The sequence below is a fragment of the Salmo salar genome, chromosome ssa10 (genome assembly GCF_905237065.1).
Source record: "Salmo salar chromosome ssa10, Ssal_v3.1, whole genome shotgun sequence".
Classification (NCBI taxonomy): Eukaryota; Metazoa; Chordata; class Actinopteri; order Salmoniformes; family Salmonidae; genus Salmo; species Salmo salar.
In genome coordinates, this window is record NC_059451.1 from 79,882,979 (window position 1) to 79,955,067 (window position 72,089).

The window sequence follows — 72,089 nt, forward strand, 5'->3', positions numbered from 1 at the left end:
ATTTTATTCAGTTAAAAGAGTGGGATCATTCTGTCACAGACAGAGATGTCTGCATGAAAGTAATCGAAGTTGGAGGACAGTGTCAAATAATGTCATCATTACAGATTTTATTTTAGGCTACTTAATTATCTGTCATAATTGGAAGTCAATGAAACGGCGTGAATTAAATGAGTGTGTCCTATAAGACATTGAACGTATACTACTGTAAAGTGGAAATGAATACTCTCCAGTTGGGGTTTGTGGAGTTTAGTTTTTTTTTTAGCGTCACCCGCCCCTAGGAGCAAGATAGACGCTCGTTCCGAGGTTGCGTTCCGAGACAGACACGATGACGCTGCGATTCACTAGCCCCATCACACACGCACTCGTATAGACTACTCTTGTCCAGCGTGAGCTCACCATTTTTCTACCTTTCGCTTGAAAATCTGCGTGTCCGTGAGAAACTGTACTGTTGGTTCACGCACTTAGTTCAGAATATTACAGATCTGACTGTTTGACACTTTTGTTTTTTTTTGCAAAATTCTGTTCTTTATCCAATGGGTCCCGGGATAGTTATACTTTTCTCTCTGTTCGGAGTTCTCAACGGACAAGGTCAGTTACCGCTTTACTTCAGGATAGTAACCTACTGTTTCAAGATTGAATTCTTCCCATGAGAATCAATCCATGCCCATGCGTGATGCATACGGTCGGACTACCACATAAATTCACTCAGGCATGTTAGATATTTCAAACGTATCACCCTAAGTAGGCTACTGCACTATCACTGCATGGGCAGAGATAAGGTGGGTAGCACTGGAGTTAAAAAGTTCCCATAAAGTGTTACATGTGATTTCATGAACACTTTATGGCAGTTATATTACAGTAGTAGCTTGTAGCCTACTGTGTTACATGCTGTTCAGTGTGTGTCATTTTGATTTGTGAGTGTGTGTGTGTGTGTGTGAGAGAGAGAGAGAGAGAGAGAGAGAGAGAGAGAGAGAGTGTGAGTGTGCGTGTGAGTGTGTGTGTGTGTGTGTGTGTGTGAGTGAGTGAGTGTGTGAGTGAGTAAGTGTGTGAGTATGTGTGTGTGTGTGTGTGTGTGTGTGTGTGTGTGTGTGTGTGTGTGTGTGTGTGTGTGTTGTTGCCAGTAAAACATCTGCCCATGATTACCAGTTTAAAGGTCGATTTCAACATTCCCAATTTGTCCTAAGGTCATTTGACAGGGATTAAATGTATTTTTCATTGTGTAAAATATGGACTAATTTCACAGTAGGAATTTCTCAGACTTCTGGAAATGATTTTCCAAGCTGAAACAGTAACAAGGTTTTAAAGTTTAGAGTACGGTGATGTGCTCAAAATGATTGCTGCTCAACCAGCCAACCAGATGCAGGGCAGGTCTCTCCTTAAAACTCAGACACACCAGCAGGATTGTCAATCTCTTTTGTGCTCACACAGCAAAGCCTTGGATGTCGTCAGCCACTCAGCCTTGTTAAAATACTCCAAACCAGAAGATGGCAGTAGCGTTTGACAATGCATATTAGTGCGTATTGCTTATGGTCTAGATTCCAAGCTATCTGCGCAAATGTTGCTATTTTGTAGAAAGCCCTTGATGATACTAGCCAGGTGGCTACAACTAGACAACTAGCTAGCAAAATTAGAAAGAAACAAGTTAATCCATCCCATACTGCCAGTGCCAGCCCACAGCCACATGTTTAGCTAGCTAGAAAACATTATCATATCTAGCTAGCTAAGGACACTGCATTAACTCAGCAGCTAACACAGGCAGCCATTTCATGGAAACTACTTCAAACTAGCTAATCCATTGTAATTTAGTTATCACGTCAATACTAGTTAAAGTGGTTAACTAGTTTGGACGCAGTATTTAGTGTTGTGTGAATTGTGTCTGTGCACTTAACTAGCTACCTCCCATAGCCTACATTGTTCGAACAAATGCCCCCCTTTTCCCTTTTTTGTTGTTGATGGCTCCCCCACTTGGGGTTTTCATGCTCTATGACTGGCTCAAAGGCGTTGGCCACTTGTGAGCATTGCGATTCTACAAGTAGAATAGGTAGGTTCGTCACTACGCAGCAGGTATCACTTTTGTTCTAGCAAGGAACGGCCTCCCACTATAATAAGTACTTATCAGAAGTGAGATTCACGGTGTGTTTCATACTTTACACTATGAGGGTGTGTCAGAGTCTGGAAACACAGAGCAGTGGCTGGTCTGGAAAGGGAGCACAGTCCTGATTTAAACCTCTACAGGATCGGTGGGTCCCCTGCGGGATGGTTGAGCTAACGTAGGCTAATGTGATTAGCATGAGGTTGTAAGTAACAAGAACATTTCTCAGGACATAGACATATCGGATATTGGCAGAAAGCTTAAATTCTTGTTAATCTGACTGCACTGTCCAATTTACAGTAGCTATTACAGTGAAAGAATGCCATGTTATTGTTTGAGGAGAGTGCACAGTTATGAACTTGAAAATGAATAAATAAACCAATTAGACACATTTGGGCAGTCTTGATACAAAATGTTGAATAGAAATGCAATGGTTAATTGGATCAGTCTTAAACTTTGCACATACACTGCTGCCATCTAGTGGACAAATCAAAATTGCGCCTGGGCTGGCATAATACATTATGGCCTTTCTCTTGCATTTCAAAGATGATGGTACAAAAAAATACAAAAAAATGCATGTTTTTTTCTTTGTATTATCTTTTACCAGATCTGATGTGTTATATTCTCTTACATTCATTTAACATTTCCAAAGTGTTTCCTTTCAAATGGTATCACGAATATGCATACCCTTGCTTCAGGTCCTGAGCTACAGATTTGGGTATGTCATTTTAGGTGAAAATTGAAAAAAGGGGTGGATCCTTAAGAGGGGGACCATCCACAGGTCACAGAGACATGGGACGACCTACAGTGCATTCGGAAAGTATTCAGACCCCTTGCCATTTTCCACATTTTGTTAAGTTACAGGCTTATTATAAAATTGATTAAATAATGTTTTCCCCTCATCAATCTACACACAATACTCCAAAATGACAAAGCGAAAAAAGGTTTTTAGAAATGTTTGCAAATTTATAAAAAATAAAAATCAGAAATACCTTGGGGTTCCCGAGTGGTGCAGCGGTCTAAGGTACTGCATCTCAGTGCTAGAGGTGTCACTACAGACCCTGGTTCAATCCTGTGCTGTGTCACAACCGGCCGTGATTGGGCGGCGCACAATTGGCCCAGCGTTGTCTGGGTTAGGGAAGGGTTTGGCCAGGGTAGGCCGGATTTGTAAAATAAGAATTTGTTTTTAACTGACTTGCCTATTTAAATAAATAAACATTTACATAAGTATTCAGGCTTTTTTCTATGAGAATCATCCTTGAGATGATTCTACAACATGATTGGAGTCCACCTGTGGTAAATTCCATTGATTCGACATGATATGAAAAGGCACACACCTGTCTATATAAGGTACCACAGTTGACAGTGCATGTTAAAGCAAAAACCAACCCATGAGGTCAAAGAAATTTTCCGTAGAGCTCCGAGACAGGATTGTGTCGAGGCACAGATCTGGGGAAGGGTAGCAGTCTTGGTGGATCCAAACATCTTCCATTTAAGAATGATGGCCTCCAAATCATGGCGAATCAATTTAATTTACCACAGGTGGACTCCAATCAAGTTTTATAATTGAAGGCCCCCAAGAACACAGTCGCCTCCATCATTCTTAAATGGAAGATGTTTGGATCCACCAAGACTCTTTCTAGAGCTGGCCCAGCCAAACTGAGCAATCGGGGGAGATGGTCCTTGGTCAGGGAGGTGACCCAGAACCCAATGGTCACTCTGACACAGCTCCAGAGTTCCTCTGTGGAGATGGGAGAAACTTCCAGAAAGACAACCATCTCTGCAGCACTCCAGCAATCAGGCCTTTATGGTAGAGCGGCCAGACGGAAGACACTAATCAGTAAAAGGCACATGACAGTCCGCTTGGAGTTTGCCAAAAGGCACCTAAAGACTCTCAGACCATGAGAAACAAGATTCTCTGGTCTGATGAAACCAAGATTGAACTCTTTGGCCTGAATGCCAAGCGTCACTTCTAGAGGAAACATGGCACCATCCCTACGGTGAAGCATGGTGGTGGCAGCATCATGCTGTGGGGATGTTTTTCAGTCTTTCCCTTGATCTTTCCGGATCAAGAGAAAGATGAACAGAGCAAAGTACAGAGAGATCCTTGATGAAAACCTGCTCCAGAGTGCTCAGGACCTCAGACTGGGATGAAGATTCACCTTCAAACAAGACAACAACCCTAAGCACACAGCCAAGACAAAAAAAATTCCAAAGCCTGTTTTTACTTTGTCATTATGGGGTATTGTGTGTAGATTGATGAGGGGAAAAAAACTATTTTATCCATTTTAGAATAAGGCTGTAACGTTACAAAATGTGGAATAAGTCAAGGGGTCTGTATACTTTCCGAATGCACTGTATATACCCCAGATCAGGGTCCCCTGGACACACATGGGGCCAATTTCACAGTCTGTGGGGCTCCTGTCAGTGGTGTGCTTAGGAATTCTGTCCCATTGACTTTAATGTAATTGGGCCCAAGGAAAGAATTTGGCATCACCCCTCCTCCATTGAATTCAATGTTATTGGGCATGTCTCACAGGGGCCATAAACTCCCTCCAACACCTATCAGCGCCCCTTGCTCCTCTTCTCAGCTTCAATGCAACACGGGAGAGAGTCAAGGGTCAGGGTGGTGTATCACCTCCGTTAGGTATGGTGTCAGGGTGGATTGAAGATCTGAAGATGGTCCTATAGAATCAGGTTATAAATCGTCCATGTACATTAATCACTTATTCACATATTTTTGAATTGACTCAAACTTACTCGACTCAGTCATACAAATACGTACCTGCAAATTGAATGTTATAATATGGCCAACAAATGCATTGCTACAGGCTATTCAGACTGTTAGTCAAATTACAAATGATAAAGATTTTAAGCACTTACATTATAAGGTAATTTGTGTCACAATGATGACAATAGGGTAAACTGACTGAAGCGTGTTAGATAAAAGATGTGACCCATGGAAGTGGACTGTGCTGCCTGGTTCTGTCTCTGAGAGGCCTTTGCTGTGAGCTGAGGGACTAGAGCGCCACTGGGCTCTCTCTCTCTCTCTCTCTCTCTCTCTCTCTCTCTCTCTCTCTCTCTCTCTCTCTCTCTCTCTCTCTCTCTCTCTCTCTCTCTCTCTCTCTCTCTCTCTCTCAATGCAATTCAGTGGGGCTTTATTGGCATGGGAAACATATGTTTACACTGCCAAAGCAAGTGAAATAAACAATAAGCAAAAATAAAACATTTGCAAATAGTTGTAGTATGAATAGTGGGGGAAGATAAATAAATAGATATACATTACCAGTAAAAGTTTGGACACACCTACACATTCCAGGGTTTTTCTAAATTTTTTCTATTTATTACATTGTAGAATAATAGTGATGGCATCAAAAGATTCTTTAACCTCTCTCGGGTATGTGGGACGAAATCGTCCCACCTAGTCAACAGCCAGTGGAATCGAGTGTCGCGAAATACAAAAACCTTAAAAATGCTATAACTTCAATTTCTCAAACATATGACTATTTTACACCATTTTAAAGACAAGACTCTCGTTAATCTAACCACATTGTCCGATTTCAAAAAGGCTTTACAGCGAAAGCAAAACATTAGATTATGTTAGGAGAGTACCCAGCCAGAAATAATTACACAGCCATTGTTCAAGCTAGCATATATGTCACAAAAACCAAAACCACAGCTAAATGCAGCACTAACCTTTGATGATCTTCATCAGATGACACTCCTAGGACATTATGTCATACAATACATGCATGTTTTGTTCAGTCAAGTTCATATTTATATCAAAAACCAGCTTTTTACATTAGCATGTGACGTTCAGAACTAGCATACACACCGAAAACTTCCGGTGAATTTACTAAATTACTCTTGATAAACGTTTACAAAATACATAACAATTATTTAAATAATTATAGATACAGAACTCCTTTATGCAATTGCGGTGTCAGATTTTAAAATAGCTTTTCGGCAAAAGCACATTTTGCAATATTCTGTGTAGATAGCTCGGCCATCAAGGCTAGCTAAACAGACACTCGCCAACATCGAGGCTCAGTAAACTCAGAATTACTATTAGAAAAATTGGATTACCTTTGCTGTTCTTCGTCAGAATGCACTCCCAGGACTTCTACTTCAACCACAAATGTTGTTTTGGTTCAAAATAATCCATAGTTATGTTCAAATATCCTCAGTTTTGTTCGTGCGTTCAGGTCCCTATCCGAAGGGTGACGCGCGGACGCATGTCGTGATAAAAATTCAAAATATTCCATTACCGTACTTAGAAACATGTCAAACGCTGTTTAAAATCAATTTTTGTGCTATTTTTCTCATAAAATAGCGATAATATTCCAACTGGGCGACGTTGTTTTCGTTCAAAGGCTGAAAGAAAAACATGGCCACTTCTCGGGGCCGCGCATCTCCTGTCTCTGAGCCACCAGCCTGACCACTCACAAACAGCGCTCCTGTACCTAGCCCAGAGACAGCAGAGATCTCATTCCACTTTCTGGCGCCTTCAGGAGCCTTAGAAATTGTCACGTTACAGCAGAGATGCTGTATTTTCAACAGAGATGCCACAGAAGCACAAGAAATGGTCAGAGAGGGCACTTCCTGTATGGAATCTTCTCAGGTTTTAGCCTGCCATATGAGTTCTGTTATACTCACAGACACCATTCAAACAGTTTAATAAGCTTTAGAGTGTTTTCTATCCAAATCTACCAATTATATGCATATTCTCATTTCTGGAAAAGAGTAGTAACCAGTTTAAATCGGGTACGTTTTTTATGAAACGTGAAAATACTGCCCCCTACCCTAGAGAGGTTAAAGTAGCCACCCTTTGCCTTGATGACAGCTTTGCACACTCTTGTCATTCTCTCAACCAGCTTCATGAGGAATGCTTTTCCAACAGTCTTGAAGGAGTTCCCACATATGCTGAGCACTTGTTGGCTGCTTTTCCTTCACTCTGCAGTCCAACTCATCCCAAACCATCTCAACTGGGTTGAGGGCCTGATTCACGCAGTCTCCTCTGATCAGTTGATGCTGAGATATGTCTGTTACTTGAACTCTGTGAAGCATTTATTTGGGCTGCAATCTGAGGTGCAGTTAACTCTAATGAACTTATCTTCTGCAGCAGAGGTAATTCTGGGTCTTCCTTTCCTGTGGCGGTCCTCATGAGAGCCAGTTTCATCATAGAGCTTTATTTCTTTTGCTGACTGCACTTGAAGAATCTTTCAAAGTTCTTGACATTTTCCATATGTCTTAAAGTAATGATATACTGTCATTTCTCTTTGCTTATTTGAGCTGTTCTTTTACCAAATAGGGCTATCTTCTGTATACCACCCCTACCTTTGGGGCGGCAGGTAGCCTAGTGGTTAGAGCGTTGGGCCTGTAACTGAAAAGTTGCTAGATCAAATCCCCGAGCTGACAAGGCTCAAACGCAATAAGAAGGAAAGAAATTCCACAAATTAACTTTTAACAAGGCACACCTATTAATTGAAATGCATTCCAGGTGACTACCTCATGAAGCTGGTTGAGAGAATGCCAAGAGTGTGCAAAGCGGTCATCAAGGCAAAGGGTGGCTACTTTGAAGACTCTCAAATATAACATATATTTTGATTTGTTTAACACTTTTTTGGTTACTATATGACTCCATATGTGCTATTTCCTAGTTTTAATGCCTTCACTATTATTCTACAATGTGGAAAATAGTCAAAATAAAGAAAAACCCTTGAATGAGTAGGTTTGTCCAAACTTTTGACTGGTGCTGTGTATCTGTTTATTTATCTTCCCCCACTATTCATACTACAACTACCTCTAGAACAATCCCTAAACCACACACATCACTCAGGCTCTAATCCCAGATTCTCTTTAGGGTAGGAGAAAACAGGGTGATAATTAGGCGTGTAAATGCCAGCAATCCGCTCAGCATCTCAACAGGCTGGTGTTGAGAGGTGTGAACGCCTCGCTCTCGTAATGTTGAGAGAGAGAGAGTAGTGTGAAAACACCAGAACACACCAGGGAGTGAGTCATGTGACCACCTCTTTCCGTCAATTGAGACTGAAAGTGAGACATTGTATGACATTCTCATTCTGTGCCTCCCCTGAGCTTGGAAGGGAACATTCTAGAGTTTTGTGCTTCATGGTAGTTGTGCCCTGGGGGTTTGTCTGATGTTTCTAAAGACATACTGAGGCTTCCAGATTCTAGGGTGTTTTGGCAAGGGGATGTCAGTTAATGGCAGTGGTAATGGTCAAGAAAAAGAAAAAGTCCAGACTGGCAAAAACTGGCCTGGGGGGCAGCCAAGCAAGGAGAATTCTTCACCACAGGAGGTGTTATCAAATTCCGACCATTCCCTACTCTTCCAGCAAATGTATTTTCTTTACTTTTTTACGTGTGTAACACTTTTGACCCTTTCCAAGAGCATCCTGGTGTTGGTTTCTGCCCTCAGATGAAAGCAGAGATAGACCTTATCACTGTTGAAGATTGTGGCTCTAGTCAGACTGAGGCCCAATGAAGGCTGGTATGAAGGCTGGTTATGGGGCCTGTTAAAATGCCCTCTCATGTCCCCCTGTTGCTAAGAGCCTTATTACTCAATTCACAGGGGACAAGGAGCTCGACTGTTGCAGTTGTTAGTCTGGCTGGCCACAACAGGCTCGTTCAGTGAGTCAGCAAAATAGTGTTTCTTGGCTTGGTAATGCATCTATTAGACTACCTATTACGTTGTTGTTTGATTATACACTCTGCTGTTGATTTACAATGAGAATGACTTTCATTTGCAGGAAAAGTTAGCAGCATGGTTCCTGTATAACAAAACTGCTTTTTATTAATCTGTCCACATTTTTGAATTGGTATTTCTCACAGTTAATGTTGACAGTTCTCTAATTTGCTTTGGTTAAATTACCATATTATTTTTATATTAAGTTAATTTGCTCACACATTTGGCCCCTGCCTGCAGTTACCATATTCAAGGATATACTGTTCATTGCATTTGGAAAGTATTCAGACTCCTTGACTTTATCCACATTTTGTTACATTCCAGCCTTATTCTAAAATGGATTCAATTGTTTTTTCCCCTCATCGATCTGCATACAATAACCCACAATGACAAAGATTTTTTTGTTGTTGTTGATTTTTTTGCAAGTGTATAAAAACACAACAACTGAAATATCACATTTACATAAGCATTCAGATCCTTTACTGAGTACTTTGTTGAAGCACCTTTGGCAGTGATTACAGCCTTGAGTCTTCTTGGGTATGACGCTACAAGCTTGGCACACCTGTATTTGGGGAGTTTCTCTGCAGATCCTCACAAGCTCTGTCGGGTTGGATGGGAAGCGTCGCTGTACAGCTACTTTCAGGTCTCTCCAGAGATGTTTGATCGAGTTCAAGTCCGGCCCCTGGCTGGGTCACTCAAGGACAACTCCAATTGGGCTGTCGTGCCTTTTACTGAGGAGTTGCTTCTGTATGGCCACTCTACCATAAAGGCCTGAATGGTGGAGTGCTGCAGAAATGGTTATCCTTCTGGAAGGTTCTCCCATCTCCACAGAGTAACTCTGGAGCTCTGTCAGAGTGACCATCGAGCTCTTGGTCACCTCCCTGATGATGGAGGCCACTGTGTTCTTGGAGACATTCAATGCTGCAGAAATGTTTTGGTACCCTGCCCCAGATCTGTGCCTCGATACAATCCTGTCTCGGAGCTCTACGGACAACGGTAGGACCTTATATAGGAAGGTGTGTGCCTTTCCTAATCATGTCCAATCAATTGAATTTTCCACAAATGGACTCCAGTCAAGTTGTAGAAAGATCACAAGGATGATCAATGGAAACAGGATGCACATGAGGTACATTTAGAGTCTCATAGCAAAGGTTCTGAATTTTTATCTAAATAAGATATTTCTGTTTTTTATTTGTAATGCATTTGCACCAATTTTTAAAAAACTGTTTTTTGCTTTGTCATTATGGGGATTTGTATGTAGATGAAGAAAAATATGAATTTAATCCATTTTAGATTTAAGGCTGTAATGTTACAAAATGTGGAAAAAGTCAAGAGGTCTGAATACTTTCCGAAAGCACCGTAAACCAAGATCCCTCCTCTGGCAGAAATAATTGGAACTAAAAATATATATTTCTATACTTTTTTTTATGGAACTATAAACTTAAGATAAACCCTCCAGACACATGTCCTCCCTTACTTGAAACCTCTGATCCTGTTTTGTTGGCCAAGCTAGATATCCCCTGATCCACTATGATATGTGTTATTATAGCCAGTGGTTGGATACACTATTGTTCCTTGTTCCTAAAACTGGTTTATTAGATGAACAAATATGATTTTACTCTTGAGTGTTCTTTAATAATGACATATGCCATTTAGCAGACACTTTTACCTGGGAATCGAACCCACTATCCTGGCATTGCAAGCACCATGCTCTACCAACTGAGTTACAGAGGAATTTTAGGAGTCCTTTAGGATTACTTATATTAATAAAAACCAATTTGGCAGACAGGCCTTTGTTTAAGCCTAAAGCAAGAAAGGACCAGCCAACCTGCCAAAGCTATTTCACGTTTGGCAGATTACACTAACCACAAGGAAATGAATGTATTTGATCTGATTGCGATGGCTGAATTGTTTACAGAGTCGAGGCATTCCGAGCTCTTTAATCCACATGAAGAAGCAGACGGAGCGCCACAGAGTTGATCCAACTCCGGTCGTTGCCTCTTATTTCTACACAACATATCCATCACTCAGTATTGCTGGCAAAAGGCTTACAGGCATTTAGAAACATTCCAAACAGCTTTGAATTTGTTTTTCAATCACTTGGAAGACAAATTGCTAACACTGTGAAAGTGTGAGTGGCATTGGGTAACAACAATATACTTGTGTCTTGGACCTCATAGAAGGTGGTTCTGTGCATTAGGAGCAACCTGAGCCCTGAAGGCTGGCGTTAGCTCACGGAGCAAATGCCTGGGCTTTAGCTCAGCAGGCTAACACCCCTATCATGGGAGATTTGATGCAGATGTTGACAGCTCTCGTAGGTCTCTAACTGTTTTAGAGGACTGATGAGTCACACTCCATTTTGGGGTCTCTGGATCACCCACATACCGATACTGTTGCAATCGCTTCAGTAGGCCAAGCCACAGCATTCACCGGAAGCCTATGAATAACACACGCTGTTTGTTTTGTGGTTGTGTCCATCCACAGGTGGAAAACAGATCTCAATGGATGAGTGCTGTAAGGATGGTCGGGCTCGGGGCATTGACAACCAGGACTGCGCAGCCATCCCTCTCATCTCTGAGTCCACCACATGCAGGTGAGTGGGGACTTTTTACAGTGGTTAATGTACTCCCTGACTGAACAGATTTACCCAGAGAAATACAGTGACTATAGAAAATAGATTATATTTCTATGGTCTTAACCTCTGTGCCCAGACTGCTTACCTCAATATTAGTCCCATGGGGTTAACTGTAAACTGTATAGATAGACTATGGTGCAATATGTATGGTGGTAGGCCATAGTGTGAGATGACTTTACCTTACCCCCGGTCGTAAATTCCCAGCCACATTCTTGAATTGACGTGAGAGCAGGAGACATTACACTAGTAATAATAACAGTGTAAGAACAGCTCTGGTAGTAAGAGTAGAAGGTGTTCTGCCACAGGTTCAAGGCCAATAATGAGGAGATCTGTTGCTCAATCTGCTCTCTGATGGCAAATGTATTGACCTTGGCTACCCAAGTGATCCCGAATTTGTTCAAATTATAGAGTAAGGGTGGAAGGGTGATGGTTTTTGGTTGAGGGGAGGATTGGGTTTAGGGTTTAGAGAGAGGGGGTATTGCCAAATCCAGGAAATACCACAGAGGTGAAACTATAGAGAGAGAACTGGAGAGGGGGAAGAACAGGAAATCAGAGAGCTTATTTCAGACACCAAAAAAAAAAGACAAGAATAGAAAAGACAGACAGGAGTACTGCTGTGCCCTTAAATGGTTCTGCGGAGGTGACGTGAGTGCAGTTGTCGTGGGGACAGATCTAGATTATATGGAAAGAGAGAATTTCTGGTAAGAGGGTTGATAAAGACAGGCTAGTTGGTAGAGGAGTGGAGTGGAGAGGGGATCTAAGTGCTGCACTGTACCCAATCTCGTAAAACAGACAATGGGTTTCTCTCACTCACTCACTCCCTCCCTTCAGACAGGCAGACAGAAACGGGCAGACAGACAGACACAAGCACCCCTGAACTTATTACCTCTTCCCCTACTGTATTTATTTATTTTATTTATTTTGCTCCTTTGCACCCCATTATTAATTTCTACTTTGCACTTTCTTCTACTACAAATCTACCATTACAGTGTTTTACTTGCTATATTATATTTACTTTGCCACCATGGCCTTTTTTGCCTTTACCTCCCTTATCTCACCTCATTTGCTCACATTGTATATAGACTTATTTTTCTACTGTATTATTGACTGTATGTTTGTTTTACTCCATGTGTAACTCTGTGTTGTTGTATGTTGTCGAACTGCTTTGCTTTACCTTGGCCAGGTCGCAATTGTAAATGAGAACTTGTTCTCAACTTGCCTAAAGGGAACACTTAAACAACACATCCTAGATCTGAATGAAATAAATAATCTTATTAAATACTTTTTTCTTTACAAAGTTGAATGTGCCGACAACAAAATCACACAAAAATAATCAATGGAAATCCAATTTATCAACCCATGGAGGTCTGGATTTGGAGTCACACTCAAAATTAAAGTGGAAAACCACACTACAGGCTGATCCAACTTTGATGTAATGTCCTTAAAACAAGTCAAAATGAGGCTCAGTAGTGTGTGTGGCCTCCACGTGCCTGTATGACCTCCCTACAACGCCTGGGCATGCTCCTGATGAGGTGGCGGATGGTCTCCTGAGGGATCTCCTCCCAGACCTGGACTAAAGCATCCGCCAACTCCTGGACAGTCTGTGGTGCAACGTGGCGTTGGTGGATGGAGCGAGACATGATGTCCCAGATGTGCTCAATTGGATTCAGGTCTGGGGAACGGGCGGGCCAGTCCATAGCATCAATGCCTTCCTCTTGCAGGAACTGCTGACACACTCCAGCCACATGAGGTCTAGCATTGTCTTGCATTAGGAGGAACCCAGGGCCAACCGCACCAGCATGTGGTCTCACAAGGGGTCTGAGGATCTCATCTCGGTACCTAATGGCAGTCAGGCTACCTCTGGCGAGCACATGGAGGGCTGTGCGGCCCCCCAAAGAAATGCCACCCCACACCATGACTGACCCACCGCCAAACGGGTCATGCTGGAGGATATTGCAGGCAGCAGAACGTTCTCCACGGCATCTCCAGACTCTGTCACGTCTGTCACGTGCTCAGTGTGAACCTGCTTTCAACTGTGAAGAGCACAGGGTGCCAGTGGCGAATTTGCCAATCTTGGTGTTCTCTGGCAAATGCACATTTGTGGCCTGCTGGGGGTCATTTTGCAGGGCTCTGGCAGTGCTCCTCCTGCTCCTCCTTGCACAAAGGCGGCGGTAGCGGTCCTGCTGCTGGGTTGTTATCCTCGTACGACCTCCTCCACGTCTCCTGATGTACTGGCCTGTCTCCTGGTAGCGCCTCCATGCTCTGGACACTACGCTGACAGACACAGCAAACCTTCTTGCCACAGCTCGCATTGATGTGCCATCCTGGATGAGCTGCACTACCTGAGCCACTTGTGTGGGTTGTAGACTCCGTCTCATGCTACCACTAGAGTGAAAGCACCGCCAGCATTCAAAAGTGACCAAAACATCAGCCAGGAAGCATAGGAACTGAGAAGTGGTCTGTGGTCCCCACCTGCAGAACCACTCCTTTATTGGGGGTGTCTTGCTAATTGCCTATAATTTCCACCTGTTGTCTATTCCATTTGCACAACAGCATGTGAAATGTATTGTCAATCAGTGTTGCTTCCTAAGTGGACAGTTTGATTTCACAGAAGTGTGATTGACTTGGAGTTACATTGTGTTGTTTAAGTGTTCCCTTTATTTTTTTGAGCAGTGTAAATTAAAAAAAATTGTACTTCCTCAGAGTAGCAAACAATTTGAGGCGAAGCACAGTAACCCAGGTCTCAGTTCAGTTGATGGTATGATAAAGAGGTGTACTGCCTGCTCTCACTCTCACTTCTGATCTGATTATTTACCACAGACTCACACAGCTCTTTGTCTACATCCGTTTTCTCCTTTTGAAGTCCTTACGGTACTGTAACGGTTTCTGGTTTTACTGTAAAAGATTCATGAAGCCACTCCAGCCGGAGAGACAGGTCAGATAGGTGGATATCACAGGTCATCCTGCTGTGTCAGGAAGTTCTTCCAGGCTGGTCCAGACTCAGAGAGGGATGTATTCTAGTTACGTTGTCCAGGATATCGGGTTACGAAATCCAAGCAGGATTTCTGGAAAACCTGGGAATTTTGGGTAGGTTACCGGAATTTTGCAACTCTATCTAGGAAGTGTTGCCGCCCTGCAGCCCTCTGTGTCCATCAGAGGAGGGACATCCAATGGGAGGTGGGAGGGTTAAAACAGTAACTGTAAATAATGGAATCTTAAATTAGCTTCACTGAACCCATAACAGTTAGTGTGGTAAGCCAATTGGAGACAGTGGTGCATTGACCCAACTCTGGTAAAGTGAAGATTTTAAACACAAAACAAAGTTTTAATCCACCTTGAGTTTACACAGGGCCTTCCTTCTTCACTCAACCCACGTACAGCAGCTGCACCAACCAGGACTATTAGCAGATCCCTAGTAGGCATGCCCGGGGCTCTTTTTAACACGAAGCACTTTGAGACAGCGCTCTAATCCACTAAGGAGCACAGTGATAGAGTTCAAAATAACTGTGTTCCCTGTGTCTTTCCTGTTCCTGTCTGACAGGATAGTGCAGGAGCAGTGCTGCGCTGCGGTTCTGGAGGACAATATCTGCACCAGTGGCATCAACATGGCCAAAGACCAGGGGGCCTGTGACACACAGTTCACTGGAAGCACCTGCGAGACCAAGACTGCCAAGGTGTGTGTGTGTGTGTGTGTGTGTGTGTGTGTGTGTGTGTGTGTGTGTGTGTGTGTGTGGGGGTGTTTGTGTGTGGGTGTGTGTCTTTGAGAGTGTGTGTGAAAGACTGTCCGTGTGTGCGCATACAGCCAAGTACTTGTGTTTACATGCGTGTGTGTATGTGCGTGTATTAAAAGTTTGTCGGGTAAGTAGTCATTGTCTGCTTCAAGAACCTCACGCTGATCACCGTACATCACTCCACTGGACGTGCCATTTCTGCAGGAAAGTGAATGAGATGGTGAGGTGAGCAGGTTGAAACATGTCCCTCTGGGGTGGAGTGATGAATGGAGCTTGTTGCTGTCAGGTAGATTATCAATTCCCCTCAGATACTCTCTGCCAAGGTAGGCTCTCTACACCTGGCTGTCCTCTTCCTCAGGATCCTACACAGCCCTCTATGCCCCCATCACGCTGCACACCATGGCATCAGTCAAGGTCCTTGAAGCACTTTGCCAAGTGAGCCACAAGTACATTTGCCCAGGAGAATGAGGTCGTTGTTCGTGCAGCCAGAAACACGTCTTTACTTGATCCGCCACTGGATTGCAGGTGTCAGCTGATTGCATTGAGGTGTGCTGCGTTTGATGAATGGGCATTTAGAATGGGGGAAGAACCATACCATGGTCATTTTTAAGCTCCCCCTAAAAGCTCTCAGTATACTACCTCTTTATTTTCTCTGTAATTTAGCAGACGCTCTTATCCGGAGCGACTTACACGAGCAATTATGGGTTTAAGTGCCTTGCTCAAGGGCATATAGGTCCATTTATTATTTAAAGAGTCAGCCTGGGCATTCGAACCAGCGACCGTTCGGTTACTGGGCCAACGCTCTTAACCACTAGGCTGCCTGCCACAACCGCACCACTCAACACCTCAAGGACAGAGATCAGACAGACCAGACAGACACACTCAAATGAGATTCCTCCCGCTAGACAAGCCAGGATGGATCCCCTTCAGATAATGGTGATAGATGATAGTGGTGAAGTTGTGAAGTGGTGGTGATGATGATGATGTAATTTCCCCCCTGTCCGTCCGTCCGTCCGTCTGTCATTCTGGCCAAATGATGCATATAAACACATTGAGTATTCGTATATCTCTGGTCTGACCCCTCCAGATGTGCTGTGACTGTTGTCTGCTGGGCCGGGCTGCTCGCGAGCAGGGTCTGACCTGTGACCACAGCCTGTCTCTGGGCTATCAGTGTGGCTTGGTGTCCCGGGCCTGCTGCGATGACAGAGCCCCTGATGTGGAGACCAAAATCTCCCAGGGTAAGAGAATCAACTCGAAGACGAGGGAAGGACTAATGGTAGAGGGTGAGGAGAAGGTGGAGAGATTGAGGGAAAAGAGGTGGAGAAGTCAAGCGAGTGGAGCGGTGTGAGGAGGGGAACGGTGGAGTAGAGAGGTGGAGAGAGTGGAGAGTGGAAGGATATATGGAACGTTATTCTTTCTTGTATACGTCCAATGCTACTCTGCCCTCTGGTGGCCATTAGGAGACAAGGGTCTTACTGTAGTTTTAGTAAAGAAGTCCATTGTCCTGATGCATTCATTGGTTTCAACACTCTTTGTTTGCGAACTTAGTTTTTGGCCTATACTGGTCAATCTTCTCTTTTCTTTCCCCACAGTTTCTGACAAAGACAACAAGACCCTCACTGAGAAGGAGAATCCCTTACCGAATAACATGTGCAGCAGCGGTAACAACCCCACCACACATCACGTTCACATGTAATAGACTGTGTCCTCACAGAGGAAGTCAGGAACATAAGTCATTTATCTTCTGTTTGTTTATAATGTGCACAGGAGTAGCGACGTGTGCACAGGAATGTGTGGGCAACAGCACCTGTGCCTGCTTCAAAGGTTACAAACTCAAACCAGATGGGAAGAACTGTGAGGGTGAGTAGACTGGAGGTACAGTACCAGCCATATCCTGTTGAAAAGTTAGTGAGCTGGAATAAAACATCTAGTAGATCCCCAGGACTAGGATTTCTTACATCTTAGATACGGCTTCGATGCTATTCTCCCCTCTTCCTCCCTCCATCTCCCAGATATAAACGAGTGCCTGCTCGGGGCCAGTAACTGCAGAGGAGGCGAGCACTGCATCAACACAGTGGGGTCATTCCGTTGCCAGAGAGAGGTCAGCTGTGGTACCGGCTACGAGCTCATGGACAGCAACAATTGCAAAGGTCAGAGGTCACAACACAATGCCTCCTACAGGGGGCGAGGGAAAAATGAAGGATCAATATGTATGATTCATGATTCATACATCCATGATAAACTGGATCTATCTATCTATCTATCTATCTATCTATCTATCTATCTATCTATCTATCTATCTATCTATCTATCTATCTATCTATCTATCTATCTATCTATCTATCTATCTATCTATCTATCTATCTATCTATCTATCTATCTATCTATCTATCTATCTATCTATCTATCTATCTATCTATCTATCTGTCTGTCTGTCTGTCTGTCTGTCTGTCTGTCTGTTCCCAAGAGCTGGTAGAATTTGACTTGCAATGAAGCTATTGTTGAATATTTATGAGAATAGATTTGAATCACATACAGTTTGATTTTCCTCGTACAACATGTCTTCTTTCACCCAGACATTGACGAGTGTGAGTCGGGCACCCACAACTGCTCCCCGGACTTTGAGTGTCAGAACACTCAGGGATCGTTCCGCTGTCTGCCCAAGAACCAGTGTGGCGACGGATACATCCAGGACGCCATGGGCAGCTGCATCGGTGAGCATCAGGACCCTGACAGACGTTACCATGGCAACCTCTCATCAAGGCAACACATAACCCCATCCATCCCACATGTACCCCCAAAGCCAGTATCTTCAAAGTACAGTTCACAGTGTTCTCTGACATACATGGCATATTTTAGGAACTCACCATCGTAGTGGTGGCGGAGAGGAAGGGGCACAAGGGGTTCAGTGATATGACCTTGTGGTGCCCTATGTGAACCATACCAGAGAGGAAGAGGCAAAGCGAGAGGGCTGACTGCGCCCCAAAATCTGTCCTTGCGAGAATAAAGCGTAAAGCAGACCAAGTGGGAATTTTTTGTATGAAGGTCAATGAGAGTGTCGAATTCAGTCAACATAATATTGAATTGCACATTTTCTACGTGAGGCTTATTTGATCAAATAGAAGTTTCATAATGTTTAGGTTGTTACGAATGTACTGATTTAAGTGGACACACGTGGTATCCCGGCAACTTTGAAAAAACAATTCTATATCAGAGTTGGGCATGTTGTTCACATGAGTATCTGCCCTCTCATTGGCTAGAATGTTCCCACCAGCTCCTCCTACTCCCGCCTGCCTTCCGCATTTGCGAATATTCATTCCCATTGTTAGAGCAGGCAGTCCAATATCTTGTCAATATATAGATAATCTTTGCCCGTATGTACAGTATAACCTCTGACCTCTATCCCAGACATCAATGAGTGTCTGGCCCAGACAGAGCCGTGCCGCCCTGGCCAGTTATGTATGAACACGATGGGCTCCTTCACCTGCCAGAGGAACTCTATCAACTGTGGCCGGGGATACCACCTCAACGACGGCGGCAACCGCTGCGTGGGTGCGTACAGCTGCCTCACTTGCATACTTAGACCTCATCGTGCCAGTTGGGGATAAGGCCTCCATAAGGTCCCTCTCCTGGGCTATATTAGACACCTCTGTCCAAGGGAGCCTCAACATCCCCTGTGTACACTGTAGCACTGCTAGAATGGATCTCTACCACGTTCACCTCCATTGATTAGCATCAGCAACCTGATACTGTAGCCTACATTTCCATGTGTTTCCTGTGGCCTCGCTATCCTTTGGAATGCATTCTTTTGCTGAAGAATGTGCTTGTTTCTTCCTGTAATATCTTTATGGTCTCGCTCCCCCCCTGGTGCAGATATCGATGAGTGTAAGGGTCCTGATGGAGCGTGTGCAGGCCACGGCTGTATCAACCTGGTAGGATCGTTTCGTTGTGAGTGTAAGATTGGCTTCATCTTCAACAGCATCAGCCGCGTCTGCGAAGGTACGCACTGACTTGATCCTCCTAGTAGTTACATGACAGTGTAATGTCAGTTGGCGTAAGCAGGACGCCAACAGTCGTGACTGTTTATGACATCTGTCATGTGATTGTTATCACAGTAGGTCTTACGACAAAGGGTTCAAGTTAAGGGTCACCTAAGACCTGGTGGCTGTTATACAATGATATTATTTAAAAAATAAGGCACGAGGGGTTGTGATATACGGCCAATATACCACAGCTGAGGGATGTTCGTATGCACGACGCAACCCGGTGTGTCTGGATACAGCCCTTAGCCGTGGTATATTGGCCATATATCACAAACCCCTGAGGTGCCTTCTTGCTATTATAAACTGGTTACCAACGTAATTAGAGCAGTTCTCAAACCACGCAGTTTATAAAAGAATCTAATATATGCCATTTAGCAGATGCTTATATCCAAAGCGACTGACATATATATATATTTTTTACGTATTGGTGGCCTCGGGAATCGAACCCACAACCCTAGCGTTGCAAGCACCATACTCTGTCAACTGAGTCATACAAGACCAGGATACTGTCCTCTGTGCTTGGGTCTGTAGATGTGTCATACAGGACCGGGATACTGGATACAGTCATCTGTGCTTGGGTCTGTAGATGTTCAAGTTAGTGTCGTTTTCTTCTGTGTCTTAGATATCAACGAGTGCAGGCACTACCCTGGGCGCCTCTGTGCCCACAAGTGTGAGAATGTCCTGGGGTCCTACAAGTGCAGCTGCACCCAAGGCTTCAAGCTGGCCAGCGACGGCAGGAACTGTGATGGTAAGGCAGCCTTCCAAAGATAACAGAGGTGTTCAAATCTGGGCTTCTCTCATTGGCCATCTCTTGTTTTGCCTTAATGAAGTTTGTGGTCATGTCTCTTTCGCTCTCTCAAGATCATGTGCTTTTTTAAAAAGATATGTACATCAATACACTACGAAAAGCAGAACAGAGATACAAAACACTTCGTTAGCATTTGTCAGCATCTTTGTTAACACTTGTAAGGAAATAGCACCTCCTGTATGCACTGCCGGTAATACCGTATACCCCGGTATGGTACAGGAACGGTATGAAGATATGGAAATCTGGAGGCACCAAAACATCACATTTTAGAGAGTTTTTGAGATTATTCCACAAGTAAGGTGCGAAAAAACTAAAAGCAGATTTACCTAACTCAGTGGAAATGGAAGGGATCTCCAGAGTTAGCCATCCCTGAGACCGGGTCTGGTAGCTCGTACGTCTGTAGGTGAACAATGAAGTAAGGTACAGCGGAAGTTTGTGTACGAGGGCTTTATAAACAGAAAGAGTGCAATGCATCGATCTACGAGACCTCTGAGGGCCAGCCTACTTTCTGATACAGAATGCAGTGAGGTGTACTGAACTTGTCGCCCTTAATAAAGCATAGTGCGCTATGATAAACTGCGTCCAATGGCTTCAATACAGTGGCAGCTGTGTTCATATAGCCGATATCACCATAATCTATACTGTCGACTGAATGATTGGTTTTCTGTTATTTAACAAAAGGCATGCCATATTCCTATAAATAAATACCATTTTATTAACTTCTTAACTAACTCATCTATATGCTTTTTGAAAGTTAGCTTTTCATCATTCCAGATACCCAGATATTTAGAAGCGGGGACACGATCAATGTGGGCCTAGAGAAAGTTTACACTCCCTTTGCACAGTTTTCACATTTTGCTGTCTTAAAATCAAATACCAAAATTGATAAATTTTCTATCGGTGTACACAACCTAGTCCACATTGTCGAAGTGCAAGATTATTATTATTTTTTTACATTTTCCAAATTAATAACAAATACAAAACAAAGATGTCTTGATTGCATATATCTTCACACCCGAGAGTTAATACTCGGTGGAAACACTTTTGGCAGCCATTACAGTTGTGAATCATTTTGAATAAGACTACTAACTTTGCACAACTTTTAAGGCAACGTATATCCATTGTTTTTGTCAAAATTGCTCAAGCGCAATACATTTTGTTGGGAGTCATTGATGAACAACAATATTCAAACCTTGTCTCTGATTTTCAAGTAGAATTAAGTCAGGACTAAGACTGGATCACTCAGGAACACTCAACACCTATTGGAAATCCATTATGGTGTGTCTTTCGGATTAACATTTGTGTAATTATCCTGCTGAAAAATATAACTCTATCCCAGGGTTATGTATTCAGAAGACTGAGTCAGGGTTTCCTCTAACTTTTTATCTGGCCTTTTGCTTCTTTGATATTTCTTTTGATTCTGACAAAATCACCTGTCCCTGCCGGTGACGATCATACCCATAACATAATGCTGCCACCACAATACTTGAAAATACAGATCAACAACATTGCATTCACTCCACATTACTGGCCTGTGTGACAAAGAGAAAATAATGAAGTCTGTGTTAAAAAATCCACTCCAAATCATCAATGATGTTTTCGACAAGGCTGTTTAGTAATACTGCAAGACAACACAGCAAATAAATACACTTTTTGGGCCTAAATTGAAAAGTACAGGCTTGGGTCAAATCCAATACAGCAAAACATAGATTGAAACCCTGTATTTTCAAGTATTGTTGTAGCAGTATCATTTTATGGGTATGCTTGTCACCAGCAGGGACTATGGAGTTTGTCAGGATCAAAATAAATATGAAAGGAGCAAAGCCCAGATATAAAGTTAGAGGAAAACCCACCCCAGTCTTCTGAAAACCCAACCATTTGATAAAGTTGTATTTTTCAGCAGGACAATTACAAGAAAGTGTATGCCAAAGACACACCATAATGGCTTTCCAAGAGGTGTTGAGTGTTCCTGAGTGGTCCAGTCTCAATCCTGACTTATATTAGCTTGAAAATCAGAGACAAGATTTGAATATTGCTGTCCATCAATGACTCCCAACCAAATTTACTGAGCTTGTGCAATTTTGACAAAAACAATTTGTACATGTTGCCCTAAGAGTTGTGCAAAGCTGGTACAATCGCATTCAAAATGATTCACAACTATAATGGCTGCCAAACATGCTTCCACCAAGTATTAACTCTGGGGTGTGAAGACATACGCAATTAAGATATCTTAATTTCTTTATTTTTAATTCATTAGGAAAATGAGGAGTAGGTTGTGTAGATCAGTAGGAAAATAATCAAATGAATTCCGTTTTAAGGCAGCAAATGTGAAGTCTGTGTAAGGCTTGTGTGTAGACTTTCACTAGCGACTGTACATATGCATAAATCATCAGATACATTGTGTATAGATCACTAGTGCTATCTCTAACTGAGTTATATTGTTGGGTGTAGATCTAAATGAATGTGAGAGCAGCCCCTGCAGTCAAGAATGTGCCAACGTGTACGGCTCCTACCAGTGCTACTGTCGCCGTGGCTACCAGCTCAGTGACATAGATGGCATCAACTGTGAAGGTAGGAGATGCTAAAATGGTATCCGATGAGCCATAGCCTACTGTCAAACCCAATCAGGAGCCCCATTACTGAGGTATTTCTTGTCTTTACTTCCTGTACCCTTTACATCCACCATGTTTGACCTCTGATCTTTAACCTCTGACCTTTCCAGACATTGATGAGTGTGCCCTGCCCACTGGGGGTCACATCTGCTCCTACCGCTGCAACAACACCCCTGGGAGTTTCTACTGCACCTGCCCCGCCACCGGCTACACCCTGGCTCCCAACGGACGCAGCTGCCAGGGTAAGGCCTCACTCCTCAGGGGGGTGCAGGAGTCCACAGCATGGGGGTCATGGTCATACTTCAGATCAGAAGACATATTGTAACAGTGATGATTTGGGGTACATGAGTAACCTTGCCTGAGACCTGAAAATGTATGCTAGCTCCCTGAGCTAATGCCTAGGCTTTAGATTAGTGGTCTAACGCATTCAAGGTTTGAACCCAGGGTTTTATGTTTGATATAAAGGAATGTCCATTTTTGTGGTTCTGAGTTTATTTGTTTCTCTTCCTGTCCAGATGTTGATGAGTGTGTGACAGGGACACACACATGCTCTGTGACAGAGAGCTGCTTCAACGTGCAGGGTGGATTCAGATGCCTGTCATTCGAGTGTCCGCCCAACTACCGCCAAGCAGGGGAGATGTGAGTACCTACCTACCTGAGGTCTCTTTCTCAAATACTGGGGGTATATGTCTGTTTTAAGATCACATAACCATACTTGCGTCCTAAATAGTAGGCTCATTTTGGCTTTGACAACAGCTGATCAATTAGATATGGGGATGCGCTACCGAAATCAACGAATAGCGGGAAACAAAGCAATCGCGCATGATGCATTCTCAGTGTGCAAAAATTGGATGAGTTATAGTATTGAATTTTTTTAAATCGAGTATGGTTTAAATGCCAGGATGTTATACTAATTTTGACTCTTCGTCTAGTAGAATTCAATGCACTCTTTTCCACAATGCATCGGAAGAGGTGGGCTGCGAGTGATAGGCCGCAGTTCTCTTGAAGTAGCCAGACAACAAAACTAGGCTACATAATTGGGAAGATGCCGAATAGCGAAGCTTCTGCGGTGGTGTTCAAATGTAGGAAAAGTCGTTTTTGTTCTCTTTAAAATGATCATGAGTATTGCATTGTAAGCTACATCTTTGAAAACAGAAGTATTTATATTTTTTTTTAAAGTGGATTTCTGTTTCCTAATTGAACATTTGTTTTGTTCTCTTGGCCTCCGTCAGAGCTTTTAAACTAAATACTAAACCATCTTTTGCTGTCCAGCAGTTCTGGAAGGGATGGCTGCCGTTTTAGGGGCTCCTAACCAACTGTTCTATTTTGCTAGTTTTTTCGCATTCTTTGTAAGTTATTTTGTACATAATGTTGCTGCTACCATCTCTTATGACCGAAAATAGCTTCTAGATATCAGAACAGCGATTACTCACCTCGAACTGGATGAAGATTTCTTCTTTAATGAGTCCGACTCAAAGGATATACTGCTTCCCTGAGACCAGGCCCAAATCCTCGTCATTTGCGTGAAGAAAAGATGGAAATACAGAGTGTGGAGGTCGGGGTGCCTTGTGAGAATTCGTCGGCGAGTGGGTAAACCACTTCTACCATCCGTTCTATTGGAAAACGTGCAATCACTGGAAAATAAACTGGATGATCTACGATCGAGACTATCCTACCAACAGGACGCTTAGAAGAAATTGCGCTATGCCCTCAGACTAACCATCAAACAGGCAAAGCGTCAATACAGGACTAAGATGGAATCCTACTACCCCGATTCTGACGCTCGTCGGATGTGGCAGGGCTTGGAAACTATTACGGACTACAAAGGTAAACCCAGCCACTGCTTGCACAGTGACGCAAGCCTAGCAGACGAGCTGAATGCATTTTTTTTTCGCTTCGAGGCAAGCAACACTGAAGCATGCATGAGAGCACCAGCTGTTCCGGATGACTGTGTGATCACGCTCTCCGTAGCCGATGTGAGCAGGTCAACATTCACAAGGCTGCGGGGCCAGATGGATTACCAGGACATGTACTCAGAGCATGCGCGGACCAACTGGCAAGTGTCTTCACTGACATTTTCAACCTTTTCCTGACTGAGTCTGTAATACCTACATGTTTCAAGCAGATCACCATAGTCCCTGTGCCTTAGAAAGTGAAGGTAACCTGACTAAATGACTACCACCCTTAGCACTTACGTCGGTAGCCTTGAAGTGCTTTAAAAGGCTGGTCATGGCTCACATCAAGACCATCATCCCGGAAAACCTAGACCCACTCCAATTCGAATACCACCCCAACAGATCCACAGATGATGCACTCTCAATCGCACTCCACACTGCCCTTTCCCACCTGGACAAAAGGAACACCTATATGAGAATGCTGTTCATTGACTACAGCTCAGCATTCAACACCATTGTGCCCACAAAGCTCATCACTAAGCTAAGGACCCTGGGACTAAACACCTCCCTCTGCAACTCGATCCTGTACTTCTTGACGGGCGCCTCCAGGTGGTAAGGGTAGGCAACAACACATCTGCCATGCTGATCCTCAGTACTGGGGCCCCTCCTATACTCCCTGTTCATCCACAACTGCCTGGCCAAGCATGACTCCAACACAATCATTAAGTTTGCTGACAACACAACAGTGGTATGCCTGATCACCGACAGCGATGAGACAGCCTATAGGGAGGAGGTCAGAGACCTGGCCGGATGGTACCAGGACAACAACCTCTCCCTGAATGTGAGCAAGACAAAGGAGCTGATCGTGGAGTACAGGGAATGGAGGGCCGAACAGGTCCCCATTAACATCAACGGGGCTGTCGTGGAGCGGGTCGAGAGTTTCAAGTTCCTTGGTGTCCACATCACCAACAAACTATCATGGTCCAAACACACCAAGACAGTTGTGAAGAGGGCATGACAACACCTTTTCCCCCTCCGGAGGCTGAAAAGATTTTGCATGGGTCCCCAAATCCTCAAAAAGTTCTACAGCTGCACCATCGAGAGAATCCTGACCGGTTGCATCACCGCCTGGTATGGTAACTGCTCGGCATCCGACCGTACGGCGCTACAGAGGGTAGTGCGTACAGCCCAGTACATCACTGGAGCCAAACTTCCTGCCATCCCGGACCTATATACTAGCCGGTGTCAAAGGGCCCCAAAAAAATTCAAAGAATCCAGTCACCCAAGTCATAGACTGTTCTCTCTGCTACCGCAAGGCAAGCGGTACCAGAGCGCCAAGTCTAGGTCCAAAGGGCTCCATAACAGCTTCTACCCCCAAGCCATATCACTGCTGAACAATTAATCAAATGGCCACCAGGACTATTTACATATTGACACCCCCCTCCCTTTGTTTTTACACTGCTGCTACTCGCTGTTTATTATCTATTCATTATCACTTTCCCGCTACCTACATGTACAAAGTAACTCGACTAACCTGTACCCCATCACATTGACTCGGTACCAGCACCCCCTGTATATAGCCTCGTTATTGTAATTTTATTGTTACTTTTTTATTTTTTATTTTATTTAGTAAAACTCTATTTCTTGAACTGCATTATTGGTTAAGGCCTTGTAAGTTAGCATTCCACGGAAAGGTCTACACCTCTTGTATTTGACGCATGTGACAAATACAATTGCATTTTATTTTATTTCTGAATGTGTCAGTACCGGGGACTCAGGATGTGGCTGCGGTACTGATGTCATGTTAATCAGACCTTTTGATTTGAACGTCTGGATTGTTTTTTGTTTTTTTTGTAGGCTAGGCTACCTATTTAATAATTCAAGGCTTAGCAGTCATTCTGATCTCGTTCCCAATGATCAGTGCTTTAGTTTATTATGTTGCTGTCCAGCGGTTCTGAATTTGCAATGCACCCGACTGTCCACGTTTTTCGGTCCAATAAGCCTTTTGATTTGAACATATGAAACGTTTTGGGGTGTGTACGCGGCTGTTTAATTTCATTTATATGTGTTACAGGACTTTGGTTTCACTCATAAATATGTTGACATGGAACCAAATTATCGGTTTCTGTCTTCAGTCCTTTTTAGATGGGCTATATGGGCTACGGTATAGGTTAAATGTGATAGTCTGCCTATAACCAGCCTGAATAGGCCTATAACGCCATTCTTATTCTATTCAGAGCTTAGAGAAATTAATTTAACTGGAATTTAGCTATTATCAGGCTAGTTAATGCGATGCATGTCTGTTGAATTTGGAAAAATCCACCCACACTCGGCCCCGCCCCACCTACTTAGCCAGTCTGGAGCCACTACTGCGTTGTGGCCGTGTCATACTGCATACTTTTTACTAAACGGTATGTGCTAAATAGTATGTAACGATAAGTACATACACAGTTTTAATGACAGAGTAAAGTTAACTGTAATTGAAGAACATTTTACTCTGCCATATATAACATTTGGTACCAGTGTAAAAAGAGTAAAACATACTCTGGCAACCGTTATTTTTTCACAGTTGTTTATGCTGATTTTTAACGTTGATATTTAACTCTACGTCATTGCGCTTCACTTTGTACAGTATTAATTGAACATAAATATGTTACTTCTTTTAACTCTCTGCAGAGGTGTTCGGTATTCTAGAGTTAATTCTTTCGAGTAATGTTCATTCTCACAATATAATCGTAAGCATTAATTCAACTCCTGTGTCGTCAAACGCAACACTATTTGGAGGTTTACATGGTCACATTTAAGTGTGTGATATTAATGTGTCATATTAAGGTAGCTTGCAATGTGACATCCGATCTTTGTTGGTATAGATTTTAAAGGGAGGATTGTCCAGCAATTTTACATTACCCACAACTTCTTGTTTTTATTTTGTATAAATTTTTAATAATTTATTTTTTACTTCAGTTTATTTTAGTAAATGCTTTCTTAAAACTTTTTTTCTTAAAACGGCATTGTTGGTTAAGGGCTTGTAAGTAAGCATTTCACTGTAAGGTCTACACCTGTTGTATTCGGCGCATTCAGAACGCATGTCAGAGCAGGGAGGAGAGTACTGTCGTTAGAGACTTCCTACATAATGTAAACTGGAAAAGACTTCTCAGTAACAGTTGCAATAAATCCAACCACTTACAGATTGTGTTGATCAACGCCTCGAGTAATTAACCTATTTTTGACACAATTGTCTGGAACACTCAATGCTTCATGAAGCTTTGTTCTGCATCACTAGCTTTAACTCCCTGTCTCTGGTTACTGTTAATGGAGTACTCAGTCCCAATTAACTCCAGTTATCAACACTAACTCCCGGGAGCGTATCACTCTGTTCAGGGTTAAATCCAGTAGAGTGAATTTAACTCTAAAATGTTTTTACTTTGTCATTTCAACTTGACTTGATTTACTGTGTAGTATGCAGTCTAAGTATGCAGTACGTTAGTATGGCCAACGTCACAAGATCGTCAGGTAAGGAGTTCTCAGTTAAATTCTCATTGACCAAGGGGATGATTTCAGGGAACTCCTTGTTTGTCAAGAGAACACAAGCATTACTGGGCTGGCCTGGTTACACATCCAGGCTGTGGATGGGAAGGATAATTTGAAAATAAAAATATCAGAGCCAGCACGGCATGGTCGGGTCGGTGTGGATCAGGCACCAGTTATTTTATGGCCACTGCGCTATAGTGTATACACAACCTCAACCCCATCTCCAACTCGTACCTCTGTAGTGAAGCTGTGCATGCCCAATGTTGATGCACAATCAGTTAGGATTCAGTTAAAGCATGTTCTGATATATTCCGTGTTAATGCAGGCAGTTGAGTGACGAAATGTAATACTTTGCTTTGATATGTTCTTGCATGACCCTACAGGGGGCAGAGTGACACTTGCTGTTCCACAGAAACACATGAGGCTGCTGATTCTGATGTGACTTTGTCCCTTCCAACCTAGCCCCTCCCAGCTAGCAGCATGCCATGCATGGCAAATCAAACTCATACCTCTCTATTTTCTCTGTTTCTCTGTTTGTTCTGTCTGTCCGTCTTTGTCTTGTCTTGTTCTGTCCCTGGCCCTTGTCTTTCCTTACAGTCGTTGTGAACGCTTGCTTTGCAATCAGACTAGCGAGTGCCTGGCCTCGCCTCTGAGAATAACCTACTACCACCTCACCTTTCCCACCAACATCCCTGTGCCAACTAACGTCTTTCGCATGGGCCCGTCCAACACCGTGCCCGGAGACCACGTCCAGATTGCCATCGTCGGCGGCAACGAGGGCAGCTTCTTCAGCGCTCAGAGAGTACCCTCTGGTGGTGTGATGGCTGTGGTGCAGCCCATTACTGAGCCACAGGACTTTGAGCTGTCTCTGGAGATGAGACTGCTGCGTTATGGCACCACCAGCACCTACCTAGCCAAAGTCCGTGTGTTTGTTGTCCAGGAGCACCCAGTAATGCCGTTCCAGAGTAGAGAGTAGTAGCATAGCAACAAAAATAGCAAACACTGCCACGATAAGCAAACACTAACACAGCTGACGTAGACCTAAAGCCGCATAGCTGTCATTTGTCTCCTTGTTTTTGTTCCTGTTGTGTTTTTGTGATTACTGTAGCTTATTCCACGTGTTCCCCAGCAAGACAGGCCAAATGTAATGTACTCTGTTGGAGGTATGGCGTTTGAATAGCCACTAGGTGGCACTCTAAGGCAGGGTATTGAGGTAGTTGCCTGGGGATGCCTATTGATTACTGTACAGTATTGTGAATGATCATTTACATGGTGTAGACCTAATATCTTATTGTTGATTTGTTGAATAAATTGAATCAGACGTTCAATCCGGATCTATTTTCTAACACACAGTATGTTTTGTGGACAGCATCAGATATCTAATTTTGAATAGGAGAATTACATAGCTGGGGGCACTATGACCTGTAACATAAGTATGCAGTTAATATATGGGGCAAGAGTATGTGATTTGTAAAAAAGTATTTTCAGTGGCACATCTGTTTAATAGAACTGTGATATTCCAGTAGGTGATTATCAATGTTTTATATGACGTATTAGCACTGTCGAGTCATGGTTTATTTGGTGGAAGCAGTTAATTGTTGGATGTACATACTTGTAATCCGGTCTCACATCCTGCACTAGCCTATTTTAGGAATAATGTGAAATGCACAGATAAATTCTACTGCATACTGCGCCTAAAAAACCAAGCACACAGTGAATCAAATACAAGGCAGGGTAAGTGACAGGTGATGGGATGCAGTCGTGGAAGACAAGGAAATATGTCCAGCACACAGTATAAATAGACTGACGTGCCGTTAGGCCACCAGTCAGAGCCTGCCTGGGCTGTGGCTTAAAATAACTGTAAATTCATGTGTGGGTACCAGGTTCCTCCTGACCTGTCAGAGAAGTAAGGATGCACCTCTCTATTGGGGATATCCTTAAAATAAAAAAAACATGGCGGTCGGGACACAGCTACAGAACACTAGATTTTCTTCTCTACTCTGACACTGAGTTATGGGGATCTGGGTTCTGGCCGGTGGTCTGAACAATTTGTGGCGGAGCAACATCACCGCTTGGAGAATGAATGATGCCCTGCTGTATTTGTGTTGGGGCGTTATCAATGCACAGACTATAAATAATAATTACCCAGAAAACTTTGCAGCGCTTGACCAGAGGACTTCCATCCCATCCAACAGTCTGTTTTCCTTTCTGGTCTTGAAGTATTGGGGTTTTCTGTAGGGCTGGGTCTCTCCGGGCCACGTGAGCTGTAGAAAGAGATGAGAGGACGGGGATGTAAGGGCCTTCCTGTGGCACACACACACACACACACACACACACACACACACACACACACACACACACACACACACACACACACACACACACACACACACACACACACACACACACACACACACACACACACACACACACACACAGAGGACATAATTAGTACTCTTCTCCACTTGCTGTCTTGTCTTTGATGTGCGAGGGGCAGTTCACCCTGGGTCATTATAATCTCGTCAATTTACTCTGTGGCCCAGCGGAGCAGAGCATTCGCCCTGTCCTCCAGGGCCTGCTCTCTCCTCTCGTTGCTGCAGGCCGAAGTATTATAAACTTGGAGAACATTTTGTGGCTTTGGCCTGGACCAAAGCAAAACTTGGACCCAGCCGCTAATTGCTAATTACAAGCCCCTACCCAGTGGCGGCTTTACTTTTTGTCAGGGGCTTCTCCCCTCTCTCCATGTAAGGAGCCGTGCAACCCGAGCCAGGTTCTGGCCAGGGGTTGAGCTGCTGCCTATAGGTCCCACGAGGAGAGATAATGAACCACTATGTAGCTACATTATATATTATACTGGAGCAGTGGTGGACGTTCACTGGACCTATACATGTTACTCTTGGAAACCAGAGCCAAATCATGTAGGCACTGGCCAGCTACTTACAGGGTGACGTACATTGCATAAACTTCTGTTTGAAGCCCATCCACACAAGACTATATAAGCGGCATATAGGGTAGTTTGGCTGTTTAGACTCGGTTCATGGAGAAGCTGAGTTCATTGGGAAGAGCATGATACATCCTCACACTCCACCAAGCTGAGGAGATAACAGCTGACGTTGAGTTGTAGAATTTGTTTCGATATGTTTTGTAACCAGGACCTCTCTCGTCATCCCCAGGGCATTGATGATTTAAAGACGGGGCTCTGTCCCTGGTGCTTGGTGGTGAAGAAGCAGTTCCTCTCAGATTCCAGTACAGGTTCCTGGCAGCGTAGTGGCCCTGTAGTTGTAGGTATGCTGGTGGGTGGCGTTTGTTTCAGCGGGGTCTCCCCTTGAGCTGCCACTGATTAGACTGTGAAATAAACAGTCTTAAATAATGGGATGAGAGCAGCTTGGAGCGCTTGGGAGTTGTCTAGTCATGTTCTTCACAATTTAGGAGACTTTTAGAACCCCCCCGTCCCATAAATTCTCCTCAGGAGATTATCAGATACAAAGCCGGGGACACACGCTCAACAAATCCAAAATATTTTCCCGCGAGCAGGTCGTGCATCATTCTCCCATCTCCTCTTAGTATTTCATATTTCACTCCTCTTCTCTCCGCAAAAAAAACAAAACACAACCGGTGGCATCAGAAACTAAACCATCGACGTCTACCAAAGCCTCCAGCAGGCAGCTACAATCTGCCTGCTATGTGATCTTTGGCCGTCATTGTTTTATTATTCTTGCTAGCCACATTCAGTACCATTGGTTTTTTGATGTCGAACACTATACCCAGCATCCCCCGCTGTAGTCGGACAGATCGTGTTTGTGTAGCGGTCGTTTCACAGGCCCTGCTGAGTTCTTGATTGTGCGGTTGTGCTTCTCCCTTTGAAGAGGATGCCCTGTCATTGTGATCACCAGGGGAGGAACTGAAGGCGGTTGGTGCCTAAAGGCTTTTTATAGTCTCACCCCTAAAGGTCAGAGGCTGTGTGTGTGTGTGTGTTTTTCTTCTCTTAGCAGGGCGAGGGTTGAGCGCTCAGACACCATCCGCTGTGTGAAGTCGTGCCAGCCCAACGACATCGGCTGCGTCCTGGACCCCGTACACTCCGTCTCCCACACCGTCATCTCCCTGCCTACCTTCAGGGAGTTCACCAAGCCAGAAGGTAGGGGCGCAATCCCAGACACTTATTTGGATTACAGCTAACTTTCTTTTTTCATACCCAGTGGGTTTTTTTTCACTGCATGTTATATAAAAAATAAATACTTGCAAGTGTAGTCCTTTTATGTAACCTCTTGCCCAAAATCAGCCAATGCTTAAGAGTGTTGTTGACAGTGTACTTGTAATGTCGTGCACCAGACACGTCCTCCCAAACTCAGTATATATTTGAGCTGTGTTCATTCAAAGCCTGGGGATGAGGTTAATGTACTGGTAACACTATCAAGTATTGGCTAGCCGCTAGCCCAAAACCAATGACTAAGTGTCACTTAGGATGGACCTGACTGACTGACCACTGTAATCACACACAGACAAACCGAGACAAACTTAGTCCTACATGTGGTGCATGTTTCAGACAAACTCATCCTCAACTTCATGGGAAGTTAAATCCTTGTTGTTTCTCATGAGCTCCTCGTCGGGGTGTTTAGGAGTTGCAGGCCTCCAACTGAACAACAGCACTGAACACCCATTTTCCCCATCATAACCCCCTCTGCACACAATAAACCCAGAGCTCAGTCGCCTCCCATTTAATTGTCTTCCCCCGAGGAGAAGTTGGCACGAGCCTGGCCGTTTCAATCCCAGCCTGATTATGAGGGTTTAAAGCTCTGTAAAGCTCTTTTGTCTCTAATTGTTATCTTCTTCCAACAGAGATCGTTTTCCTGAGAACCATGTCGCCGGCGCACTCCTCCCCCCAACTCAGCTCTGACATTGTCTTCGACATTCTGGAGGGGAACGTCCAGAACTCCTTCGACATCGTCAAGCGTCAGGAGCATGGCATGATTGTGGGTGAGTGGAAAGAAAGAAGGAGGGAAGGTGGTTAGGAACAGATCGTGGGTGAGTGGAGCGAAGGGATGCAGCTAGCTAGGCCATACGTCGCTTGACTTGGGTATTAAGGTATAAGTAACTCCTCAAATGACTAGGCACAAATAACAATAGCAGGAGACCACTATGGGTTCTCCCTAGTCCCGAGGCCTGGACGGATGGATATTTAATTTGCTCTGAGACAACAGAAAAAATAGTGGTTTTCTGACCTAATTTCGCATTACGAAAAGGCTTCTTTTTTCTTCTTTTTTTTTAACCAAACGCATATGTGTCTCCATGTGAGAGCAGAGTGGGGAGAGAAGAAAGAGAAGCCTTGGATTGAAAAGCATGAAATTCTCCATCATAAGGATGCTCCTGTGACATAAGTACATCTGACACGCACTTCTAATAACATTTGCACTCTGGTGGCATTTGGGAGCTGTCAGCGTCTTCTGTGGCCCTTTATGTCTCCCTCTAGAGAGCTGTCCTTTGGGTTGTCCTCGGAGACCAATGAAGGACGGCTTTCTCTTCTTTCTCCACCAAACATTTGGCGTCAGTTTGTCCCACTCTTGTGGGAAAGCACCATTTAATGAACTTATTGACCGCCATGTTTTTTCCACTCCTCTTAAGCAACAAAGCCCTTCTTCTCCATGACAGATTATTGTGGCTACGATGTACAGAGATGGCCTTATACTTTTGCATATCAAGCAGTCTGGATGTGCATAATATATTTCCATGTGCGTGTGTACATGTCTATGACTAATATCAGTCCTCATACAGGCCTTGAGACAGTCATGGACACTAGCGGCAATCAAGGCTCAGATCTAAGTCTGTTTATGTAAAACAGAGAGGAGAGGAGCCCTAATGGGCGTGACTGCATGTGGAGCCTCTGTAGTTTAGGAGCCCATCCCTCTACTGTGGCCTCCACTGGTCTGGTGAAGATCCAGCGCTGCTCACTGTCTCTGGGGGAGATGAACCGAAGCCTGGCCCCAAGAGGACGGGGGTGTACCGGTGACACATAGTTTGGCCTTCTTGGATGTTTTGGCTCTGCGATGGGAGGATGGAGGGATGGGGACAGTGGGAGAGAGAGAGAGTGAGAGATACACACTGTGCTGATGGATGAAGGGATGGCCTGACACTACATACATCTGTCTCTTCCCAGAACTGAGCAGGGAAAAAATGGAGAGAGTGTGCCAAGCAGTCATCAGCTCATAGGCTATGGGCGCACGCAAGGTCTCACATTGCACACATACATATGTGTATAGTCACACAGACACACAGGTGCCCACACACAAGCGTACAGAAATATTACTCTAACATACCACGCAATAGAGTACAGATACCGTCTATTGAGTTCAGTGGTTATCGTGTCATTGCTTTTGGGGGTATAAATGAACTATCCTTTGGTATTTGGAACTTACTTCACCACTCCTCAGAAGTTAAACTGGGTGCATTTATGCGAGAGAGTGTGTGTGTGTTGTGTGTGTGTGTGTGTGTGTGTGTGTGTGTGTGTGTGTGTGTGTGTGTGTGTGTGTGTGTGTGTGTGTGTGTGTGTGTGTGTGTGTGTGTGTGTGTGTGTATGTATGTGCGTGCGTGCCCAATGTGTGCAGAAGTAATCCTAGGCCCTGTGATTCATGTGGTTAAATGTATTGTTCCATTTCCCCCACTAGCCCTCAGTGTCTCGCAGAACATTAGAGTTCTCTAACTGACTACCACATGAAAGGCCTCGCTGCCCTGTTTGTGAGGAGCCACTTCTCTCCCAAACCCTAGGATGCTTATTTGATGCAGCTCTCACATGTTAGCCTTAGTCGGCCATGTTGACGTGCTTTGCTGACAAAGGCTTCGGTCAGTGACTGTCTGCTTTGAAGTGTCCGTGTCCATGATTAGCTACAGAGTTTGGTTTATTCAGCTCAGTGGTGGTGCTCTGCTCTGGTTCGTTTGGCTACTGACTGTGGCTTAGCTCTGTAGCTAGCTGACGTGTAAACTATTTGTACGAGTTGCGTATAAATCTACTTTGTGAGTGAGAGGAAAGTCCTCCTTTGTATTCACCAATAGCGCTTTTATTAGACTGACCACTTTGACCAGGGTAAACCATTTAAGTTTGGTACACTGCTACTTTGGGAGAATGATTCTGAGTTGGGGCTCTGTTTCACACACTGACGCACAGTTTCACCCACACACACACACACGCACATACACTGGCTATGCAGAGAGCCGCACCACTCTTCTCTAGTCATCCGTCAGTGTCATAGGAGAGGTTTTCCCAGCTCTGTCACGTCTGGGTGACAGTCTTGACAGCCAGCCGCATCTGTGCAAACACAACAACCCCCCCAACGCTCGGAAAACATGATCATGACCAATAAAACACTCACCGAATCCAATGTCCTGGAGCCCAGTGACTAGCCCAGCACCACGTACTGCCACGACCACACAACGGTTGTGGCAGTACGTGGTGTCTTACGCCACTACAGGTAGAGATAAAGTAGATCCGGCTTGATGGTATGTCATGACTGGGGCATCATCACTGGCAAATCAGATGACGCATATTCGGAAAGACAAACAGTGAAGGAAGAGGTATGCATTACCTAGACGATCTTGCACTATCCCACGTGCACTTCTGATTTGGGCAGATTGAGGATGACGTCTGTTTGAAGGGACGTGATAGGATGATTGATTCTGGCAGCCAGCAGGTGGACTGCAGAGCTACTCCATTTAAAAACAAGGGTTTTGCGGTTCTGTGGTCTGCAGCACAGGGAGCAGGTGGTGGTCCAGAATCAGGGTCTTTCCTCTGCTGCAGCTTGTGGTGATGGTAGTGATGTGTGTGCCCGTGTGTGTGTGTGTGTGTGTGTGTGTGTGTGTGTGTGTGTGTGTGTGTGTGTGTGTGTGTGTGTGTGTGTGTGTGTGGTGGGCTACAGATTGATGGTGGTCTCGCCAATCGTCTTCCATGGTGTTGGTGGTTCCCCCTGTTTGACTTCCTCTCCCAGGCCATGCTTTCCCAGTGGGACTAATATTGTTTTAACACCACTCCCAGTGAACGCATGGTGTGGATGGACTGAGCTCACGTCATGCTCATGTTAGCAGGCAAAGGTAGCAATGGCTTGGCTGGTGATGGTACTGAGGGTAGGAATGAAGATGAGAATAGGGGTGGGGCTGGGCTGGGCTGGAGCAGCAACATGTGAACTATATTAGAGACAATAGAGGGTGGGAGTAGCATACAGATTCTCCACAGAAGGGTTCAAAGCTTTCCTTCTGGCCACCGTGAGCGGGGAAGTGAGCAAACCATCGCAGGGTAGTTCCTAAACATCATCCTTTGGTGACGCTAGTATCTTCCGACAGTAAGTCAAAACCACCAACAATGATCCATATAAAGCTTCCCTGGACTGGCCAGAGAGCCCAGAAGTCACAGCCTGATTCCAACCATTGTAGAGAGCAGGTAGAAAAATGCTTGTGGTTCAATTCTTCCCAAACAATTTGGAATGCCTATTTTTGTATGTTATTGGCATGGAGATGGCGGGCTGTGAAGGGAACCATGGAGTAAGCAACCTGTCTGTGTCTGGCCAAGTAGCCTGCTATATGTACCCATGGGTCAGGATGTCAATGGAGTCTTCCACAGTAGCTGGTGTAATTTGGGTGTGGTGTGTCAAATATTAGCAGAGTGTTACTGTGGAAGAGTGGGGCTTGAGGCTTAAGTCTAGGAATGTGTCTGAAATGGCACCTTATACTGTATAGTGCACTAGGGTGATTCCTCATGAAACTAGAACAAAAAAAGACCATGATTTTCTGAATTTTCACAAAGTCCTTTGGAGGAAGGTTTGTTCACATTTATTTGACATCTGTATCTTAAAACATAATTGAGAAATAGTTAATTGAAGTTTGAATATTTGTGACATTTTGGCCTTACCCAGGCCTGCTTTAAAACTCCATAATGTTTCATCGGTAGATACACAAAGCTGCTGGTGTCATATGACACTTTAGCGCTTGCTATGTAATATGAGTATTATTTTTATTTCAACCACACATTTCTTACGTACATTTATGGATATTGAAAAACATAAACATGAATATTGAAAATATACCATTTCAGATTTGGCAAATTTTTCAATATAGTGTTTGAAATAAATATAATCTACATGTATATCAAAGTTCCAGAGAAATTGGCATAATAGGCAATGTAACCAATCACAGCTCTCCTTTTTATTTGTATCATTGCACATCCATCATCAAGCATTTTGAATCCATTTTCACATTCACTCTGTTGGTAATGGATCATATTCCCATAGAGTATATAGAAAAATTGGCCAAATAAAATGTTTTCAATATTCATGTTTCTATTTTTCAATATTCATAGATGTATGTAAGATTTTTATTGAAATTGAAATACTACTCATATTACAGAACAAGCAGAAAAGCTTTATCTGACACTAACAATTGCTTTTTTAGCACCTACAGATGAAACATTATGGAGTCTTAAAGGAGGCCTGGGTAAGACCAAAATGTCACAAATATTCCAAAACCAATTAATTATTTGTCAATTATGCTTTAAGATATACATGTCAACAATACTTCCTCCAAAGAACCCTTCTAAGGATACAATTCCCCCAAAATCATGATCTTTTTTTGTTCTTCTAGTTTCAATAGGTTGCCATTTCAGGCGCAATCTAGTTCATGTGTTGTCTTTGTGTGGTTCGTGTGGAGCTGACGACAGAACTGTGAAGGGTAGGGTGATAAGCAGAGAGCGGGAAAGGAGAGCAAGAGAAAGAGGGAGATAAAGAGAAAGAGAGAGTGAATGAGAGAGAAAGAGAGAGAGGCTGTCTGTCAGGGGATGATCATGAATCATGACATGGCATCAGCAGGCCCCACCATAGCGGGCCAAGCCCATGAAGAATCCCTGCCTGCTTGCCTGCCTGTCACTGAGGGGATTAGTACAGCTAATCAAAACAGTGTCTTCTCCACCCGACAACCTCACAGCACAGCCAAACACACAACGCCTTCTCTTCCCCGGGTTGGTCTACACTGATGCTAGATATTGTCACACACACATTTGCCCACAGAATGTATGTAAGCTTGCATGTAATATTGCACTCTTCTGCATACGCCTGCACATACAGTATGCCTACACACATCCTCACACACATACTGTACCCACACACATTGAGACACCATGGATTCTTACTGTAAGTGTATTACAATAATTTGCCAGACATAGCTAACTAAGTACTTGTCTCCCTCTCCTCTGCGCTCCACTTGATTTGTATACAGTTGTTCATCATCACTCCCTACTAGTATCTCCATAGCCATGCAGCTGTTTATTTCAGCTTTATTTTGATTATTTATATTTGACTAATTTATTACCACTTTATGTCAATGGAGGCTCCTCAGAGGAGGAAGGGGAAGACCACCATCCTCAGTGAATTTCATAAAAATTGAAATTGTAAAACATTTAAAAAGTTATCATTTTTTTGATAAAGCTAAATATAAATATGTATATAAATACTAAATATAATGACGTCACCAAATAATTGATTAAAACACACTATTTTGCAAAGAAGGTCGACAGTAGCCTCAACAGAAATTGATGATAAAATGATTGTGGGGGCTGTCTTGTTAGACTTCAGTGCAGCTTTTGACATTATCGATTATAGTCTGCTGCTGGAAAAACGTATGTGTTATGGCTTTACACCTTCTGCAATAATGTGGATAAAGAGTGACTTGTCTAACAGAACACAGAGAGTGTTCTTTAATGGAAGCCTCTCAAATATAATCCAGTTAGAATCAGGAATTCCCCAGGGTAGCTGTTTAGGCCCCTTGATTTTTTCAATTTTTACTAACGACATGCCACTGACTTTGAGTAAAGCCAGAGTGTCTATGTATGCGGATGACTCAACACTATACACGTCAGCTACTACAGCGACTGAAATCATTGCAAAACTCAAAAAAGAGCTGCAGTTAATTTCAGAGTGGGTGGCAAGCAATAAGTTAGCCCTAAATATTTCTAAAACTTAAAGCATTGTATTTGGAACAAAACACTCACTAAACACTAAACCTCAACTAAATCTTGTAATAATAATGTGGAAATTGAGCAAGTTGAGATGACTAAACTGCTTGGAGTAACCCTAGATTGTAAACTGTCATGGTCAAAACATATTGATGCAGTAGTAGCTAAGATGGGGAGAAGTCTGTCTATAATAAAGCGATGCTCTGCCTTCTTAACAACACTATCAACAAAGCAGGTCCTACAGGCCCTAGTTTTGTTGCACCTTGACTACTGTTCAGTCGTGTGGTCAGGTGCTACAAAAAAGGACTTCAGAAAATTGCAATTGGCTCAGGGCAAGGCAGCATGGCTGGCCCTTGGATGTACACAGAGAGCTGATATTAATAACATGCATGTCAATCTCTCCTGGCTGAAAGTGGAGGAGAGATTGACTTCATCACTACTTTTATCTGTGAGAGGCATTGACATGCTGAATGCACCAAGCTGTCTGTCTAAACTACTGGCACACAGCTCGGACACCCATGCATACCCCACAAGACATGCCACAAGAGGTCTCTTTACAGTCCCCAAGTCTAGAACAGACTATGGGAGGCACACAGTACTACATAGAGCCATGACTACATGGAACTCTATTCCACATCAAGTAAGTGACGCAAGCAGTAAAATTAGATTTAAAAAACAGATTAAAAAAACACCTTATGGAACAGCGGGGACTGTGAAGCAACACAAATATTGGCACACACACACACACACACACACACACACACACACACACACACACACACACACACACACACACACACACACACACACACACACACACACACACACACACACATACACATGGATTTAGTACAATAGTTATGTGGTAGTGGTAGAGTAGGGGCCTGAGGGCACACAGTATGTTGTAAAATCTGTGAATGTATTGTAATGTTTTTTAAAATGGTATAAATTGCCTTAATTTTGTTGGACCCCAGGAAGAGTAGCTGCTGCTTTGCCAGCAGCTAATGGGGATCCATAATAAATGCATATACAAACAGCACTCTGTAGGGTAGCACCATGGTGTAGCCGGAGGACAGCTAGCTTCCATCCTCCTCTGGGTACATTGACTTCAATACAAAACCTAGGAGTCTCATGGTTCTTGCCGCCTTCTATAGACTTACACAACTTCCAAAGGACACCCTCCAGCCTATGAGAACTATTGCAGTATGAACAGACGTTGTCCACCCAATAAAATGATCAGAGAATGTATCTAGTATTGAAAGCATAAGCTACGGATATCTAGCACTGCAGTGTATAAAATGTTGTTGACTCAAAGAGAGAGAAAGACTCAAAGAGAGAGAAAGACAATAGTTTTGAACAAATTAATTTCTTCCAAAATGAAGGAGAAGCAAAAGAGAAATAGTGAGAGAGATCTCCTAATTTTTTTCACTTCTAGTTACACTTACTTAGCTAGCAAATACAGCTAGCTAGTTTAGCCTACTCAAACACCCTGCTCAAACTGAGGGATGCTATGTTAGTTAGCTGGCTATGAATTTCCAATACAACACTGGAACTTTTCCAAGTCAAGGTAAGCTTTTGGTATTACTAATTTATTGCCACAGGGGCCCGCCGGTGTGACTGCTTACTGACTGTACACTGTAATGTTACTGCATGATTGTAGCGGGTTTAGTAACGCATTAGTTCTATTAGTTATGCTGACTATGATGTTACATTAGCTAATATGGTGAGAAAGATGTTGGCTGTGTGTATCAGTTTGGCTTGGAAATGTTTTTTCCCCTGGTCACATATAGCTGATGTGTTGTGCATTGAAGTCAACAAGCGAAGGGAAGAGGTGAGAGGAGGAGAGTGCATAGATGCGAGAAGGAATACAATGTGGCTGCTATGAAAGTGAACTGTGTTTACGTGTGATCATGGGTGTATTCATTCCGCAAATTCTGTTGAAAAACATTTCTTAAACGGAAGCAAATGGAACAAAACGGGGATTAACATACCTTAATTTGTCCAAAAGAAACTCTCGTTTGCAAATGTTGGACTAATGATTACACCCTATATCAGCTAGATGCAGGCAAGAGTGTGCTAGGCGGTATTGAATGTCACATATTTGTCTCTCGACCTGTCTGCACCTACGTTGTAAACTTTCATTCATAGGCTAGGTTGTAGCAACCTCAGGATGGGTATAGAGAACATTTGAATATTATGTAGTAGCCTAAACCTATCGCTGTTACATTGAACTGGGTGAATGGAATATGAATGAGAGTCATCCAGTATGCTGTTATAGAGGCCATATATAAGGCCAGTCTCATGAAAAACAATCATCCTCCCTCATCTTAAATGGCACCAACTGCCACTGCTTTATGTATATATTTTTGACCAATACAGATAATGTAATGAAAGGTATCCGGGCATACTGCATACTGTATCTGTTTATCAAATATGGATCCAAAAGACATTCACCAGGAAATGCGCATGTTGAGAAATCAATGTTTCCAGGAAGTCCACCAAATCCAGCATCAACTTCTGTTGTAGGTTTTAATGCCATGTTTCTAGATATAGAGTGCTTTTGTCTAATCTGTCCTATGATCCTCAGCGGTAGTTTAGGTTACTGTACAAGGTCACTTTTACTACGATGTGAAGGTCACAAAGATAATGTGACTATATGTTACTATATCATCAATGCTACTCATCCATTAAACCACTGAAAATAGAAAGTCCAAGAAAAGCAGCAACTTTTTCCTTCCAGCTACTGTAGCTACTTTCTCAATGATGTCACAAACAGTGGAGCATGATTGCATGCATCCAATGGTTCATTTGATCTGTAACTGTGACTCACTGCTAAATGACCTTGAAATACCAAACCACACGAGCTGGCCTTTCAGACTGGGGGTGTTCAGTGCTCACGTCTCCTTTGGAGTGGTCAAGGGACTGTTTAGACAGCCTGGCTGGACTGCCCAACCGTCGGTCAGTTGGTTGTGATCAGGAGCTATACCAAACACACAAGAAAGGCCAGTCAGGCCCGTGCCCTATGGTCCGGTCCCCAAGGGGTTTCATGCTAATCCTATGCCTCTCTCAGAGCGGACTGGGCCTGGGCCGTAGCGTGCTCTGCCTGGCCTTTGTCCAATGGTTTTACAGCACTGAGTATGCATCGCACCACGGCCAGCGTGTCATTATACAATACTGTGGTGAGGCGGACGCATATTTTTCATTTGTTTCTGGTGTTAAACCCGTTCATTTTGGATTTTGTCATACACTTCCTCGCCGAGTTGTAGAAACCAGAAAACCCCGAAATTGTACTGTTTACATGTAACCCTTTAATATTGTATCCCTCGCAGCCTCCTGACATTTGCTTCACTTTGTTTTGTGGCAGTGTCTCCTCTGCTACCATGTAATTAACACTTAAAATACCAGGCCTCGCTACCCCCTTACTACGCCAATGAGCAGCCATTTTGACTGCAACATTCTAACTGTCTAATAAGTACATTTCACATATCCTATCAGAAAAAGTATCCTTTGGTTGTGTTCATGAAGGTCTTGGTGTCACGTCCTGACCATAGTAAGCTGTTATTTTCTATGGTAGAGTAGGTCAGGGCGTGACGGGGGGTTTTCTAGTTTAGTTTTTCTATGATCTAGTTTTGTATTTCTATGTTGGGCTTTGTTTGGGGTGATCTCCAATTAGAGGCAGCTGGTCATCGTTGTCTCTAATTGGAGGTCATATTTAAGTTGGTGTTTGTCCCACCTGGGGTTGTGGGAGATTATGTTTCAGTCAGTGTATGTTTCACCGCTGCGTCACGGTTTGTTGTTTTTTTTCCATTCAGTTTATTTATCTATTGCATAGTTTCACAGTGTAAATAAAATGTGGAACGACACACACGCTGCACTTTGGTCTGCTTCTCCTTTCGACAACCGTGACAGAATCTCCCACCACCAAAGGACCAAGCAGCGTGATCAGGAGTGGACCTGGGAGGACGTTCTGAACGGCAAGGAATCCTGGACGTGGGAGGAGATCCAGGCTGGATGGGATCGCCTCCCACGGGAACAGGTGGAGGCAGCGAGAGCAGAGCGGCGACGAGAAGAGGAACTAGCCCGGCAACGAGGCAAGCACAGGAGGCAGCCCCAAAAAATGTTTGGTGGGGGGCACACGGGGAGATTGGCAGAGTCAGGGTGGAGACCTGAGCCAACTCCCCGTGCTTACAGTGGGGAGAATAGGACTGGTCAGGCACCGGGTTATGCGGTAATGCGCACAGTGTCTCCAGTGCGCAGCCACAGCCCGGTGCGCTCTGTGCAAGCTCCCCGCAGTGGCCATGCTAGAGCTGGCATTCAGCCAGGTAGGATTGTGCCGGCTCAGCGTTCCTGGTCTCCAGTGCGTCTTTTCGGCCCAGGTTATCCTGCGCCAGCTCTATGCACGGTACCCCCAGTTCGCCAGCACAAACCAGTGCAGCCTGTTCCAACTCCCCGCACTTGCCGGGCTATGGGGGGAATCCAGCCAGGACGGGTTGTGCCAGTCATAAGCTCCAGACCTCCAGGGCGCCTCCAAGGCCCAGTATATCCTGCGCCAGTTCTACGCACTGTGTCGCCAGTGCGCCTGCACAGCCCAGTCCGTCCTGTGCCAGCGACCCGCCCTTGCCTGACTAAAGTAAGCATCCAGTCAGGATGGGTTGTGCCAGCCATAAGCTCCAGAACTCCAGCGACGTTCCCTAGTTCGGTGAGACCTGTTCCGGCTCCACGTACGAAGCCTCCAGTGATGATCCATGGCCCGGAGCCTGTAGGGATAATCCATGGCAAGAAGCCTGTAGGGATGATCCATGGCCCGGAGCCTGTAGAGATGATCCATGGCACGAAGCCTCCAGTAATGATCCATGGCGCGGAGCCTGCAGTGATGATCCATGGCATGGAGCCTGTAGCGACGGTTCCCAGCCCGGAACATCGTGAGGCGGCCTGCAGCCTGGAACCTCGTGAGGCAGCCCGGAACCTCCTGAGGCGGCCTGCAGCCTGGAACCTCCTGAGACGGCCTGCAGCCCGGAACCTCCAGCGACGGCCTGCAGCCCGGAACCTTCAGTACCACGGTCCGGTGGTACTGAAGCAGAGGGATCAGCGGGCGGAGCGGGGGTTATGCCCCGAACCGGAGCCGCCTCCTCTGCTGGAGGATCCGCTGGATGATAGTGTTCTGTGTACTGCACCAGAGCCGCCATAGACACTTGTCACCCTCCCTACCCCCCCCTTTTTTGTTGTTTTTTGTTTGTTTAGATGCATTCGGAGTCTGCACCTTTGGGGGGGGTACTGTCACGTCCTGACCATAGTAAGTTGTTATTTTCTATGGTAGAGTAGGTCAGGGCGTGACAGGGGGTTTTCTAGTTTAGTTTTTCTATGTTATGTTCTAGTTTTGTATTTCTATGTTGGGTTGTTCTAGTTTTGTATTTCTATGTTGGGCTTTGTTTGGGGTGATCTCCAATTAGAGGCAGCTGGTCATCGTTGTCTCTAATTGGAGGTCATACTTAAGTCGGTGTTTGTCCCACCTGGGATTGTGGGAGATTATTTTTGAGTCAGTGTATGTTTCACCTCTGCGTTATGGTTTGTTGTTTTTTTCATTCAGTTTATCTATGAATTGCATAGTTTCACAGTGTAAATAAAATGTAGAACGACACACACGCTGCACCTTGGTCCGCTTCTCCTTTCGACAACCAATCAAAGAACACCATAACATTTTTATTAGTTTATGTTACTGTAGGGGATCTCACGTGTGGAGCGCAAAAGAATAGCAGTTATTCTTGGAAAAAGTGACATTTTGAAATAGATTTATTTAGCAAGGGTAAGTATTTTTAAAACCTCAGAATCTGCTCTATCTGATACTATATAGAACTCAGAGGAGACTGGTGGGAGGGGCTATATGAGAACGGGTTCATTGAAATGGCTGGAATGGAATAAATGGAATGTATCAAATATATGGAAACCACATGTTTGACTCCGTTCCATTGATTCCATTCCAGCTATTACAATGAGCCAGTCTTCCTATAGCTCCTCCCACCAGGCTCCTCTGAAAGAAATCAAAACGTCTTACCTGCATGTGACTCTATACGATCATTAGAAAAAGTCACTTTTTGGCAATCCAGGGAAAGAAATGTCCTCCTAAAACTTATAACACAAATTATGTTTGTGATATCCAGTGTCAATCAGTCATTCAGGGCAGAGCCCCACCTGTTTTGAGCCCCACATTTTTAGTTTAAAAAAACAGCGTTGCCCGTTTTGCATGTTATTTTGTTATTAATACGTATTTGCAAACAATGTAAAAAAAATTATAATAATCATTGAGTTAATAAACGTTATCTTTTTTTGCTTTCTTGAGTAAGGCCACTCCAAAATGCAGGTGTTTCAGACTAGCTCAGTGCTTTCTCTGGTGGTGGGGCAACCAATTGGAAAATACCGAGCGTTGGGGTTGGTAATGTTCTCTAGTTGCGCCGTGATTGGCTCAGTGTTCTGTCACTCATGGGAACACTACTTCACCGCCAAATCTAAGGGTAGAGCTCTGAAAATTCAAGGCTCTTGGGTGCTGCCATAGAGATACATTAGAAGTGCCCATCCAAGAAGGCTCAAGGTCATTGGCCACAGATAAAAGGTCTCTTTTCCAAGCTTAAAATGATAAACATTCAACATTGGCCATACTGTCAATCTAGCATGATTTTTGCCGCGCTCAAAACAACTGTAAACTCAGAACTGGGAAATCTGACTTCAGTGAGTTAAAGACAACTGGGAACTCAGGAAAAAACAATAATCCAAACGGAATTGTAAGTCGGGAACTCTGGCCTCTTTCTAGAGCTACGACCTGAAGATCACTGACGTCATCATGATTCAACCTTGTTTTTTCCGAGTTCTCAGTGGTCTTGATAGCACCATAAATCCAGAGAATGCCAGACTTTGATGACAAAGTTTAATGACAAAATCTGCCCATGAAGTACCCGCCGCGCCATCTTCCAATTCAAGTGAGCACATCACAACAAGGTGAGTCCAAAAATGTCTTGTATGCTGCTCCATAAATTATGAAATATGCCGGGGGAATATGTATACTGTAGCTAAGAAAATAATACTTGGAGTATGTTGTGTAGTAAGCTGTTAGTAGCCCATGTGCCTCACCCTAATAATTTGGTATATTTTCCCCTCTTAATTTCGCCTACTGTTCTGACTTGGTGGTGCACGTGTTGCCTATAACCTGTTTTTAGAGAAAAGTAATCATCGAATATTGTATGAGCTTTCATTGTTAATGTGTTGTTTAGTGTTGTTTTGTGTAGTGGCTTTAGTTTGCCCCACCAAGATTTACATGCTAAAATCACCAATGGTGATATCTAAATTCTAACAACATATGTGTGTTAAATATACTTATTTAGGAAAATTCAAGGAAGGAGGGCAGCATGGCTTAAAAAAATGTAAGAGATATTTCAATGTTAAATTCATATGCAGTCAAAATGACTGCCTCTGCACCTCTAGTGTTAACGCTATTTTCTACTTACAGGCTATTTTATGGTGTGGCGGAATCTTCTGGGCAACAGGAGGTTTATGCAGCTGTGTGTTTGATGGAGGTTGGAACATGGTGGGGTCACCTCTGCACCCTGTGGCAGATATACTACCTCAGAGGAACAGAACGACGAACTCCCAGGGATAGCAGAGCAGAGCACTTTCAGATGTACGTTGTAGGCGTACAATCATATCCTGGAATGTACTAGATACACAAAGTAGAGGAGAGATGATTTCAGCGAGAGATCTGGTCTTTTTATTGTTTATGTGTAAAGGCCTACACCTCAGGTACTGACAAATTGATTGCATCAAAGTAAAACCTGGTAGCTTTGAGGTTTTCACCTCACCACAGCTCGTGACCGAATGAAATGTTTGCAATGATTATGTGGTTGTGGTGGTTTGGTTTCACCTCAGGTTCATAGCTAGTATGTTGAGCTCCAGCTGTCACTGTAGATGCCTCGTCTTCATGGAGGATACAGTACTCTGGGTGCTGTGGATGTGAAACATGCTGAAGCACAGAGCCCTTATAAGGCTTCATACGAGCCTCTTCAGGTGTAACATCTGGCTGGTCTAACTGCGCAATGAAAACACGGGATGATTAAGAGGAACACACACTGCATGCACAACATCACTTTGCCACTTGCTGAGCTGTATTGAGCCAATCAAGGGACTCAGATAGCTGCTGCACCTCACTGATCAGTGACTACATGTAAGCTGCTGACAGTAGAACTGAGCACAGTACCTGAGAAAGGCATGAGACGCCTACAGATGTAACACAGTTGTGCAATGCCATTTAGATATTGAGGAGGTTTGACTGTGGATGCTCATGGCAACGTTTCGTTGAATCCTACATTGTCTAGTGTATTTTGTACATCATGTAAATTTAAAATAATGTAACATTTCGCTTGTTTGTCCCTCTGATTTTCATTGCAACGTTTGTCCTTGAGATATTTTGTTTGCGGCAGCAGCAAACTTGGCCCCAGCTGACCCCTGTAATGAAAGACATTTAGAGCCTCCATTGGATTCGGGTCACATTTATGATCTGAAACCATTGCTCTACTCCCAATAAAACAGGGCTATTGTGAAAGTGAAATCCATGCCGTATTGTGGTGCTCCATACTGTATTTATAATGAATGGTATGTTTCATTGCGCTCGTCTTGATTGGGTCTTCTAGTTCATCCAATATTGAACCCTGTGAACTGATTGACTTCGAAGTTACATGAGCAAATTTGAACTTAGTGAACTCTGTTTCTTCGCATGCATTGCACACAGTGCACATATTGCGTTGGTAGTATATCTTGTTGTACGTCAACCACTCACATGCAGTGGATCAATTCCCAAACTCAGTCACCCCGCTCCTCCGCTCTCTCCACTGGCTTCCAGTCGAAGCTTGCATCCGCTACAAGACCATGGTGCTTGCCTACGGAGCTGTGAGGGGAACGGCACCTCCGTACCTTCAGGCTCTGATCAGGCCCTACACCCAAACAAGGGCACTGCGTTCATCCACCTCTGGCCTGCTCGCCTCCCTACCTTTGAGGAAGCACAGTTCCCGCTCAGCCCAGTCAAAACTGTTCGCTGCTCTGGCACCCCAATGGTGGAACAAGCTCCCTCACGACGCCAGGACAGCGGAGTCAATCACCACCTTCCGGAGACACCTGAAACCCCACCTCTTTAAGGAATACCTGGGATAGGATAAAGTAATCCTTCTAACCCCCCCTTAAAAGATTTAGATGCACTATTGTAAAGTGGTTGTTCCACTGGATATTATAAGGTGAATGCACCAATTTGTAAGTCGCTCTGGATAAGAGCGTCTGCTAAATGACTTAAATGTAAATGTAAATGTAAACTTTATGTCTACATTATCTCTCCGTTTTGAGTGAATATTTGGCACTTGTATAACTGAACAGCATGCCACCTCCATTTGCTGGTGATGATAATAATTGTTTCATACGCAAAGCCCCAATCTGTTTTTCCATGTCCTTTATTTTTCTGAACATTAGTGCTGCAGCACTGTCGTTGAGTTCACACAGAGGTTCCTTCTCTCTGATGGAGCTGACGGTTTGGAAACAATAAAAAACCCGTCCCGCTCCCCTCAGCCCCTCAGCCCTGTGTCACTACGCAACAGAGTCCCAAAACACCAAAACAAGGGGGCAACCCTGGTAAGAAGGGCCCTATTCCACACTCTTCAGGCGCTTATCGCTGGAATCTTCTGGAATCTTCTGTGTGGCCGCAGGGATCCAGACTGAGTGGGAGAAGGATGAGGGGACGAGAGGGGAGGCTCAGTAAGACTGACTCTGGTTGAGCTTCTCTTGCTGCCGCCTAAAGATGGATCCCTGAAGGAATGCCTGCCTGCCTTCATGGCTGTATCGCGTGACAGACCAGTCCGCTTCCCGTCGTCCAACACATGGGACTCATTTACCCTCGCGGGCCTCAATGATGGTGCCACAAAACATCAGGCAGGCCCCCTTAGGAAGAGGAGAAGATGAGACAGGGAGAAGAGAAAGTAATGTTTGAGTTTTAGAGAGGGTCTAGATTCTAACCCCACACCATGCCAGTGTCCACCCCGAAGGACATTTGCAGCAACCAGCTCACCCTTGATCTTCATCGTTTGCCCTGTGGTGAGAATGAGGGCAATTCCACAGAAACAGGATGATGCTGAGACTCCGATTTTTCACTTTAAAAGTATGCCAAACAAAAAAAACATTGATTGCAAAGTTAAACAAACCATGCAACTCTATGCACAAGGAATACTTTTTATTTCCACAGAACACTTTCCAAAATCACATGTACTCAAAGAACAGTGCAGATGTAAAGTTTGGTAACAGATGGACGGTAAAATCTCCCTGTTTTTTATGTGACCATGTTTTACAAAAAGAATGGGGTGCCAGCTATGATATAGCACCTTAAGTTTGAAAAAAATCTATTTTGGTTATTGAACTATAATACAGATGTAGGTTCTTAATTTGAGCCAGTTTGCTCCAGCAGGAAAATAATCCTGCAGCAACAGGAAATGTGAATTATGTGGATTATAATTTAATAGGCAAATCAAGTCTGAAATTTCAATGTAGAAATTACAAACTTTAGAAACCTTTTTAAACCTCAAATACACTACAAGTTTGCATTTCCTTCTGCGCAGGAAAATTCTCAGCAACGAAAGAGTGGTCAAATTAAGATCCTACATCTGTAGGTGAAGTGGATTAACACCCATTAACAGACTGATGGTAACAGAATGAAATCATGGGTCCTTGATCTGTACTATACAGAAATGCATAATTATGAATGTCCTTCTCTTCATGGTAGAAAAATGCTTACATCTTCCTTTACATGTTTGGGTATTATTATACACACTGGCTATTATTTGAATGAGCTCCACCTCCAAACAAGACCAAATTTGGTTAGTCCGGACTGGACATAACAGTATGCCAGTGGAAGGGAGGACAGTAGTAGGTGACCTAACTGTGATTTGTTACTACAATGAATTCCCACTGTAGCCAATTCAGTTGCAGTCATTATGTTACTGATTTTGTAATTTCTGCAAAACTAAATATAAAATGTTGATATTAGTTGGTAGGGGTCTTTACTTCAACATTATTGTGTTTTGATGTATTTCTAATACCTTTAAATACTTTTTCTGTTTTCTAAGACCCCTTTTCCACCTGTTTGACCAGAAGTCAAAGCCTTCTCATATTCCTAATTTGTAGGATGGAAACGGTAGAAAAATGTTTAAAAAAAGCCTTAGCTTCTCTAGCTTTCGTTTGACATCAAATTTGATGTGCTCATATGAACTTCATATGTTAGTGCTCATGGGGCTTTTAACATGGAAATACCCATGACCAAATGTCTCTCACTGGTTTATGACAATTGTGGTACAAAGGCTTTTCATGAGTCACGCTGAGTGATGGCGTGACATCTTGTTGATTTGATTTTAAGATAATTCATCATGCTGTACTTTTGATAGACTTTACCGCATTGAATTCAATATCTTTCTGAATTATGAGACCAATACCTACTTCATCTAATACCTGTCTCTCTGTGTGAGAAACCGTTGAGAGAGAACAAGAGAGATGGATAGATAGAGAGAAAGACAACAGTGAAAGGACAGTGCAGTGATTGTGCTGCCTGGCTGCACGCTGGGCGATGGCTGTTCAAACAGGACTGAGCTGAAATGTCACCAGCCCTCCGCAGAGAAAGGGCCTGCTGACAGCCTGGATAAACACTGGCGTTTTTCGCCCTGTAATCGCATGTTCACTTAAAAAGAGCTTCCAACAAATTCCATGTGCATTCGGTCATTCTTGGGTCTCCGTCTAAAGCAGTGGTGGTGTGTTTTCCCCACGTTGTTACCGTGATAGGAGAGTGTCTCTTTTGCTTGTCCTCCAGGGGAGGTTGGCGGTTGTAGGGAGGAAGGTGGGGACGGGTGGATGGATGGAGGGAGGGAGGGATGAAGGAGAGAAATAAAAGCCTGATTCACATGAATAGGTTTGACATTCCTCTCATCATATGAGGTCAGCACGTCACCAGGCTCCAGTAATAGTATTGCTGCACGTAATAAGAAGAAAACAACATCTATCCATCCCTGCTGCCACTTTTCATTCTAGAATGTCCCGAGATAGAACTAGAATGGGCCTATTACTTCCATACAGTATGTTACGAGTAGGAATGCAAAAACGTAGAGAAACTGTTTTAATAAAGCTAACTTGATGGTCAGTCATAACACCCCCCTTACCCAGTACGTTTGGTACCCTTCACTCTCTGACTATCCCTCTGTGTCTCCCGTAGGTGTGGTCCGACAGGTGAAGCCCCTGATTGGCTCGCTAAACATGGTGTTGAAGCTGGCTATGAACTATGTCACCTCTGGGGTGGTGTCTCATCGGAACATCGTCAATGTCCACATCTTCGTTTCCGAGTTCTGGTTCTGAGTTTAGGACACGCCACCACCACCACCACCACACATAGCCACACAGTTCTACCACAGTACGACCAGCACCGTCACATAATAGCCACAAAGTACTACCAATTACACATTACTACCACATAGTACTACCACCGTACTATAACTTACCGTCCTCACATGAAGAGAAATTACAATTCTGAGTGCATGGAGGAGAAAAGGAAGATTATTTAGGTGTATAACTATAAGGATGTGCATGCACACCATTGGGAGGTATAATTCAAATAATTTCTGATAAACCCATCACAACACATTGTAACTAACTTTTGTTAATTTTCGTTCCGTTTCCATTAAGATAAACAGACCACAAGCTGCTTCATCACTTTTTTATTGTATGAAACTAGGGCACACTTCCCAGTCAGTTTACATGTAATATAAATTGATGTAACAAGCCTAAGCCATGAGTTGATGCATGCATCTGGCATACAGAGCTTGATGTGAAGACTCATATACTGTATCATGTAATGTAAGCATGCTATCATGCTGAAGACAATAGAATGTGATTGTGAATTGAAAGTGCATGCGTTGACATGGAGATGTGAAAAACCATTGAAGGATTTAACAGTTGAATGTAACACTTACCCATAGGTTCATGGTGTGTATTACATTTCCTTTTCTTACTTTATACACTGCAAAAGGTGTTACGGTACTAAATAAACCATCTTGTTTTTACTTGTGAAGCCTTTTCTTCGCGTGCGGGTGAGTGAAAGCTTCAGATTGGTTGATGAATTTAACTTGTGTACATTTGGAGGAAAAGTGGGACAGAAGTCATTTCTGGTACAGTGATTGAGAGTGCAGAAAAAGGGTGAGTCAGGGGAGAGAGAAAGGGTACATAGGCACCAGGAACCACAGCCCTAATTAGGTTAGTCACTGAACCAGAATGGTTCTCTCTACTCCCACTAAGTCAGCCTAGTGGACACGAGACGCTGTTAGTGGAGCAGATGTCAGTAATGTTCTAACGATGGGGCTGTAATCATCCCTGTGGTTGAGGCCCAGGCAGAGCTTTCCAATGCGTCAGACAATGGAGGAAGGAGTGACATCCATCAGGAGCCCAGCCTGTCTACACGGACGACTCTAAAGGTACTGAGGAGATCATTCCCCGGATTATTGTTCTTTTTTTGTATTTATTAGGAATTATTACACTGTTGGAGGTAGAAACACAAGCATTTCGCTTGCACCTGAAATAACATCTGCAAATCTGTGTACGAGACCAATAAACTTTGATTTGATGCCAAGAGGAGGCCAAGAGGTCAGACCTGTGGTCAGATGTGAAAAGGAAAGGAGGAATATTTGGAATGTTTGTGTGTGTGTGTGTGTGCGTGTGTGCGTGTGTGTGCAAACAAGAAAATAGATGACAATAATATGATGGTTAGACCAGCATCTGTAAAGACATACCCACAGAGGTAAAGGCAATTAGCCAATCTGGAAGGACATTACAAACTGTCTGACGTAGGGATTATTTGAAGGACCATAGGACAGGCACATTGGGTAGACGTGTGAGAGTAGCTAAGTATAGCTCAACATGGACAGTGTGACAGCGTGTACAGACTGTACTGGGCAGAGTATAGTGTGTAGGAGGACAGCACAGGTTCCAACAAGCTGAATAATATGGACAGTCAAGAAAGGCTGGAGCAGCAGTCCCTACTCCCTGCACTGCTGCACTACAAAACCACATACATGTGTGGGGACAAATGAGCAAACATCTCTTGCCAGATTCCCTCTGCAAAGCCAAGACGAGCTGCTTGCCTTACACTGGAAGCTCCTATGACTAACCAGCTAGCGTGGGCCTGATGAGTCGACATAATGGCAGAGCAGCAGAGAAGACCTGTGTGGACTGGACTGGTTTGGCCTGTTTGTTTATGTACTCTACTGCGGCACTGTGGTGGTTAGGGCTCTCTGTGTGAGTCGTCATGGTGGTGTCTGGCTCTGGGGGAAGAAGGAAAGGGGTATGGGGACTGAGGTGACCTGATCCCCAGCCTGGACGGCTCAGTGGAGGAGGAGAGGCTGTGGCAGGAGCCAGGACAGACACCAGGGCCCACGGAGGCACGTGCTGGGGCTGACTCCTGCACTCGCCTGCTCCCGCTTTTTCCTGGCGGCCAACCCTGGCTACCACCGCAACATATGTTATAGGATATAAGTGAGTTCTTTTAATAAATGTTGGGGTATTTTTATTTTTTTTAAGGTTATAAACCACTGTTTCTCATTACAGAAAACACAAAAATGTTGCTGTTAGATGGATACTACTAGAATGCCAATGGCCTACCCTCATCTGCGCTATATATACAAAAGTATGTGGACATCCCTTCAAATTAGTGGATTGGGCTATTTCAGCCACACCCGTTGCTTACAGGTGTATAAAATCGAGCACACCGACATGCAATCTCCATAGACAAACATTGGCAGTAGAATGGCCTTGCTGAAGAGCTCAGTGACTTTCAACGTGACACCGTCATAGGATGACACCTTTCCAACAAGTCAGTTCGTCAAATTTCGGCCCTGCTAGAGATGCCCCGGTCAACTGTAAGTGCTGTGACTGTAAAATGGAAACATCTAAGAGCAACAACGACTCAGCCGCGAAGTGGTAGGCCACACAAGCTCACAGAACGGGACCACCAAGTGCTGAAGCGTGTAACGCGTAAAAATCGTCTGTCCTCGGGTGCAACACTCACTATCGAGTTCCAAACTGCCTCTGGAAGCAACGTCAGCACAAGAACTGTTCTGTCGGGAGCTTCATGAAATGGGTTTCCATGTCCAAGCAGCCACACATCAACCTAAAATCACCATGCGCAATGCCAAGCGTCAGCCTGAGTGGTATAAAGCTTGCAGCCATTGGACTCTGGAGCAGTGGAAACGCGTTTTCTGGAGTGATGAATCACGCTTCACCATCTGGCAGTCCAACGGATGAATCTAGGTTTGGCGGATGCCAGGAGAACGCTACTTGCCTGAATGCGTAGTGCCAACTGTAAAGTTTGGTGGAGGAGCAATAATGGTCTGGGGCTGTTTTTCATGGTTCAGGTTAGGCCCCTTAGTTCCAGTGAAGGGAAATTTTAACGCTACAGCATACAATGGCATTCTAGATGATTCTGTGCTTCCAACTTTGTGGCAACAGTTTGGGGAAGGCCCTTTCCTGTTTCAGCATGCACAAAGCGAGGTCCATACAGAAATGGTTTGTCGAGATTGATGTGGAAGTACTGGACTGGCATGCACAGAGCCCTGACCTCAAACCCATCGAACACCTTTGGGATGAATTGGAACGCCGACTACGAGCCAGGCCTAATCGCCCAACATCAGTGCCCGACCTCACTAATGCTCTTGTGGCTGAATGGAAGCAAGTCCCCGCAGCAATGTTCCAACATCTAGTGGAAAGCCTTCCCAGAAGAGTGGAGGCTGTTATAGCAGCAATGGGGTGGACCAACTCCATATTAATGCCCATGATTTTGGAATGAGAAGTTCGACGAGCAGATGTCCACATACTTTTGGTCATGTAGTATATATTTCATTTACATGACCCTACAGTCATTTTTCATCCATTCTGAAGGTGACAGGTTAATTGCCAAAATTTGATTGACACTTATTCATATTTATTCCTCGCAACTTTTGTGTAGTGACTGACACCGAGTGATATGATCCTTTAATTCACCGTAGTTGTATTGACTCAGAAATGTATGTAAACCTGCAATAATTTATGTAACATATTAGACTTGAGTGGAGTAAAAATCAAATAACATAACAATTTAAATTACATTCTTAACTAAACTTACAGTACAGCACATGCACTACACCCATCTTCTCTTTTTTTTCTACTTGGTGTTTCACAGAAGTCCAATAGATGGCAGACACATACAACACAACACTTCCTTTACACAACTCTCTGTCTACTGCAACTGCTTTAACAAGGACTGAACTGCTTCACCATGGTTGAAAACCAACCCAACACAACTTGTGCTAATTCCTTTCTTTAGGCCTTCATGGAACCTGGCCATGGCACTCCCAATATCCCCTCTCATATGATCAATGAAACTCTCTGTGGTTTTGAGGCAGAGACAGTGGACCAATTACCCAGCGGGCTCCACCTTGACCCCAAAGAACAACATAAAACACCCGAGTTGTGACCCTCCATAACTTACTGCTCCAGACTTAACCACCCTATGACCAGTGCTGAACTCACCCTGATGCCAGAGTACACACTGGATCAATCACATCGGGGAGTAGGGAGTCGGGCCGTACTCATGAAAATTCAGAGCACAGTCTCTCTGTTGTTGTAGCTCCTGAAAAGAACACCATACCGCCACTCCTTATTTTGGGAGGAGAGACGCACGGTGACGTCCGCAGAGCTTAACTAGATGCATATCATATGGAGGGAATGATGGATAGGAGACAGTCTGAGTACCTCATAGTGTTGCAAACGACCCTAAAATAGATAGTGACATCAGGTTGTAAAGTGGCCCTTTTCATATGGGATGATGGGATGAGAGGATGAATGGCTTTAGCGTGACTCTATTCATTACAGACACGTATTTATTCTTTTTTATTGCTCGGGGTGACATTTAAAACAAATGTGTTCTTCATAAGAATAATCGCACATTGTTTATTGAAGAAAATAACCATGTGCCAAAATGACATACTGGCTGCGAGGTTTGTAAATTGGCAATAATGGGAATTCAAAAGTATTTTTTCTCTGTAGCCAGAGCTCTTACAATGTGAAAGGCTTTTTTTGTGTGTGTGTCCAGGCAAGCAGCATGGAGGCCCATTCTGAGGTTGACAGTCAAACAGGCCACATTGTATATTTGTCATTATGAATACAAGTGAAATCGACTATCGATCTTTGGTTCAATTGATCTGTGACACAGAAACAACTCACAATTTGACAACTGTAGAGTTATCACAAGGCGTCACCTATTATTGAATTGTATTGAATTCTGTTGAATTGTATTGTATTGAATTGTATTGAATTGTATTGAATTCTATTGAATAGGTCTTGATCAACTGTAATCTTTTGAGAGGAAACTACAGTTTGTTCCATTACAGCAGATTACTATGTACGTTTTTGCACTTTGCCCGTTAAGGAACCCTATGAGAATAGGGTTTGTAAAACCTGCCGCATTAGCGACAGCCCCGCCATGCCTCTACTAAGACTCCTCTGACATCGCCAACCATTTGACCCTAAACGTTTGAGTTTGTCTTGTAGTGAAAACAACTTGAGAGTTTGCTGTGTTTGTCAGTGTGTTGTTTTGTCTGTGGCTGCGTACACACACCTTACTGTACTCCCACTGCAGACCCACTGAGTGGTCTGGTCAAAAGTAGTGGACAATATAGGGAGAAGGGTGCCATTTCGGACATAACCTGGGAGTCACCATGCTTTTTTGGCATCTGGTTACAAGGAAACCAGTACACTGTATGTTTTGATAAGTGTTGTCAGCCGTGTAATTGTTTTGAACTTGTACAGTTTAGGCCACCTGCCCATAGAACCTGACACTGGCAATCAGCACTTTACACTGACTGACTGGAATCACACCCAGTAATGAATTATCAAATCACTCACTGAACCTATGGTAATAATAACTGATGAGGGAGTACGAAATAAGCGGGAAGACTTCATTTCAGCCAAGCTCCAAACTTATCCACATACTCTGCTTATACACAAGTTCACCCAGCAGGGGTGTCATCTCAGCTAAAGTTAGGGAGTGGCAGAATGAACCCCCCCACCAACACATACACACACAAAACACATATAAAATAGGAGGAAATGGTTTCCTGAAAATAATAGCAGGCAAAGTTATGCCCACAACAACATCCAATAACTAGCTACCAAGTGCAAATTGACCTACCTCTGTGCCTCATGCACATGTCCTCTGTTTTAGTGTCATTTTTTTTCACTCAGCAGGCTTTCTTACCTAGCTTCATCGCTCACTTGTAGGCTGCTAGCTATGCCAGATGGCTACCCAGCTACTTAACCAGACATCTAGTTGAGAAGCTTGCTTGAGCTACAATTACTGGATGTCTTTTAAGGCAATCTAATCTAGCAAAATGTCTTGAAATAAATTGTAGCTAACTGTGTGTTAGTGTGTGGAGACATTGCTGGTGTTTGGAGCTGCATCTACACACAATACTTAATTTATCGCGCTCCATATGCCAGAGAAATTTGCACGGGATTTTTTAAAGAGGTATAGGCAATGATTTGTATAACTAACCCAAGAAACACCATAGCCTGTCATTTCCAAAGGGAGCAAAGGGAAGCATAATGGCCAGAACAAGCAAAGTGGTGGGCAGAGCCAAGCACGGACTAGCGAGATCCTATTGGGTCGTTCTAGCATGTATTTGCATATATACATTAGGGAACACCTACTCTGGGAAGTGTGCATGTGCAATAACTCAATTCGCCCTTGCATGCCTAAACAATGCCATTTTTTAAAACTTTGGCAAAGGGTAAAGTCTACAAAACTTAGTCCACTCTGTTTGTATAAGATTCTTGTTTTGGGAAGATAATACTGTACTGAGATCAAATGTTTCATCAATGAAAAAATTTGCAGAATGTCGGCCCAGTTCCATCTTGCTCCATACTCTCCCACTGCCAGTCACTGGGCTTCCTCTCCTCACCATATTTGGTGGGGAGTGGAAATACCAACCATGGACAATCAGCTGTGAGGAATTGGTCTGAGGGCAGGGTGAAGGAAAATCATAAAAGAGGCAAAAAGAGCTAGCCACCACAGGCACGGGAAATCGAGCACGCCAAGATCTCTGTTTTTGCATACCGTAAAAGTTTCAGGATAATAAAAAAGTGCAGTGATCGGGTGGGTCTAAGTTTACTTGTTCAGAGCATGGTTATTTCACTAGTTTTTGTTTTGTCCATGTTTTATTAGCTACAATCAGTGAAGTATGTTGAAAGCATCACCGCTGTGTAAATAATCTACCTCATCAGAGACGATTCCACAAGGAAACCAGATAGCACTCTTGTGACCGGCTTGAGTTCCTCTGGCAACGAAGGAGAAAGATCCCAGTGTAAAACTTTACCACGTTTATCTCGCTATCTCATTTCAGTTCACTAGCGCTCGCCTGGGGATGAGGACCATGCTGCTGTCTTGCATGTTCTTACACAGAGAGAGAACAACAAAGGTTGATGGTCGCTGGTGGACACACTGAAATTCACACCAGTGGTTGTGAGTAAAGACATTGTCATGATTGATGATTTAATGATTGATGATTTTATTACATTTATCACATCTATCAAGGTTTTGTAATGTTATGATGAACTGTTGTGAGTTCTCTTTATAGAGGGGTTAACATATTAGGCCTAATTGTTGTGGGGAAGAACAAACTCAACCAGTCTAGGTTCTCTTTCTAGATTCTCCTCTCGTTGAAGGACAGGAACAAAGCACATGCTTTCTCCTGATAGTGCTAGCTTACGGCGAACTATTGACACTTGGAATGCCCACGCTCCAAGGCTTAGGCTGACCTGGCTAGCTCGCTGGAAAGCAAGCTCACCACAAGTGCATTCCTTCCTACTACAAGGAATACTATTCCTGTAACCATGGAGTCTGCTGCCCCTGCACAGGGAGAACCGAGCAGGACTCCTGCTGCAGCACCAGCACACCCATGTCCATGCGGGGCCACTATAGCAGGGAAGGATACACACTCTCTGTGTATTGCCTGCTTGTGGCATGAGTATGCTAAGGCAGCACTCGCTAACCCTAAGTCCTGGGTGCACTGTAGGGATTTTATTTTGAACGCCCTCAAACGGAGACTGCCTAGAGCAGCCCCTCCACAAGGCTCATCTTCCTCACAGCTTTCAGCCAAGGTTACCCCAAAACCCCAACCCACCTGGGCTGAGGTGATGAGTGCGAACCCCAAGAACTTCCACCTGATGTTTCAAGATCTAGCAGCTGGGGAGCAGGAAGGGGACCTTGTCATCGATTAGGAAGATGACAAGGCCATGGCTAACCTTTTCCACCAAGAAGGGGAGGAAAAGGAGGAAGAGGAGTCTCAGGCAGACTGCTCAAGGCCCTCTTCCGCCTACAGCGGAGCATCATTGCCCAATGAGAAATGCAGGCTTATCGATATCTGCAAACTGGCAGCAGTCAGGCTCAGTATTGGGTGGCCAGCACCCATAGCGGGTGGCAGCACCGAAAGGGACTGGTTCGACGGGAGCAGAATCCCCTCTCACACCGTCCTGGGAAAGTAACTCCTCCCAGCAGTCTTAGCTTGCGTGGCAGAAGCTAAATGCAACTGGGACAAACCTTTGTCACTCAAAGTCTAAACCAGACATTTTGCTAACATGGATGTTAAGGACATGGAAGAGTTGGGCTTCAGCAAACCCCTGGTAGTTGAGCCATCCCTGGCCAACCACCTCAACCACAATGCCTCGTAACTGACCGGCACTTCTCTCCCTGGGGAGAAGGAGCACTTTTCCACATCCACCTTCAAGAAGGTCTATGTGTCTGCGACACGTTCAGTAACGTCCCTACTGCTGCAGTACCAGGCCAACTAGTGATTGGCACAGCCAGCCAGCTAGGCCCTCTGGGAGGAGATCTGTGTCATTACAGATCTTAAACTCTGGGCATTCATAGGCGCCATTCAAGGCTGTGGGTGTTCCATCAGCCTTGCTGTGGTGGGAGAGAGAGCCTTGTGGCTCAACTTGTACAGTCTCTTGGACAAGGAGAAAGCCAAATTCCTTGACTTTCCTGTTGAGCCGAAGGATCTGTTTGGGGGGACTGTTGCCATGCTGCAGAAGTGCAAACTTTGACAGATAGAAGGTGCCCCGTAGACCCAGGAACCATGGCAACCCGGTCTACCCCTCCATGAGCCAAGGCTTCATGGCAGGGAGAAGGCTACATGCTGACACCAGGGTTTTCTGCAGTGTGAAGCCTTCCTAACAGAGGCCTGCAGTGGGGGAAGCGGCCCTTCGCTGCAGCCGCATCTAACCCAACTGACCTAGGGGTACATCCCCAGTGGCAGACAGGGGCAGTCAACAGTCCACATTGTGTCCTGTCCACTCTTGGTTGAGCACAGACCCCCCCCCCCAAACCCCCCATCACAATGGGGGAGAGGCACGTCTGTTCTCCAACAACCCTGCCCCTCGTGCAGTGGTTCATATCTGCTCACAGGGAAGACGGAGGGAGCTCACTCTTCCCCCAAGTGCCCTCCATGCCACAGCCCTCCCCTGGCTCTCATTCAAGTAACTGGGGCAGGAAGACAAATGTCAGTCTCCACCTTGCACTGTCTCCGAACCTCAGTGTTTTGAAGAAACCACTTTAAAAAAAAGTCTCTGTCGAGTCCAAGTGTCTTGCTAAGGGCGCAGAGGGGTAACTCACCATAATGCCGCCAGAGGGCCCTATCAGCACCACTGGCAGGCGAGTGTCATCTGACTTGTGGGATACTCGCCGCAAGAGCAGGCAACTGGCGCACATGGTCAACCTGACCCTGGGTCTTGTCCACAGTTACAAAGGCATACAGACTGCAGTTTGTTATGAAGCCGCACAATTTCAAAGGGATCCTAGCTTTAAGAGCAAGTGGCAACTCGGCTCGCATACTAGAGCATGGAATCTCCTCTCTATTGAGCAAGGGAGCAATCAGAGAAATACCAGTGGAAATTCCACTTCTACTCTCGGTACTTCCTTGTTTCCAAAAGGGGGATATGCCCTATTCTGGACCTACGGGTTCTCAACAGCTACTGTATCTGAGAAAGTTTACGTTCAGTATGCTTACGCTCAACGTTCTGTCTCTCTTTATTCGTCGAGACATCTGGTTCACTTCAGTCGACATGCAGGATGCCTATTTTCACAAAAGTCTACTGCCAGCACACAGGTTACTCAGGTTTGCCTTTCAGGGCACAGCCTTCGACATTCAGCAAGTGTGTAGTGGGGGCTCTGGCACCCCTGAGAATCAGGAAATTAAGAGTCTCCGCCTCTATAGACGATTACCTGCTTTCCCCCTTCACAGGAGCAAGCGGTATGAGACCTTGTCCTCACTGAGTTAGGGTTCAAGATAAACCACAAAAAAATATTGGTAGTCCCTCGATGGCCAGGAAAGCTCTGACTAGTGGAGATCACTCTCCTACTTTACGATGAGCACTGGCAGCTCCCATCACTCCGGGTCTTCTGACCCAAACAAACAGAGAGATTTTCCACATCACCCAGACACCATTGCCCTTTGGGCCTGGCCCGTGAGAAGTTGATTCAGAATGCGACTGACTTGACTCTGAGTCGTTGAGACTACCCAGAATGCCAGAGCCCCTTCTACATACTCACTGTATGGAACAAGTGGTGCATTTTTGAGAAGTGGTGTGACCAAAAACAGATCATTCATTACCAATGGTTCTATGCTTCTTGCAAGATCTTTTGGACAGAGGGAAGGCATTCTCCACTGTTAAGGTCTATTTAGCCACTATCTCAGCCTGTCATATCGGCTTCGACAATAACACTGTTATTGTTTAATGTTTCCTCTGTTATGTTGTTTCATGATGGGAGCGCGTCACCCACGTCCGGTCTCCAAGCCTTTAGTCCCGTCTTGGGACCTGTCTATTGTGTTAGATGCAATTCACATCAGCCTTTTGAGTCACTGGAAAGCTTGGAGATGAAATATCTCTCCTTTACTGCTTGCCGTTACATCTGAGTGACAGTTCACCAGTTGTGCCTACAGTTTTCCCTGTGGTTGTCCAAGGTAACTTTGTTACCTAACGCCTGCCTTTATGCATAAGGTCAGTGATAATTATAATTGTCTTGCATTAGTGCAAGGGGAGGCCGCTTTTTCTTCAACAGCTATCCCATTGGCTAGTCGAGGCTATTATATTGCCTTATAATAGCAAGGGTTTACGGTCCCCGGAGTGTTGTCACTAGCTTCCATATCCACAAAGTCATGAATCCTGCACATTTCTGCAATTTGTCTTTCAAAATGTGTATTTTAAACCTAACCTTAACCACACTGCTAACCTTATGGCTTACCCTAACCATAAAGGAGCATTATGTAATATTTCTGCATCGTAATTTCAGAAAATGTCCATAATATATCTCCATAATAGTTAAATGATAGTGTTTCCATAATGTTATTCACAAAAAATATATTTTGGGCCCAAACAAAATCTCATTCTGAAAATGCAGCCTTTCTATTTGACAACAAAAGACAGTCCGCTTCTGTTGTCAAATGGGAAAGTTGCACCCTCCCTCTCTTCCAGCAATGCCACTGAGAGGCGTGGCAATCTCCTCCTCGAGCACAACCAATAATGTCAGACAGGGGCATGAGTCCAATATGGCCGTTTCCTGTTTGGTGAAATTCTACACTGTTTGCTCAATTTCAGTTTATGTGAGAAAACAAGCACTTAAGAGCGTAGAGAATAATTGTACCATCTAAATCGCTGTGAAATATATTTTCCATAACAAAAAAATATCATATTTTCAGCTGTTTGAAGCTGGTGGACCAAACTGAAAGTGAGTCTCCACCATGTTGCAGGGAAATTGGATGCGGGGGAGGGGAGAGAGTTATTTATATTCAGCCTAAGTGTTGTTACAATTCGCATAGCTTCCTCAAAGGGGAAGAAGCAAAGTGAGACATAGTACCTTTAAATTAACCATATCAGTCCCGAGACCCCAACAAAAATAGGCTTTTCATTTATCTCATGTCCAGCCCTTCTATTTGGCCCCACAATGAAGTGTTACACCATTTTATTTTCAGGACAACCAGGGCTACAAGTAGAACATGAAACAATTTGACATAAATAGTTGCATTCATGAGCTTTATTGACAAACGTCAATAAAAATAATAAATGTCCACCAAAGCAAAAACCTGTTCAAAATTATGAACGCTGTATGTACAGAAAATGTTTGCTCACTGGGAAATGAATATCCAACTAGTCGGTGACATTAGTTTGTGACAGCAACTATGTGAGCTTATTACAGTATTATAGACAATATAGCCTGGGATTTCCTACAATCTTCTATGTAGAAGAACCCCTTACCTTCTAACTCTTGTGTAGTTTGTGAGCGTCATAGAGAAAAACATGTTCCGTGTGTGAGAGTCTGAACTTTGCATAGATAGCCTAATGAAGCAGGATCCTACCAATGCATAGGAGAGACAATAAAATCCATGGGTGTTACACATACGTCATAAACTGCAATTTCTAACAATGTAATATATTATATGCAGGAAAGCAACATGGACAAATCTATTGACTATATCTACTGACTAGGGATGGATCCTAAGTTGAAGTTTCTGCATAACAAGACGTCTGCATGCTCGTTCCAAACCACTGTCTCGGTATACTGTACACCCTACTACACCCTCATTTTCGGGATTAAGACACAAAGGATTATTCAATAGTTCCCAGGAATCAACAGTAATATCCCTGGGGGAAGGGTTTAGGCCGGCAGAAACAGAACATTTAGCATTAACGACAGTCACAGTGTTCCCCTCGCTCGATCTCTTCTGTTGCCATTGTTAGAGCTTTGACTGCTCAACGTTCAGTTTCACTTTCTGCATCAATCTGCGAATGTCTTTGTATAGCTCTCTCCAGCAGCCACACAGAGACAGAGGTCGTCTCTGATATTAATGAACGCAGGGCCTTTGAAGTTGTCAAATAGGCATGAGGAATTTCGGCAAAAACTTGGCCCACTGTTGCTGCATAATAATTAGTGCGTCACATTTGCTTTTGAAAAGCATGCCTGTCTGTTCTTTGTTCATAATCGGAGCTAGGAAAATCCGTCAATATGTTTTTGTTTTGGTACCAGTTTGCACAAAGTGAGCGTGGTTAATCGTTAAGAGTCAAGAGGTGGCCACGTCCAGGGAAAGGTGCAGTCCATGCTACTCAATCACCCATGATTTAAGATCTATTTTTTGAGCTGCCACACCTTAAACACCCAACACACCACCTTTCAACAAAGGAACAAAGTTTCCTGCCTCAAGTGTGCAGTGTGTGGAGCTGAGCTGTTTGTTCATAGTGAGAAAAAAGGGAAGAAAATGGCTCTTATAATCTTTGCTGCCAGTGTGATTGAATGTACTGATCCCTTTTTTCTCTTTGCTTTCCATCATAAACAAGACACAAGAGTATTTCAACAATATAAGGTTATGTTTTAGAGTAAAGGCGTAATTGCCACGGAGATGGGGGGACATGTCCCCCCCAATATTCAGAACAGGCCGATTCGTCCCCCCCAATAATAAATATATGGGAAGGGAGACCCCCGACCCCTGGAGGTTGGGGGCCCCCCAGATAGCATAAACAATGGCAACAAAAAATGTATTGCAGGAAATCTGATTTAACTTTTTCTATTTTGGTCACAAAAACAGTCCAATTCCTCTTCTTTAAAAATGTTCAAACATAAATGGGGTGTGCCTTTGGTGGTTCATCGGTGAGTCATTTTGGTCCTGCATGTCATGACTGACGTAGCTAGTTCGTTAGCTAAGCTAGCCACTTGTAGCTAGTATGTGTTGACATTATTTCACAGGATCTGGTTTTGAATGGAAGCTGTAGGACTTGGTAAGAAATGGCACTTCTGTAGCCAAATATCTTATTCATCCACTTTTTTAAGCATTAAATAACCTTGTATGATGGTGCATTGATCAGTTATGCAGTTTAAAGCCGTTACTTGTGAGTTTTTTTCCCAAAGTCGACCTTTAAAGTAAATATCCAGTGTTTCCAGATTTCTATGATACAGTGGGGGAAAAAAGTATTTGATCCCTTGCTGATTTTGTACGTTTGCCCACTTACAAAGAACTGGTCAGTCTATAATTTTAATGGTAGGTTTATTTGAACAGTGAGAGACAGAATAACAACAAAACAATACAGAAAAATGCATGTCAAAAATGTTATAAAATGATTAGCATTTTAATGAGGGAAATAAGTATTTGACCCCTCTGCAAAACATGGCTTAGTACTTGGTGGCAAAACCCGTGTTGGCAATCACAGAGGTCAGACGTTTCTTGTAGTTGGCCACCAGGTTTGCACAGATCTCAGGAGGGATTTTGTCCGACTCCTCTTTGCAGATCTTCTCCAAGTCATTAAGGTTTCGAGGCTGACGTTTGGCAACTCGAACCTTCAGCTCGCTCCACAGATTTTCTATGGGATTAAGGTCTGGAGACTGGCTAGGCCACTCCAGGACCTTAATGTGCTTCTTCTTGAGCCACTCCTTTGTTGCCTTGGCCATGTGTTTTGGGTCATTGTCATGCTGTAATACCCATCCACAACCCATTTTCAATGCCCTGGCTGAGGGAAGGATGTTCTCACCCGAGATTTGACGGTACATGGCCCCGTCCATCGTCCCTTTGATGCGGTGAAGTTGTCCTGTCCCCTTAGCAGAAAAACACCCCCAAAGCATAATGTTTCCACCTCCATGTTTGACGGTGGAGATGGTGTTCTTGGGGTCATAGGCAGCATTCCTCCTCCTCCAAACACGGCGAGTTGAGTTGATGCCAAAGAGCTCCATTTTGGTCTCATCTGACCACAACACTTTCACCAGTTGTCCTCTGAATCATTCAGATGTTCATTGGCAAACTTCAGACGGGCATGTATATGTATTCTTGAGCAGGGGGACCTTGCGGGCGCTGCTGGATTTCAGTCCTTCATGGCGTAGTGTGTTACCAATTGTTTTCTTGGTGACTATGGTCCCAGCTGCCTTGAGATCATTGACAAGATCCTCCCGTGTAGTTCTGGGCTGATTCCTCACCGTTCTCATGATCATTGCAACTCCACGAGGTGAGATCTTGCATGGAGCCCCAGGCCGAGGGATATTGACAGTTCTTTTGTGTTTCTTCCAGTTGCGAATAATCGCACCAACTGTTGTCACCTTCTCAGCAAGCTGCTTGGCGAGGGTCTTGTAGCCCATTCCAGCCTTGTGTAGGTCTACAATCTTGTCCCTGACATCCTTGGAGAGCTCTTTGGTCTTGGCCATGGTGGAGAGTTTGGAATCTGATTGATTGATTGCTTCTGTGGCAGGTGTCTTTTTTACAGGTAACACGCTGCGGTTAGGAGCACTCCCTTTAAGAGTGTGCTCCTAATCTCAGCTCGTTACCTGTATAAAAGACACCTGGGAGCCAGAAATCTTTCTGATTGAGAGGGGGTCAAATACTTATTTCCCTCATTAAAATGCAAATCAATTTATAACATTTTTGACATGCGTTTTTCTGGATATTTTTGTTGTTATTCTGTCTCTCACTGTTCAAATGAACCTACCATTAAAATTATAGACTGATCTTCTGACTAGCTTGGAAAGACAGTACCGTGCAGTATCGAAGAGCCCTCATTGCTGCTCGATCATCCTATTTTTCCAACTTTATAGAGGAAAATAAGAACAATCCGAAATTTCTTTTTGATACTGTCGCAAAGCTAACTAAAAAGCAGCATTCCCCAAGAGAGGATGGCTTTCACTTCAACAGTAATGAATTCATGAACTTCTTTGAGGAAAAGATCATGATCATTAGAAAGCAAATTACGGACTCCTCTTTAAATCTGCGTATTCCTCCAAAGCTCCGTTGTCCTGAGTCTGTACAACTCTGCCAGGACCTAGGATCAAGGGAGACACTAAAGTGTTTTAGTACCATATCTCTTGACACAATGATGAAGATAATCATGGCCTCTAAACCTTCAAGCTGCATACTGGACCCTATCCCAACTAAACTACTGAAAGAGCTGCTTCCTGTGCTTGGCCTTCCTATGTTGAACATAATAAATGGCTCTCTATCCACCGGATGTGTACCAAAGTCACTAAAAGTGGCAGTAATAAAGCCTCTCTTGAAAAAGACAAATCTTGACCCAGAAATTATAAAAAACTATCGGCCTATATCGAATCTTCCATTCCTCTAAAAAAAATTGAAAAAGCTGTTGCACAGCAACTCACTGCCTTCCTGAAGATGTATACGAAACACTTCAGTCTGGTTTTAGACCCCATCATAGCACTGAGACTGCATTTGTGAAGGTGGTAAATGACCTTTTAATGACGTCAGACCGAGGCTCTGCATCTGTCCTCGTGCTCCTAGATCTTAGTGCTGCTTTTGATACCATCAATCACCACATTCTTTTGGAGAGATTGGAAACCCAAATTGGTCTACATGGACAAGTTCTGGCCTGGTTTAGATCTTATCTGTCGGAAAGATATGTTTGTCTCTGTGAATGGTTTGTCGTCTGACAAATCAACTGTAAATGTAGGTGTTCCTCAAGGTTCCGTTTTAGGACCACTATTGTTTTCACTATATATTTTACCTCTTGGGGATGTCATTCGAAAACATAATGTTAAATTTCACTGCTATGTGGATGACACACAGCTGTACATTTCAATGAAACATGGTGAAGCCCCAAAATTGCCCTCGCTAGAAGCCTGTGTTTCAGACATAAGGAAGTGGATGGCTGCAAACGTTCTACTTTTAAACTCGGACAAAACAGAGATGCTTGTTCTAGGTCCCAAGAAACAAAGAGATCTTCTGTTGAATCTGACAATTCATCTGGATGGTTGTACAGTCGTCTCAAATAAAACTGTGAAGGACCTCGGCGTTACTCTGGACCCTGATATCTCTTTTGAAGAACATATCAACACTGTTTCAAGGACAGCTTTTTTCCATCTACGTAACATAGCAAATATCTGAAACTTTCTGTCCAAAATTGATGCAGAAAAATTTATCCATGCTTTTGTTACTTCTAGGTTGGACTACTGCAATGCTCTACTTTCCGGCTACCCGGATAAAGCACTAAATAAACTTCAGTTAGTGCTAAATACGGCTGCTAGAATCCTGACTAGAAACAAATAATTTGATCATATTACTCCAGTGCTAGCCTCCCTACACTGGCTTCCTGTTAAGGCAAGGGCTGAGTTAAAGGTTTTACTGCTAACCTACAAAGCATTACATGGGCTTGCTCCTACCTATCTTTCCGATTTGGTCCTGCCGTACATACCTACACGTACGCTATGGTCACAAGACGCAGGCCTCCTAATTGTCCCTAGAATTTCTAAGCAAACGGCTGGAGGTAGGGCTTTCTCCTATAGAGCTCCATTTTTATGGAATGGTCTGCCTACCAATGTGAGAGACGCAGACTCAGTCTCAACCTTTAAGTCTTTACTGAAGACTTATCTCTTCAGTAGGTCCTATGATTAAGTATAGTCTGGCGCAGGAGTGTGAAGGTGAACGGAAAGGCTGGAGCAACGAACCGCCCTTGCTGTCTCTGCCTTGCCGGTTCCCCTCTTTCCACTGGGATTCTCTGCCTCTAACCCTTTTACAGGGGCTGAGTCACTAGCTTACTGGTGTTCTTCCATGCCGTCCATGGGAGGGGTGCGTCACTTGAGTGGGTTGAGTCACTGACGTGGTCTTCCTGTCTGGGTTGGCGCCCCCCCTTGGGTTGTGCCATGGCGGAGATCGTTGTGGGCTATACTCGGCCTTGTCTTAGGACGGTAAGTTGGTGGTTGGAGACATCCCTTTAGTGGTGTGGGGGCTGTGCTTTGGCAAAGTGGGTGGGGTTATATCCTGCCTGTTTGGCCCTGTCCGGGGGTATCATCGGATGGGGCCACAGTGTCTTCTGATCCCTCCTGTCTCAGCCTCCAGTATTTATGCTGCAGTAGCTTATGTGTCGGGGGCTAGGGTCAGTCTGTTACATCTGGAGTATTTCTCTTGTCTTATCCGGTGTCCTGTGTGAATTTAAATATGCTCTCTCTAATTCTCTCTTTCTCTCTTTCTGTCTTTCTCTCGGAGGACCTGAGCCCTAGGACCATGCCTCAGGACTACCTGGTATGATGACTCCTTGCTGTCCCCAGTCCACCTGGCCGTGCTGCTGCTCCAGTTTCAACTGTTCTGCCTGCGGCTATGGAACCCTGACCTGTTCACCGGACGTGCTTGTTGCACCCTCGACAACTACTATGATTATTATTATTTGACCATGCTGGTCATTTATGAACATTTTAACATTTTAACATCTTGACCATGTTCTGTTATAATATCCACCCTGCACAGCCAGAAGAGGACTGGCCACCCCTCATAGCCTGGTTCCTCTCTAGGTTTCTTCCTAGGTTTTTGGCCTTTCTAGGGAGTTTTTCCTAGGGAGTTTTTCCTAGCCACCGTGCTTCTTTCACATGCTTTGCTTGCTGTTTGGGGTTTTAGGCTGGGTTTCTGTACAGCACTTTGAGATATCAGCTGATGTACGAAGGGCTATATAAAAATAAATTTGATTTGATTTGATTTGTTCACCGGACGTGCTACCTGTCCCAGACCTGATGTCCTGGACCTGCTGGAACCCTGACCTGTTCACCGGACGTGCTACCTGTCCCAGACCTGCTGTTTTCAACTCTCTAGAGACAGTAGGAGCGGTAGAGATTCTCTCAAAGATCGGCTATGAAAAAGCCAACGGACACTTATTCTTGAGTGGCTGACTTGTTGCACCCTCGACAACTACTATGATTATTATTATTTGACCATGCTGAACATTTTAACATTTGAACATCTTGGCCATGTGCTGTTATAATCTCCACCCGGCACAGCCAGAAGAGGACTGGCCACCCCTCATAGCCTGGTTCCTCTCTAGGTTTCTTCCTAGGTTTTGGCCTTTCTAGGGAGTTTTTCCTAGCCACCATGCTTCTACACCTGCATTGCTTGCTGTTTGGGGTTTTAGGCTGGGTTTCTGTACAGCACTTTGAGATATCAGCTGATGTAAGAAGGGCTATATAAATACATTTGATTTGAATTTGATTTGATCCTTTCTTTATCAGTGGGCAAACGTACAAAATCAGCAGGGGATCAAATACTTTTTCCCCCCACTGTATATGACCTATAATTCATTACAATGTAAGTGAAAGTTTAAGTTTGCCCTCCCCAATATGTACACTGCAATTTCATCCTTGTTTTAGAGACACCACCATTAATTGTGTGGAATAACTGTTGAGGTCAATCTGACCATCAAGATAGCTAATAATTTAGCCTTAGCTGTAGCCTGTAAACTTCGTCAAACCTGGGAAGTGCTCAGACACTATAACCACCTGACTACTAGTATGTCAGAACACTACCCAGAGGCCAGGGCTTGTTTTGTAGCAGGGCCGGGGGGTGGCTAGTCTACACTTTTGGTGCTTTTCCATCTAGACTTACACCAGGGCATCACCAGTGTTTTATGTGACAGAGATGGTCGCCTCGCTTCAAGTCCTTAGAAAACTATGCAGTAATTAGTTTTTTTAATGTATTATTTCTTACATTGTTAGCCCATAAAATATTAAGTGTTATTACATACAGGCAGGAAGAACTATTGGATATAAGAGCAACGTCAACTTACCAACATTACGACCAGGAATACCACTGTACCGAAGAGGATCCTTTGTTCGGACCTCCACCCTGGACATTGGTTCTAATCCCAGAGGCCGACCCAAAACAACGTCGTCGCCGCAGGAGAGGCAGATGGAGCGACCTCCTGGTCAGAATCAGAAGGCGAGCACACCACCCACCGCTTCTGAGCATATTAGTCGCCAATTTCCAGTCTCTAGACAACAAGGAGGACAAAATTAGGGCACGAGTTGCCTTCCAGAGAGACATCAGAGATTGTAACGTTCTCTGTTTCACAGAAACATGGCTCACTCGGGATATGTTGTCAGAGCCGGTACAGCCACCGGGTTTCTTCATGCGTTGCACCGACAGAAACAAACATCTCTCTGGTCAGAAGAAGGGCGGAAGTGTATGCCTCATGATTAACAACTCATGGTATAACAATAACAACATACAGGAACTCAAGTCCTTTTGCTCACCTGACATAGAATTCCTTACAATCAAATGCCGACCGCAAGGGAATTCTCTTCGATTATAGTCACAGCCGTGTATATCCCCTCCCCCAAGCAGATACCTTGACGGCCCTGAAAGAACTTCACTGGACTCGATGTAAACTGGAAACCATATATTCTGAGGCTGCGTTTCTTGTAGCTGGGGATTTTAACAAAGCCAATTTGAGAACATGGCGACCTAAATTCTACCAGCACATTGCCTGTAGTGCTCGAGCAAAACACTGGACCACTGCTACTCTAACTTCCGCGATGCATACAAGGCCCTCCCCGCCCTCCCTTCGGCAAATCCGACCACGACTCCATTTTGCTCATACCGTCCTATAGGCAGAAACTCAAACAGGTTGTACCCGTGACTAGAACCATTCAACACTGGTCTGGCCAATCGGAATCCACACTTCAAGATTGTTTTGATCACGTGGACTGGAAAATGTTCCGGGAAGCCTCAGACAATAACATTGATTTGTATGTTGACTCGGTGAGTGAATTTATTAGGAAGTGCATTGGAGATGTTGTACCCACTGTGACTATTAAAACATACCCCAACCAGAAACCGTGGATAGATGGCAGCATTCGCGCAAAGCTGAAAGCACGAACCACCACATTCAACCATGGAAAGAGGTTGGGAAATATGGCCAAATATAAACAGTGTAGTTATTCCCTCTGCAAGGCAAGCAAACAAGCAAAATGTCGGTATAGGGACAAAATGGATTTGCAATTCAACGGCTCAGACACGAGACATATGTGGTAGGGTCTACAGGCAATTATGGACTACAAAAAGAAAACCAGCCACGTCACGGACACTGACTTCTTGCTTCCAGACAAGCTAACCACCTTCTATGCCCGCTTTGAGGATAATACAGTGCCACCGACATGGCCCGCTAGCAA

At 44.1% G+C, this 72,089-nt stretch overlaps 1 protein-coding gene across 2 annotated transcripts; it reads left to right on the plus strand.

Annotated features, from left to right (window-relative positions):
• Nucleotides 1-292: 292 nt before the first annotated feature.
• Nucleotides 293-52,155, plus strand: LOC100195293 (fibulin 1). 2 transcript variants are annotated; one of them, NM_001140322.1, is given in 17 exon segments: nucleotides 404-588; nucleotides 11,280-11,388; nucleotides 14,972-15,104; nucleotides 16,249-16,399; nucleotides 16,754-16,822; nucleotides 16,929-17,021; nucleotides 17,174-17,311; nucleotides 17,738-17,875; nucleotides 18,570-18,713; nucleotides 19,035-19,160; nucleotides 19,827-19,952; nucleotides 22,464-22,583; nucleotides 22,735-22,866; nucleotides 23,140-23,263; nucleotides 32,040-32,185; nucleotides 32,887-33,024; nucleotides 51,312-52,155. In NM_001140322.1, coding segments are annotated over 17 exon segments (2,082 nt in total). In that variant the 5' UTR covers nucleotides 404-533; the 3' UTR covers nucleotides 51,452-52,155.
• Nucleotides 52,156-72,089: the final 19,934 nt, after the last annotated feature.

Excerpts from the sequence above, each read along its gene's own strand:
- LOC100195293 (XM_014124076.2), top strand. The coding sequence starts at position 534 with ATGGGTCCCGGGATAGTTATACTTTTCTCTCTGTTCGGAGTTCTCAAC. Across the intron at positions 16,400-16,753 it reads GGAGACCAAAATCTCCCAGG|TTTCTGACAAAGACAACAAG; the intron begins GTAAGAGAATCA and ends CTTTCCCCACAG. Across the intron at positions 17,312-17,737 it reads GGACAGCAACAATTGCAAAG|ACATTGACGAGTGTGAGTCG; the intron begins GTCAGAGGTCAC and ends TCTTTCACCCAG.